The sequence below is a fragment of the Brachyhypopomus gauderio genome, chromosome 3 (genome assembly GCF_052324685.1).
Source record: "Brachyhypopomus gauderio isolate BG-103 chromosome 3, BGAUD_0.2, whole genome shotgun sequence".
In the NCBI taxonomy this organism is placed as follows: Eukaryota; Metazoa; Chordata; class Actinopteri; order Gymnotiformes; family Hypopomidae; genus Brachyhypopomus; species Brachyhypopomus gauderio.
Genome location: NC_135213.1, coordinates 18,558,938 through 18,629,905, shown reverse-complemented (window position 1 = coordinate 18,629,905; position 70,968 = coordinate 18,558,938). Strand labels below are relative to the sequence as shown.

The 70,968-nt window shown below is 41.5% G+C and overlaps 4 protein-coding genes and 2 long non-coding RNA genes across 10 annotated transcripts in view; 3 read left to right on the top strand and 3 right to left on the bottom strand.

Annotated features, from left to right (window-relative positions):
* Nucleotides 1–7, bottom strand: part of trim65 (tripartite motif containing 65) — a 4,773-nt gene extending 4,766 nt beyond the window's left edge. The window contains exon 1 of the mRNA XM_076999986.1: nucleotides 1–7. This exon is cut by the window's left edge and continues 464 nt beyond it. The gene's annotated coding sequence lies outside the window, so the exon portion shown is untranslated.
* The window catches only part of mrpl38 (mitochondrial ribosomal protein L38), a 5,445-nt gene extending 1,126 nt beyond the window's left edge, over nucleotides 1–4,319 (top strand). Inside the window, exons 3-10 of one of the 2 annotated variants that reach the window (XM_076999988.1) lie at nucleotides 3–188; nucleotides 482–613; nucleotides 742–944; nucleotides 1,063–1,135; nucleotides 1,486–1,531; nucleotides 1,669–1,827; nucleotides 2,129–2,265; nucleotides 3,015–4,319. In XM_076999988.1, the coding sequence (XP_076856103.1) occupies nucleotides 3–188; nucleotides 482–613; nucleotides 742–944; nucleotides 1,063–1,135; nucleotides 1,486–1,531; nucleotides 1,669–1,827; nucleotides 2,129–2,265; nucleotides 3,015–3,151 (1,073 nt within the window). In that variant the 3' untranslated portion in view covers nucleotides 3,152–4,319. Of the gene's footprint in view, nucleotides 1–2; nucleotides 231–478; nucleotides 614–741; nucleotides 945–1,062; nucleotides 1,136–1,485; nucleotides 1,532–1,668; nucleotides 1,828–2,128; nucleotides 2,266–3,014 lie in introns of both variants that reach the window. The other variant, XM_076999987.1, reaches the window with a different exon arrangement.
* A 14,047-nt stretch (nucleotides 4,320–18,366) lies between these two features.
* fdxr (ferredoxin reductase) lies at nucleotides 18,367–43,058 on the bottom strand. 2 transcript variants are annotated; one of them, XM_076999985.1, is made up of 12 exons: nucleotides 42,505–43,058; nucleotides 42,066–42,160; nucleotides 38,790–38,885; nucleotides 37,361–37,483; nucleotides 37,151–37,264; nucleotides 36,826–36,927; nucleotides 36,454–36,558; nucleotides 35,972–36,056; nucleotides 21,035–21,216; nucleotides 19,971–20,142; nucleotides 19,634–19,807; nucleotides 18,367–19,400 (listed from the first exon to the last, which is right to left on the bottom strand). In XM_076999985.1, the coding sequence occupies exons 1-12, from the start codon at nucleotides 42,584–42,586 to the stop codon at nucleotides 19,270–19,272; spliced, it is 1,461 nt and encodes a 486-aa protein (XP_076856100.1). In that variant the 5' UTR covers nucleotides 42,587–43,058; the 3' UTR covers nucleotides 18,367–19,269. The 2 variants fall into 2 exon arrangements, with proteins under 2 accessions (XP_076856100.1, XP_076856099.1); XM_076999984.1 differs by having other exon boundaries at nucleotides 36,454–36,561; nucleotides 42,505–43,055.
* LOC143509763 (uncharacterized) lies at nucleotides 29,603–30,672 on the top strand. The gene is made up of 3 exons (XR_013129767.1): nucleotides 29,603–30,071; nucleotides 30,347–30,412; nucleotides 30,579–30,672. It is a non-coding gene; the product is annotated as an uncharacterized LOC143509763 (long non-coding RNA).
* Nucleotides 43,059–45,480: 2,422 nt separating the features above from the next.
* Nucleotides 45,481–53,264, bottom strand: LOC143510533 (uncharacterized). Of its 3 annotated transcripts, XM_076999982.1 has the most exons (5): nucleotides 53,248–53,264; nucleotides 48,678–48,807; nucleotides 47,951–48,310; nucleotides 47,075–47,202; nucleotides 45,481–46,136 (listed from the first exon to the last, which is right to left on the bottom strand). In XM_076999982.1, the coding sequence occupies exons 2-5, from the start codon at nucleotides 48,739–48,741 to the stop codon at nucleotides 46,080–46,082; spliced, it is 609 nt and encodes a 202-aa protein (XP_076856097.1). In that variant the 5' UTR covers nucleotides 48,742–48,807; nucleotides 53,248–53,264; the 3' UTR covers nucleotides 45,481–46,079. The 3 variants fall into 3 exon arrangements, with proteins under 3 accessions (XP_076856097.1, XP_076856098.1, XP_076856096.1); XM_076999983.1 differs by lacking the exons at nucleotides 48,678–48,807; nucleotides 53,248–53,264 and adding an exon at nucleotides 48,837–48,959; XM_076999981.1 differs by lacking the exon at nucleotides 53,248–53,264 and having other exon boundaries at nucleotides 48,678–48,830.
* A 5,992-nt stretch (nucleotides 53,265–59,256) lies between these two features.
* On the top strand, nucleotides 59,257–61,745 carry LOC143510532 (uncharacterized). Its single transcript, XR_013130018.1, has 4 exons — nucleotides 59,257–59,367; nucleotides 60,127–60,423; nucleotides 60,527–60,586; nucleotides 60,760–61,745. It is a non-coding gene; the product is annotated as an uncharacterized LOC143510532 (long non-coding RNA).
* The last annotated feature ends 9,223 nt before the right edge of the window (nucleotides 61,746–70,968 follow it).

The window sequence follows — 70,968 nt, the reverse complement described above, 5'->3', positions numbered from 1 at the left end:
AGGTGCATTATGTCGCCGGGCTGCACCGCTGGGCCCGATGCCCAACGAAGGCATAGACACGAAGAACCTCGAAGCGCTGGAGAAATATCGCAGCTACACACGTTACCTCCAAGTTGCAGAGGAGGCTAATGACAAAGATGTTTGGTGGAAAACCTACAGGAAACACACAGAGAAGAAATGTGACTCGGGTAAATGCGTCAACTGCGCCATGAGCGTGATTGTAGCACAAGGTCTACACTGTGTCTTCATGTTTACTCATCCACTTACCACATTTGTTCTATACTGCCTGTAAATAAGCTGCGAAATCAGTCACAGAGTTTATGGAATTACTAGTGTATATAATGATGATAACTACAAATGTACAGGTCTTAAGGATGACTGCACTGTCTGAATCATCTGAGGGTTGTTAATTGGCCGTTTGTTTACTCATTTTATTTCTCTTCCCCCGTCTGTGTTGTAATTCTAATGTAATTCTAAGCAGGTTTTGAGCCAGTGGACATCGGCCTGCCTCACTGCCGGCCTTCCAGAAAAATGGAGGCTAAAGAGAGAACAAGAGTGATGAAACAAAACAAAGAGAACCCTGACCTGGAGAGGGCTGCTCGCCTGCGCACGTGTACGTCACTCTCGTTTGTTTCTCTGTTCCATTGGAGCCTGCTGCTGTATAAATCGTGCTTTTAAAAATATATACAAGTCAGGTTTTTTCATGATCTAAAATTTCATCCCTCTCCTTTTGCGTTCTAGTCCGCATACAATTGGACAGAGTGAAGTCAGAATGGGAAAAAACCAATGGGCCATATCATATCCAGAGGCTGGCAGAACACTACGGGATCTACCAGGACCTTTTCCCCATGGCTTACTTTGTGCCAAGGGTCATGTTACGGGTGGCATATGGAGATGACAGCAGTGCCATGGTGCATTATGGGAACCGTTTATCACCTAGTCAGGTGAGAGAATCTATTAGTGATTTAATCTGTATTCTTAAACTTGTCACAGGTGCTGTTTGAAATTCAGCGAATAAGCTTTTGCCACCCCCCCCCCCCCATCCCCACTATCATGTTTCAGGCATCACGAGCACCTCACATAAACTTTGAGGCAGAAGATAATTCTCTCTGGACATTGCTCCTGACAAGCCCAGGTACCAACAAAATATCCTGAATTAAAAACAGATCAAAGGTTCAATTGTTTTGGTACTGCATGAAAACAGATTTTTGAACTGTTGTTTAAGTTTGTGTCAAGTGAGCTGGTTTGTTTTCTCCTATTTTCTATGTCATTCTATAATGTTTGTTTTGAATGGTGAAGACTGCCTGTTTGATTAGGGTTTTCCCCACATATTCTACTCTATGGAACAATTAATTTGGACAGCCCTTGTCAGTTTCAATGTACACCACAAGATGGCGATATAAGAACTGAACAAATCTGTAATAAATTCATGCAGCTTCAATAGGTATTTAAATTATTTGCACATGTGTTGATCTGTTTTCTTAGATGAGCATTTACAGGACAATGAACAAGAATATGTTCACTGGCTGGTGTGAGTATTCAGACTTTAATAGCTTTTCCATTAGCAATTGTTTTCTATTTGAGAATTGTTCTATACATTATGGTTTTGCAGCACTTGAGTGTTATATGCTGGTGCTTACAAGTGTGTTTTTATTTTTCCCTTCACAGTGGAAATATCCCTGGAAATGCCGTACATTCTGGACAGGAAGTTTGCAATTATATTGCACCCTTTCCTGCCAAGGGAACCGGTTATCACAGATACATCTTCATCCTGTTTAAGCAAGAAGATATTATCGATTTCAGTAGCGATGTCCTGCCCTCTCCCTGGTGAGCTGATGTCAGGAGAACATTGAGTTAAGCTCTGTGTAAAGCCCCTCTACTGATGTAACTTGTTTGGCATAATTGTGTGGGCCTTTAATGCATCAGTAGAAGGAATATTAGACAGTTATATAGCTATCTGTGCTGTTTATTGTACAAACCCTGCAGTGTTAATACAGAAAGATTATTTAGAAGTTTACCCTGTTCAGAAGGTTTTGTGTTTAATCCATCATGTACATCTGGTCTCAGAATTAACTGTGTGTGAAAATATCCTCAAGATTTTGTCTGTTTTCTATATTCACATGTATAGTCACAGTCTAAAGCAGCGAAGCTTCAAGACATTGGAATTCTACAGGAAACACGAAGACCTGTTCACCCCAGCGGGACTGGCATTCTTCCAGTGCCAGTGGGACAGCTCTGTTAGCAGTACCTTTCACACATTGCTCAGTAAGCTAAATAATACACACACCTACCACACAGCTATCCATCATTTAATGCTGACAGTCCCCAAAAGGCAGAAGCATCAGTCACTTTAAATGGTGCAGTATCGCACTCTGATGCATCTAAAATCTTTGCCTCTGCTGTTGACTATAATACTTAAAAACCATTGTTTTCTGAACAGTCCTGGCCAGGGCCAGCAATCCTTTTTACGTTTATTACAAATTAACAGGGATAAAATTACATTTAATTACAAAATTTCAACTCTTCCTGTCAGTGAGGGTTTGTTTAGAAACAGGATGTGTGGATGCCCTTTCCAGAGGGAAGTTCCTTCTTTCTGTCCTTTTAGCCTAAGAGGTTGAAATACTGTCAACACCAAAAATGTTAAGACTTGCTAATGTCTTTCTTACAGTAAGATAGATTAGCATCTTTGGATTGAGGACATCATTCTTTCTCTTTCAAAATAAGTCACTAGAAAATTCCAGTTTTACTAGTGTCAAGCTCACTTTCCATTGATGACTTGAGCTGTAGGTAGTTATGGTTTGGGAGAAATAGACGTTGGCCTGTAAAGGTTTACGTCCATCTATATGCTTCATACATGCCCCCCCCTCCCCCGAATGTATATAATACTGGCCTCCCCACACTGTTTCAGCTGTCAAGAATTCAAATACATTTGACACTGGCAGGTAGTAAAGTAAGTTCTTTGCAAGATGTCCTGTCTGGACCTGAGAGCCCACAGTGATGTTTTACTTCCACAGATATGAGGGAGCCAGTGTTTGAGTACGAGAGACCTCCTGTGTACCACCCACCGCAGAAAAAATACCCTCACAAACAGCCACTCCGATATATGGATCGCTACAGGGACGGACAGGAACACACTTATGGCATTTACTAAACCTGAACACGCATTGTAATTTTTTTTTTTTTGTAAAAATAAATTGTATCTCATGACATTCTCTGTGTATGTGATTCCAGAATGCAGTGTGTTAGGGGCAAGGCACCTGTGATAAATTTCACATTCATCTCTGCAAGATCTCTTCTGTGCATGCATGAGAACTTGGGTCCACACTTCAGAAGAACACCACCCGTCTCGTGCCTTATCGGTTTTGTGGTTTTTTCCTGTCAGTTGATGTTTTGTTGCTTCAGAACTCGAGACTTATCTTGGACTCATCTCGTCCAACGTGATATTACTCTCTACTTTTAGACTCAGATGAAATGAAAGAAAGAATGAATGCCAGTGCTTGTATCAACATGAAAACATGGCTGTGGTTCTGCCTGTGTGTGTGTGAGGGGGAGAGTTAGTTAATGATTCTTTTCCATCAACTGTACTGATCACTTTGGGGACTAAAGGAAGAGCGTATGTAATGTAAAACGTAAAGTGCGCGAAGCCTTATCTTTTGATCCGTTATTATCTACCTGCCAGCGTTGTTCATGCTTTGTTCTCTCTCCATTGAACAGGAGGAACAGTGACTTTTATTTCCCTGTTCTTAATGCCTTGAAAAGTGTTCTGAGGGTATTTGCCTAGCACAAAACATTTGCAAACAATAATGCAGTCAGGACGCCTGTGCTTAATGCAGGTCGCCTGTGCTTTTTTATGATGTGATTTGTCTTGGTGGGATCTGAATCAGAGGAAGAATGAGTTGTTCAGCTATCAGCTGTCAAGTGTGTAATATGATATCATCTAGTCCCACCGACCTGTTTTGATCTAGTCATGCGTAACGTTTTCTGCTAAATGCCTCACCCCCTACAGACCTCTTATGCTAAGGTACACACGCACACAACTGACTGGGTATTACCCAGATTCTTCCACTGTTATACAACCTGGTCACGCACACTTGTGTACCACTGTTTTGGCTTCTGATCTTCACTGTTTAGATTCGGTCCACTGTAATTAAAGAAGTGGATCTGGGTTCTTGAAAAGATGCCTTCAATAGCCACTTATGTTTGGCACATTTAACAGGCTTTTGAAGTAAAGATGTCTGATCTCACTCATTCTGACCTGGGGCTTCATGTACAAAGACTTGCGTGGATTTCTTACTAAAAATTATTGTACGTACAAGTACGTCGGAATCCACACACATTTCTTTTGTACATCCCAATCAACATGGAATTGAGTGCACATGCCCCCTATAAATATGCAAATTAATTTAAATTTGCCCTGCACCCAGTGGCAGAGCAGGGGTGACAAGTGCCACCCCCAACAGAGCCCTTGCCACCCCTAGTGCCACCCCACTGGAAATGGAAATTTTGAGAGAAAATATGTTTCCTTCATCCTTCCGTTCATCATTTGTATATTGATCCCTCTGATAAAGCCTTGGTCACCCTTTGGCCACCCCTTGAAAAAAAGTCTAGCTCTGCCACTGCCTGCACTGGAGAAGTTTCCTTTCTGATCTATCACATACCATGTCTAAACGGGGAAAGAAGAGGAACTTCAGCGAATGCGAAAGTGGAGACGCTCCTGAATGAGGTAGAGGCGCGGGAAAAAGTGTTTGTTTGGCACGTTGTGGCATTACAGCAAAGCGCAAAAGGTCTCAGTGGGACAGCGTGTGTGAAGCTTTAAATGTTGTGGGGTCAGAACAATGCACACTGTGCATTTATTTGTCTAGGCTTTTGGTTCGCTGGGTGCTTCACCACCTCTAACAACCGGCATACCTGTGCGCAACATTGTGCAGGAACCCACATGCCCTCACAATACGACACACCTTCTCTGGCCGATACACGAGCATCCCCCGGTCCTGTCCAGCCAGCGCCACCGGCTTTCCAGCTGCCCAATCGCCCTCTCCACGGATGACCGGGTGCAAGAATGGAGAGAATTGTATCTCCGCTCCCGGTCAGTCTGTGGATTACAAAGGGTCATCAGCCACGTCTTGAGCGCGTAGCCGCTGTTTCCTAAGTAATTTAATAATTACCCATGTTTTAAATTAATTATTCTAAGCTGGAAATGTCAAATGCTTTTATTTAAATGCTTTAAATTTGTTGCTTAACAAGAAACCACCCATCGCGCACTCTGCTAGCTTGTAATCTTATCCCAACCATGCTGTTTGTAAGGATGTGTGAATCATTGGGTTGATCCAGGCCAACGTGCCACTATATTAGTAAGGCACATTTTTGCATTACAGATTATTTGCACATTTATGGAATTAAAGTGCTTTCTATTCACATAAGCAAATTCCTCCTCAGATGGTGCCTTTATAGAAATGGGATAAAACTGACCATTTGTATTTTAGTTATATCAGTGTGTTTGTGTGGCATGTTAGTCTCATTTTGCAGCTTGTTGTGTGCTGGGAAAGGTTATGCTAACAGGGTAAGAGTTCCATCACTCCCTGAGAAGGTTTGTAGACTTCACCTCGAAGGTGGCAGTCCTGTATGGAATGCACTCTGTATGCAAATGTACTCTGTTGTCTTTACCAGCAACCTGATTCCCATTGGTTAACCTGGTTTTTGTGACTGCTGTCCCTTTGAGATGCTGAGGGGGTATAAAAGCAGAGGTTTGTGGGTGCAGAGGCTCTCTTTTCTTCCTCTGGGCTCTTGCTATTCTTTCGTCCTTTTCTTTTTCTTCTTCAGGCTCTTCTTCTTCCTCTTTGGGCCTCTTCTTCTTCCACTTCGGTCCTTCTTCCTATTCTGGGTTGTTCTCCGTGAGGCAGCCTGCACGCAGAGGCGGTCTTTGCATAGAGGCGTGGCTAGGCAACTGCCTTGGGCCCCTCCCACTGCAGACTACTGTAGGGGCCCCCTGACTAGCTAACTTATTTCTCGCATATTAATGTTGATGGGCCCCCTAGCTAAATTCGCCTTGAGCCCCCAAATTGCTAAGTCCGCCACTGCCTGCACCGGTTGGTATCTCTGTTTCCATTAGGTATTATTGTTAATTTAATTTAGTATGGTTATGTTATTGTGTTATATTTTGTTGGATATTGAATAAATCTGGTTAATTGTGTAGCCACGGTCTTCCTTGTGTGGCAGAGTGAGATTTTTGGGGCAATCTCACTAATTCCCTCCCTAATTGTAAATTGCGGTGGAGCCGTGCGAGTCGCGGGGCAGGTTTATCCTGGCGTTATAAATAGCGGGGGTGTGGTTACTGGGGCAGACTCCCTTCTGTCATCCCGCTTCTCCAGCACCTTTAGTGGTGCCAAGTTATTGTTGTTGGGCCTGGCTTCTTTTGGTGGACCAGCTTAATACCGTCAAGGTATGGCGCTTCTTTTGGCGTCTGATTATTGGTCTGATTATTTTAAAATATCTTTACGAGTGCCCACAATCTTATGTAACATTACAGCAGGCCTTTTTCTCAAGAAAACAGCAGGAAGGGGAAACCTTACAGGAGTTCTCATTAGCATTGATGGCGTTGATGGAACCGGTAAAGCAACAGGCCCCAGAGGGAATGTTAAACGCGCAGGTTTTACTTCGAGATCAGTTTGTAGAGCATGTTCTAGACGGTGCTCTCCGTAGAGAGTTGAAGCAGTTTGTTCGGCAGCAGCCCACTGCCACATTGTTAGAGGTGCGTGGAGAGGCCATCCGATGGGAGAGGGAGGGATTGCCAGGGGGTGCCAGGGGACGTTGTCTCTCCCTACCATCTGCATATGGCTTACAGTATGGTGTGCAGGGGAGTCCTTGTTCAGTTTCACCCAGTGCGTCAAGGTCATCTGAGTTGCAGGAGTTGAAAGAGTTGATGAAGCGTCAGCAAGCTCAACTTGATAAGTTAACTCAAACTGTTGCTTCTTTGCAGACGTCCTCAGAACATAATCGTCCCTCTCAACAAGGGCGTGTCATTTGTCGCCGATGCCAACGGCCTGATCATTTCGCAAGAGAGTGTGATGGAGAATGGGTGTTGCACTCCGATCGTGGCCCACCCTTAAGGGCTGCAGAGTCCGCTCCCCCTCAGCAGTTGGAAAACTAAAGCCCACTGAGCTGCAGAGCCACAGTTCAGAAGGGGTATCTTTGGGCTCCGAGGCAGGTACTGTTTCTAGGCTAATGTCATCTTGCCCAGTTATTGATATTGTAATTGGGGGTGTTTCAGTCTCTTGTCTGTTGGACACGGGTTCTATGGTGTCTACCATCACCGAAAGTTTCTTTTTGCAGCAGTTTGAACCTTGGGGTCAGGACCGTCTCCAGTCCTGTCATTGGCTACAACTACGGGCGGCTAATGGGCTTGATATCCCATACATCGGTTATCTGGAGTTGGATGTGGCACTGTGCGGCAAAGTGATTCCTGGTTGTGGCATCCTGGTAGTGAAGGATCCTCCTGGTGTTTCCTCTGTAGTCCCTGGGGTTTTGGGAATGAATGTTATCAGTAAGTGTTATCAGGAGTTGTTTGGCTTACATGGTCCAGCCTTTTTCAATTTGCCTGTAGTGGCGCAAGCTCCTAGCCCAGTCATTGAGGCATTGCAGCGGTGTCATCAGTCTGAGTTGCAGGTGCCTAGAGGCTCTAGGGCAGGAATGTCAAAGTCAAATACACCGAGGGCCAAAAAACAAATTTGCTACAAGCTGAGGGCCGGACTGGTTCAATGTTTATTAAAACATATTGAAATGATTGCACATAGCCTATTGAACCAAGACCTAACACAGTGTATATTATTTAATGCTTAAATGAATAAAGCAATATTTTCTTATGGATCTGTCAGTAATTTCAAGTGAAAATATTTTTCAACAAGCAAACATGAATAAAGTAATAAAGGTTTGAAAAGTGCTGGAATTTAAGCTAAAGTACTTGAAAATGCTTGAAATTGTAACTACTTCGTTTCACAACAAATAGCTATCTGACTGAACAGTTCTCTTTTATTACGTTAACAAATACGAGCCTCTTGTAATTCCAGGACGAAACATGAGAGAACGTGAAGACGTTAATATTGGGCGTTTTGAAAATAAACAACCATTAAATAATGTGAATAAAAAGCAAATTATTTCGAATCATTTTGAGTATATGTACAAATATTTAACTTAATTAAGTTTAATGTGCTGGGAAATATTGAAATGGACCTTGAAAGTGACGTACAAGTGCTTGAATTCCACCTTATAAAGGTGTATGAACCCTGCAGACATGACTGTTCATTGCGCTGAAGCGCGGCGCGCGCAAAGTACAAAATTTGAGAGATGCACGAACTCGCGAATCGAGACGCTCGCGCACGAGCTGAGCCACTGCGATTATGTTATTTTCGCCGCGCTGACCCTCGCCGCTTGTGCGCGCTGCAGTGACATCGCGGGCTACCGTTGCATTGTGGGGAATGTAGTGTTTGTGCGTGCAAAACACCATCGGGCGGCTGTGGCCTGCGGGCCGGTTCTAACAGTAATTAAATATCATCCAGGGGGCCATAGATAATCAATTCAAGGGCCGGATCTGGCCCGCGGGCCTTGACTTTGACATATGTGCTCTAGGGGTATTGTGAGAGCCCGAGGTGGTCGAGCATTGCGAATCCCTGGTGGTATGATGAAATTAGTGGCCAGCACTTGTGTGGAGTTACCTTTTGGTCGCTCTGCTCTTTTTGAACCTCCTGAGGCTGGGTTGCCAGCCGGGCTATTGGCCTCTCCCTGTCTAGTTCAGGTGGATAAGGGTACAGTGTATGTTCCTGTCGTTAATGTAGGAACCATTGAAGTTGTTCTTTATCCACGTACACACCTTGGGTTCTTAAGCAGTGTTCAGGTTGTTAGTCTTCCTACTGGGGTTATGGAAGTTAGGTCCACCACTGCTACAATGCGACCCTCTGTAGTGACTACTTCTGTGCAGACTGGAATAGAGGCTGTAGACTTATCGGCACTGACAGACCAGGAACAGAGTGAAGTGAGGTCTCTTCTACAGAATTACAATTCAGTTTTTTCAGCCCATGAGAGTAATCTGGGTTGCACCAACCTTATAGCACATGAAATTCCTTTGTTGGATAGTGCACCAGTGCGGCAGAGGTATAGACGCATTCCTCCATCCGAGTATGAAGTCGTAAAGACTCATATCGATCAGCTTCTCGAGTCTCAGTGAGAGAGAGAGTAGTAGTCCATATGCTTCTCCCATTGTTTTGGTGAAAAAGAAGGATGGGAGTTTGCGTATGTGTGTAGACTTGCTCGGTTGCTTAATAGCAAGACACGCAAGGATGCTTTCCCTTTACTTTGCATTGAGGAGAGTTTGGATGTACTCTCTCCGGGGCCCGCTGGTTTTCTACATTAGATCTGGCCAGTGGTTACAATCAGGTCCCTGTTGCAGAGCAAGACAAGGCTAAAACTGCTTTCTGTACCCCTTTTGGTCTTTTTTAATGGAATTGGATGCCGTTTGGGCTTTGTAACGCCCCAAGTACATTCCAGCGGTTGATGCAACGGATGTTTGGGGACCAACAGTTTCAATCATTGCTCCTCTATTTGGATGACATTGTCGTATTCTCTGCCTCTGTGTCTCAGCATCTACAGCGATTGGAGGTTGTGCTCCAGCGCCTTCAAAAGGAAGGCTTAAAGGCCAAGTTGGGGAAGTGTACATTCTTCCAACAAGAAGTCAGTTATTTGGGACATGTTATCTCGAGTAAGGGGGTTTCTACGGATCCTGGTAAAATTGAGGCGGTTGCACAGTGGCGGCGTCCTGGTAATGTGTCTGAGCTGCGGTCCTTTTTAGGATTTGCTAGTTACTATCGACGTTTTGTAGAAGGATTTGCTCAGTTGGCCAGCCCTCTGCATAAGCTGGTCGCTACACTGGTGGGTACAAAGGCTAAGAAGGGTTCCGGACAGACTCTAGAGGCTGCCTGGACCACTCAGTGTGAACACAGTTTTGAGGCTCTAAAGGCAAAGTTAATTTCTGCCCCAGTTTTGGCCTATGCAGATTTCTCACGGCCCTTTATTCTGGAGGTTGACGCCAGCTTTAGTGGTCTTGGGGCTGTGCTCTCTCAAGAGCAGGAAGGGATGGTTCGGCCAGTAGCTTATGCCAGTCGGGGCCTCCGTCCCCCAGAACGCAATATGGTCAACTACAGTTACATGAAATTGGAATTCCTTGCGCTCAAGTGGGCAATGACGGAGAAATTCCGCGAATATCTGTTGGGGCATAAGTGCGTGGTATTCACGGACAACAATCCTTTGAGCTACCTCCAGTCTGCAAAACTGGGAGCTACAGAGCATCGTTGGGCGGCACAACTCGCAGCCTTTGATTTTGAGATCAAGTGTCGCTCGGGTCGTAGTAATAAGAACGCAGATGCCTTGTCCCGCCAGTATTTGTCTGGTTCCAGTCTAGCCTCACCTGTTGCTCTAGGTACCCAGGTCCCGGAGTCGATCCGATGCATTTCCCAGGCTGATCTTGGGGCGAGTGCCACTCAAATGATGGTCTCTGTGTTTCCAGGTAAATCCGCTGCAGAGCTTAGTTCGTTGCAGGGAGCAGACCCTCTTCTGGGTGAGGTCTCGAGGTGGTGGAAGAAGCAAGTTTGGCCTTCTCCTACAGTGCGACGGCAGGTCTCTAGATCAGCCAGAGAACTTTTGCGCCAGTGGGATCGGATGGTAGGTGAAGAGAATTTCCAACTCCTTTTGCCTGCTGTCCTTAAATCAGAGGTCTTAAGATCTCTACACCAGGAGCATGGTCACCAGGGTATTGAGCGGACTACAGAGTTGGTCAGGCAATGCTGTTATTGGCCAGGGATGTTTGTAGACATCAAACGGTGGTGCCAAGAGTGTGAACGGTGTCAAGTTGCCAAGGAGTCGGGACCGGTACCTCACAGTTTTATGGGGCACTTGTTGGCATCTAGGCCAAATGAAATCTTGGCCATTGATTTTACAGTGTTGGAGCCTTCTCGAAATGGGTTGGAAAATGTCCTTGTTATGACCGATGTGTTTAGTAAATACACAATAGCAGTTCCTACCCGTGACCAACGAGCTTCTACAGTAGCACAAATCTTGCTAATGGAATGGTTCTTTAAGTTTGGTGTTCCAAGCCGTATTCATTCGGATCAGGGGAGGAGTTTCGAAAGTGCCCTGATGCAGCAGTTTTGCTGCTTATATGGGGTAGACAAATCTCATACGACCCCTTATCATCCTGCAGGCAACGGTCAGTGCGAGCGCTTTAATAGGACCCTTCACAATCTTTTGCGTACTTTGCCCCATTCCCAGAAGCAAGATTGGGCATGTCATTTGCCCCAAGTGGTCTTTTGCTATAATACCACGCCTCACCAGAGTACAGGTGTATCCCCCTATTTTCTGATGTTCGGTCAAGAGCCTAGACTCCCCATAGATTTTCTGTTGGGTCGGGTACCAGAGCCGGTACCTGGGGGAATTCAAGATTGGGTGGCAGAGCATCAGTCTAGGTTGAAGCTGGCATTTGAGGGAGCTCGGGAACATTTGCTGGCAGCTGCGGGTCGTAGGAAGGAGCGGCATGATCAGGGGGTTCGAAATGTGCCCTTACAGGAGGGTCAGTTGGTTTACTTGAGAGACCACGATATTCGGGGCCGTCATAAAATTCAAGATATATGGAGCTCTACGGTTTATCAGGTGTTGAGGGCCCCCCAGGGGGAGGGAGTTCTTTACACTATTGCTCCAGTGAATGACTTACAGAAGGTAAAACATGTCCATCGCGATATGTTGAAGGTTCAGGTCCAGAAAGAAGCTCCTGTTTCTAGTCCTAGGGCTATTCCACCATTAGTCCCAGCAACATTCGCAGATACCTCTAATGATGGTGAGTTGTGGTTATTGGTATCAGAATCTGCCTCTGGCAGTGTGACACCTGCCGTGGCTACCTCCAGTATTTCTAACGTTCCAGGGTCACCAACGGTAGCCTTAAAGGAAGATGGCCAGGCGTTGGGTGGATTGAGGCCATCTTTGGAGTCTTCTGTCCCTTTGGGCCAACCCTGTCCCAGTTCGCCACCCTTGCGTCGTACTGCTCGGACTACTGCGGGCCTACACTCAAACAGGCATCATCTCCCTCGTGCGGTTGGTAGGGTTGATGAGGCAAATGAACCATACAGCTCTGTGCCAAATGTACAGTTGGCCTTGTTTAGACCATGGCATTAGTGTTTTCTACCTGGATTCATCGTCGAGGCGACGATATTAAATGTGGGGGTAGAATGTGGCAGAGTGAGATTTTTGGGGCAATCTCACTAATTCCCTCCCTAATTGTAAATTGCGGTGGAGCCATGCGAGTCGCGGGGCAGGTTTATCCTGGCGTTATAAATAGCGGGGGTGTGGTTACTGGGGCAGACTCCCTTCTGTCATCCCGCTTCTCCAGCACCTTTAGTGGTGCCAAGTTATTGTTGTTGGGCCTGGCTTCTTTTGGTGGACCAGCTTAATACCGTCAAGGTATGGCGCTTCTTTTGGCGTCTGATTATCGGTGAGTGCTGTGCGCTGAGAACTAACATGCTCTGCTGTTTCGTCACAGTTCGGTGGGCGCGTCATGAGAATTACTGCGCTGATCTACCACGGGTGGGCAGTTGCTATATGCCCTTTGAGAACAACCTGGTTAGGTAAGGTAGGCCTGCTGATTATCGGCACTTTTAATGAAGGGATTTGTTTTTAATTCATTTTCCTTTGTTAGTCATCACGCTGTTCTGAAGAATTCGCAGTGGCTGTCGGAGCAATGAGCGGATTCCAGTCATAAGGGGGAAAGAAGACAACAGCATTATAGACTTTCGCCCAAGGATAGTTTGCTGCGTGGTTCCAGTAGCCGGCAGTGCTGCTGTTTTGTTTTGCTTTGATTCATTTTATTCAGTTTTGTTTTGTGCTGTGTTTTGTTTGGGGGGCGTTCGTGATTCACGTTGTCCGAGTGATCGTGTGTCCTGTGTTTTCTATTTGTTTTCCTGTTACATTTTTAGGCTTGGTTTGGCGGCGACCTTTTTCGTAGTTTTACATGTTTGATTTGGTTGAGTGAGTGGGTTTTATTTCTTTATTCAGTTGCAGTGATTTGCGGTGTGATTTCTTTCGTGATTTCTTTAGTGTTGGTGCCAAACTGCGCTGCAAAGCGTTTGTTTATGTGTTTGAGAACTGTGTTGTGCTGGTGTGTTCGTGAGGAAGTTTTCTTTTGTTTGTTTATTTATTGGTCCTCTTATTGTCTTGGTTTTGTGTAATTATTTGATTGTTTGTGCAGGGCAGGAGCTGCAGGCCGGACAGAGGCAGATGTCCCAGGTGGTGGAATCTTGTGCACGGGTTTGGTAGCGGAGAGTATTGAGTGTGAAGTGTGGTCACGGTGAGCGTATAGTATAGAGATGATCCCCTAGCTCCCCTCTTAATTACCAAGGCCGCAGCCCTGTTCCTTGTTTTACTTGTCAATGTGAGTCTGTGGAAATTATATTTTTTATAAAGAGTTGCTCAAAATTATATTTTTATATTAAAGAAATAATTGGAACTACTTCTCTGGTCCAGTGGTTTTGAACTTGTGTGTCCTTTTTCTTTAAGGGTCTTATTTTGTGCTGAGGCTTTCATTTGCCTCAGTGTAATTCCTTGGGGTGAAATTCCCCTAGGTGGCGTAGTCGTGCATTTTTTCCTTTTTTTGGGTTTTTGTTAGTCCTGCTCGCCACACTTGGTTATAGCTATACTGGGTCAGATGAGCTAATTTTTAGTATCAGTTAAAAGGTAAATCAAGGCTAATACCAATTCCCTCTAAAGTATCCCATCTGCTGCGCATGTTTATGATAAACCTCTGACAAAGCAGGCTATTGTTTATAGCAAGGTACTTTATAAAGTTGGTTAGGTATATTCTATAACCTGTACTGATCTATTTGGGGAGTGAGTTCTTTTAGATTCTTACCAACTATAATTTGGAGTCAGATATTTAAATTTTATGCACGTCAATCCTTCTTCTGCACCTATTTCCGTCCTTGGTTGTAGGCAAGCAGGTAGGCTAGTTACATCTCAAATCCCAGTGCTTGCCACATCTATATTTCTTTATTCATTCAGTGTCTTCCCATAAATGATTGACAGTTGCCCACAGCTTACAGCGTGATGATCCATGTAATAGTTATAATCTTAGGAATGATTTACAAAGCTGGTCGTGACTGAGGTGCGGCACCAAGAGGAAGCAGACAAATGCACAAAGGCAGCTTTACAGTCCAAACAGGGCCAGTGGACTAGCCGGAAATGCCTGGAACAAAGAAAGCTCAGCTGGAGGGATCTCTGGGAAATGGAGGGGAGCCAAATCAGTTTCATCGTCAGAGCTACCTATGACGTTCTTCCAACACCCATAAACCTCAACCAGTGGTTTGGTGAAGAACCTGCTTGTGTGCTCTGTCAAACCCCTGCAACTCTGACGCACATCCTTACAGGCTGTAAAACCAGCTTAGCCCAGGGCCGCTATACCTGGAGACATAACCAGGTGCTACAATAACTGGCCATCTCTTTGGAAAGAAGGAGAACCAGCACAAACGCCCTTCATCCATCAGTGTCTGGATGCATATCCACCACAACATTTATAAGAGCAGGACAACTCCCAGCAAAACCTGCATCGAATATGGAACCACCAACCCTCTTAGACATTGCCCGGGATTGGAGAATGCAGGTTGACTTGGACCAGATACTTATATTCCCACCTGAGATTGTTACAACTAATCTCAGGCCAGATCTGGTCTCATGGTCAACATCGCAGAAGTCTGTTTTCATTGTGGAGCTAACTGTACCCTGGGAAGGTGCAGTTGGTGAAGCATATGAGCGGAAACGACTGAAGTAATCCGACAGCAGACGCTGAACAACGCGGGTGACGTGCCCAGGTTCTTCCTGTTTGGGTTGCCACATCTACAACCAAGCTGCTTAAGGTAATGGGAGTGAGAGGACAAGCCTTCCAACAAGCTGTCATGTCACTATAAGGAGTGGCTGAACGGAGCAGCAACTGGATCTGGATGAAAAGAAAGGACTGCAACTGGGCTGCAAGATGACCACCGAGGGGTAAAAGCAGAGGGTGGCAAATCTAGGATGCCAGATGTTGCCGTTGAGCCCTCTGGAGGTGTCGTGGGCCTTTCAACGAAATACCAAAGAAGGAGGGTGCCCACCTGAATACCCCTGTGAAGTGGTTACCCCTCTAGCCCTACCCCCTCACCAAGTGCTGATTATTTAAGGGATTGTACTACCTAGTCCTATAAGCTAAATTGAAATAACTTAAACTCCTTATTTTGAAGTGCCCTGTGTTAGGACTGTGGTATAGTTCCATTCCCTCACATCACTGTCCAAAAAATCAACCTCCCCAGTTTAGATAACAGTAGTATTAGGCAAAAGCAGAACCACAGAATGAACCTGCACCCTGTCCTCCATTATCAGGTTGAGTATCATCACCCACCAGATAGAAGGCCAGATACACACCTAATCTAGATTGTTCATGAGACCCCGTGGTTAAAAACAAACAATTGTCATTTTAGACCAAGCATGAATGAGTCTGGTAGAGGCAGCTGCTTCTCTTTTGTCATTTTCATTTTTCTTTTGATTGCAGAAAATGATAAACTGCAGCAAAGCCAATGAGTCCGCACACATTTTGAAACACAATACCCTTGTTTACTTCTTTTCTTTCACATGCGTTTCGCTCCATCAATGCATTCACAAAGTTTCACTTTCCCATACAACACTTGTCTTCTCTGGGCCAGAGAACAGCACAGAACCCGGGCTAAGTCATCAGCAGGTGAGTATGGTAATGAGAGTCCTCATCCATCAAGGCTGTACCTGACCATTAACAGTTATCTATCTGAAGGGCTTTAGTTGAATTAATTGATATTGATAAAATGATTAATGTATCTGGTTGGCCACTACGTCATCACACCTGACTCCTAGACAAAGGGAGGGTGGAAAACCTGTTGGACCTGCACACTGGGCACTGGGACTTGAATACCACCTCTCAGAACATTTGAGGCTGGCTGTGCAGGCTGTGTTTGTGTGGCGTTACTCTGTAGCGGCTGAGGTTGTTAACCGAGACATAACTCTAGATGAGTCAAAACATTTAAGGAGCACATTATCAGTGATTTATGATAGAAAGTATTGAATTTGACCTGTGTTTCTAATTTTGTATTGAATATTTCTTAATTTTCCCAAATGCTCTTTCCCAGTATTCCATCAAGATCTTATCCTAACCTAAGGAAATGTTAACATGCCTTAAACCATTTATGGGTGATTGCATTTTTAGCAGAATTTGGAAAGCAGAGGTTGCGCTGTAGAGGTTCTGATATAGGATGTGGCAGCGCATTGAGCCTCAGGCGATGCGTGCAAACTGTCTGAGCTCATGAGAATGAAAACCACAGAGTGACTATGCAGTAGTGAGAATGAAAACCACAGAGTGACTGTGCAGTAGTGACAATAAAAACCACAGAGTGACTATGCATTAGTGAGAATGAAAACCACAGAGTGACTGTGCAGGGGTGAGAATGAAAACCACAGAGTGACTGTGCAGGGGTGAGAATGAAAACCACAGAGTGACTGCACAAGGGTGAGAATGAAAAGCATATATTATTATATAGTATTGTATATTAGATATACCAGGATCTCACACAACAGCTACTGTAGATGCAGAGTGAATGATTATTAGTTTTGGACATGTGGTCAGAACAGAATAAAAAAATACATCACATTATGACTAATGATTGATTGGCATGGGGCACTCTGCTTCCACATGATTTAATGATTATTGGTGTACAGAGACCAGTGAATGACAGACTGCTTTACAAATTTTTTGCTACACATTTTGCTAATTTATGGCCATTAAAACTAGCGTTGAATGTCTTACCCTGTGTATTTGTATGTTTCTTTCCCCCTGTTGATAGGACAATAGGTCTATGGCCGTTTCTGGTTTTGGCATTTTCTTTTTGCTGCTTGCGTTTATAAAGAGGACCATGGTCTTTGCTACAGTTGTTATCAAAATTTAATTCAACCCACTGAAATAAAGTGTTTTGGCCAGTTTGACATTGATTTTGATAATTTCAGTCAGCTTATTTACAATTATATCAAAGAGGCACTTAAATTAGACAAATATAACAATATTTATGATGAAAACCACAAATGTCTTTTCTGTGCTCACATCATTAATCAGTTTTATTCAACCCCCTAGTGACAATTTTTTAGTACAACATCCTTTTCCAGTTAGGACATCTTTCAAGCACGAAACAGCTTGACACAAGTGTCTTGCAGCGACCCATGGTCATCTTAGCCCATTCTTCATGGGCAAAAGCCTCCAGTTCAGTCACATTCTTAGACTTGCGCACTGCAACTGGATTCTTTGGGTCCCACCAGAGGTTCTCAGTTGGATTCAAGTCTGGTGATTGCGATGGCCACTCTAGAATGTTCTAGCATTTCATCTTCAACCATGCTCTAGTGGACTTGGACCTCCAAGGAATTCATAGTACCCTGCACACGTTGAAGCTTTCCTGTACCATTAGAAGCAAAACAGCCCCAAAGCATAATTGACCTCCCGCCATGATTCACAGTAGGCAATGTGTTCTTTTGTTCATAAGCCTGGTTCTTCCTCCTCTAAACATAGCGCTGGTCCAAACAGTTTCATCTCACCACAGTACACCGTCCCAAAACTTTTGTGGCTTGTCCACATGACTTTTGGCATACTGCAGTCGACTTTTCTTGTTCTTTGGAGTCAGCAAGGGGGTGCGTCTGGGAGTTCTGGCATGGAGGTCTTCATTATGCAGTGCACTTATTGTCTGAGCTGAAACTTTGGTGCCTACATCTGACAGGTCTTTTTTCAGTTCCTTAGCAGTCACGTGGGGACTTTTCTCCACATTACGCTTCAGGTAGCGCACAGCAGTCACAGTCAGGATTGTCTTTCTGCCACAACCAAGTAGCGTTTCCACTGTGCCCTTTAACAACAAATGATGTCCTCCACTACTGTTCAGTTCACAAAAAGAAATTCAAGAACAAATGTTGACTACCACAATCATTCTTGAATTTTTGGCCCGGCCTTTGAAAACAAACAAACTAAAAAAAAATACCCTGCTACAGAGATAGGGAGAAGTGCCAAGATTTTTTTATTTGAAAAGCAGTTTCTATATGACTGGTTTAAAAGGAACCAAACAGGATCCTCCAGTTGAGACTGGCTCACGGCTGCTGACCCATCACGTGTCAAAACGTAGTGTCAAAGCAAGCTCATGGTGTCAAACCTATTGTGTAATGTTAAGCATCAAGCATGAAAAGCTCAGTGTCCAGTATTAAGAGACCTTGCAATGGTCAAGGGCATTAAAACACGTACAATAGATGGTGTACACATACAAGGAGTTTATTAACAGATATGTCTCTCATTCAGAACATCAGTAAACACTATATATTAATGTAATGCTTTCTTCATGTCTATCACACTCCTTCAGCAGTGTATGTAATCTTGGAGAACTGGAATGTTGCCACCGGGACACAAAAGTGGTGAGACCAGCTGCTAGATGCTGGTCTACTAGTATACAGTTGTCATCAGTAAGCAGTAGGACACAGGTCTACAGCCGTCGTCAGAGAGCTGCAGGACTTCTGCCCAGTCTAGGGGTTTCTCTGTTCAAATTAAACTGATTAGGCTAATTTCAAGGGTTAAAGCAGATGCATTGAGAGTTTATTTTGCTCTGCGTAAAGGCAGAGAATTGAACAGGTATTTAGGCATGAGGCTGTCCAATTAGGGCCTTGCCTCACACATGTGCAAACCACAGAATAATAGCTTAAAAAGAGGACAATTTTAAAACTATGATGTTTAGCCGGAAGCCTCAAAATAACCAAGTGAATAAAACAATGTAAAAAAAAATGTGCCAGCACAAGGTGGCAGCTGTCAGATTTGACCACACCTGCTCTTAAAAGTGAAAGTCATGCTATGATTTTCCATCATCCAGTAGGTTTTAATTGATATTACATTGGTCTTCTATCACCGTACAACAGAGGTGGTGCATGTCAGATGGTGTGAGTGGTGCCTGTTGAGTAGTTTTTAAGTTGTCCTGTAGACTTACATGGCTCCTATAAAACCACCTTTATTTCTACTTTAGCTCCCCAGGAGGGACAGGGAAAGGTCATGAAGGTTGAACCCCAGGACTTAGACTAGGTGACACTGTGGGACATGCACATGCCTTAAATGTCTTGCCTACGTGGAAAACCAGACGAGATCACTGAAGGCACCGAATGTTGAAGGCACGTTCAGGACCAGGCTGCTGCCAGCATCTTTTCCACATCCAGGAGCTTCTCCCTGGGTTTCCCTACAGCTTCTCCCCTCCGCACCTCCTCACAGTTGATTTTCTCCCACTCTGAGAAGGACACTTCTCTCACTCCTGGGAATACAAATACACAGAGATGCATCAGAAAATAGACAGACGGGACTGATTTGTGACAAAACCTTGTGTACCTTGCTGCAATTTTGGACAAGACACAGAATGTGTGTTAGGACATTTCTTCAAATACATAAACACTTAAGTGGTTTCGTGATGCTTAAGTACTGTTGTGTGTATGTGTGTATCCGTACTTATATTCATGTGAATGTGTTTGTGTTTTTGTTATTTTATACCTCGGGCCTTCAGTAAGGCGCTTATCTCTTGAGCACCAGGTTTGTGGATGGACAGGTCCAGTGTTCCTGACTCCAGGTCCTTCAGTATAATTCTGGCTGTATCAAAACTGTCATTCATAGTGGTGGCAATCACACCAGTTGGACCACGCTTTACCCAGCCACTGCAGTACAGCCCTGTACACACAACAGCCCATGGACACGAACACATACAGTCATACACACCATGTACAAAGTCACACAGCAGTGCACACATGAAAATACATACATGATATGGTTAAAAGAGACACAAAGACACACAAGAACACATACACACATGCACATACACAACGTCTCTTACCCACTGTACCCTGCACTCTGCCCATGTTGTTGGGCACTATGTCTCTGCAGGGGTCAAAGGGCACAGAGGGGTCAATAGGCAGACTCTTATAGCCAATACTATAGATGACCATCCCACACTCTATATCCTCTGTTTTGCCTGTGGGCTTCGCCAGGGCCCCCTCCCCTGAGCCCTGGAAAACAGCACAGGACAAAGAGAAAATTAAGTGCCCTAAGATGCCCTGCAGGAAGCAAGCCCAGATCATACGCCCCTCAGATCATATGCCTCCGGATCATATGCCCCCCGGGTCATACGCCCCCTGGATCAGACGCCCACAGCTATTTAACACCATCCCTCGTTTCACTCCTTCAAAACGTAATGGGAAAAAAAGTACAAAGTAAACAGACTGCTTCACAGATATAAGCTCTCGGAATTGTCTGTTCACAGCTTGTACGTGGCCACTCTGAAGATTTCACACGGACAGAGAACTATTTGGTGTTTCCTGTCCGGTTAAATGCACTACTTATCACATTGCAAAATGCTCAAAATAACTGTCAGGATCAGTAAGTATTTAAATACTCAAGCTGTTTCTCTGAGCATGAGCAGAAATAAATTCTTAATGCCGTTGCTGCTGGCTGTAGAGTGGGCAACGGCGTCCCTGCCTGACCTCAAGGGTTTTGTGAACCTTAAACTTTTTTTCTGTGTTAGTTCCCTCCTTTCCTTCATAATTCTTTCACATGGTTACAGAAAACGACATGGATTTTCATGATAGCTGGAAGCATTTAGGTTTGCCTTCAGCTGAACGCAACAGAACTTTATCCAGCTCAGCTCAACTCTGTGTGACTTTATAACCAACAGCAGAAGAGCACCTAGCAGGCACCTTTCCTCACACTGGTCTCTGTGTGACAATAGACAATAACTAAAACAATTTAAGACAATATTTATATATACATTTTTTTCTCAGTTGTGAAAACAATACCAGAACCAAACGTTTTTGGTTCGTACCAGAACCAAAAATCAAAATCAAATGGCCAGCTGTATTATGCACACATTTGTATAAAATTTTCCAATGCACGAGTCTTTACCTCAAGCCTGTTAACAGCCAAACGAATTCCTGCAACTCTTTTTCCATCAGCCCCTGGGAGCACCTTCAGAGGACTTCGCAGGAAACGGAATCCCCATTGTTTACTTCCTTCCTGTTCTCCATTGTCCATTTTCAGTGTTTTCATCATGAGCTCTGTTAGCCTCTTCCTTGGCCTGGGAAGGTCTATATGTACAAACAAACAAACAAACAAACACACACACACACACACACACACACACACACACACACACACACACACACACACACACACACACACACACACACACACACACACACACACACACACACACACACACACACACACACACACACACACACAAACCAAAAATAAAGCAGAAGTAATGGCCACTGTATCATGTTGGGTCTATAATGCCAACAAACCTTCAAACCTGATATACATACATATGTCAGTTTTTATCTGGTTTCAATCATACTAAATTTTTTATGTGACAGCTGAACAAAAGCCCGAAATGGTCCCATGTATCATCACTTTAGTGTTGTCCCATCATCCTGAAGTCTTCATAGAAGAGGCAGCGTGGATGCACTGTGACCTCCCCTTGCAGACGCTGCGTGTGCTAGCAGGAGCCTGGAGAGTCACGGAGCTGGAATGCACCCGTTTTTGGGGCCACAGCACAGCAAAGGAGCCGTGCGGTAGGAAACGAGGCATGTGCGGACTTGCACACAGGAAGCTCTGAAAACAACCCTCATGCTCCAACCTCAGATAGAACCCAAACAATGAACCTTGGTCTGCGCGTTGAGGAGAAAGTTCGCACATATACGTCATGTGTCTTGAAAACCGTCTGCCGCCTTTCAATGATTAACGAATCTGTCTGGTGTCTCGCATTCTGAAGCCTATTTGCAGAAGTGTATTGTCCGTTTCATTAATTTATTGAGGCATCTCTGGATTGTTTTGCAGCTGTGGTTTTGCACCTCCCTAACTTTGAATCCTGTCAGAACCATTGTACTAGAATGCTAGGCCAAATCTCACGTAGATGTCACGTAGATGCCTCCAGGTAGCAACTGTTAAGACCTCATCTAAGGCAAGAGGTGTAACTGTTATGTTTGTTAACAGGTAGCACAATAAGTTAATAACTAAGGGTGCTCATTTTGATTATATGACTGATAACCAGCATTAACTGACCATTGACCAATAACTGTCAATATAAAAAAATACTATTTTGGAGGGAAAACAAAACCAATACCACAAATGCTTTTGTTTTTATAAGAATGGTCAATAATGTTACATTCGTCCCAGTTGATTTTCCTTGACCAGTGTACAGAAAACCTCGAGCATCACCACCTTGGATATAGTTTGAAACTTCAGCATCTTGCCCCACTCACTGTCCAACACAGAGCAACAGACCTGAGCCTTGATGCCTGCTTTACAGTGCCTGCATTGACTAGACAGATCATAGTCCTTTGGTGATAAAGAATCACGTACGCATCACTAGTCATCTCTACTCCAGTTGGCTTTATGGCGCAAAGATACTTCTGGGGCAACTAACACAAGCGAGGATCATTGATTTCAATAAAATCCGCTCATTTGCCTCTCTTACTTCTTTCCCAAACTTTCATTTTTGTACACTGCCAAACATAATGAAACAGGGTTCCCTTAGACTCTATGCATTTAATGCAGGTATTTGGTATATTTTTATTATGCAAATGTAATTTCACAGGAGTTATACAAGTTTGCATTAACCATTTATATTGTATTAATCTAAGGTGTGTATTGTCTGGGTGTGAATTTCTTCACAAGCTAATTTCCAGTCTGCTGTTAAAATTCTCTTTCCAGGTCTCCATTCCAGGCGTTAAGCTTATTTAATGAACAATGAGGAACTAGAAAGCACGATGTTATAGAATTCCGAAATTATATGAAATTGTGCTGTTGCAAAAAGTTGTTGCAATGTATACAACAGAGGAGATAAGAGGCATCCCTGCCGACATCCTCTTTTAATAGCTATTGATTGTGATTTATTCATATTTGTCAGAATTTTTGCAGTGGGTTTATTGTATATTACTTGTACCCAATGTCTGAAATTTCCCCCAATACACTGAATAGATCTACCCTATCGAAGGCCTTCTCTCCAGGGCTGTATCTACAGCTTCTTTATTATAGTTTACTATATTCAGTACTCTCCTGACATTATTATAACCCTGTCTTCTTGTCTTATAAATCCATTTTGATCTTTATTAATTATTTTTCGCATAAAGTTTGGAATACAATTCAGAATTCAGCAGGCTTATTGGTCTCATATTCTTGCCTTCATTAGATGGCTTTCCTGGTTATGGAAGTTTGTATAATCAGAGCATCATTCATAGCAGGGGGAGACTTCTGTTATGAAATGCTTCTAGAAACATTTATATTAGTGGCTTTAATAGTTTTTTCTTAAATATTTTATATATATTTATTGGTGAGCCATCTGGCCATGTCCTTTTACCTACTTTCATACAGTGAATTACACTTTCAATTTCATTTGTGGTCAATTTAGACTCCAGACAGCTTTTGCTTTCATCTGAGATAGTTGGTATTACTAATCTTTCTGTGAAATCATTAAAGATTTTTGTGAAGAAGTTTTATTTCAGTGTTATACAATTTTTCATAAATTATAAGTATACTTTTATTTATAATTGAAGTAATTGAGTTTCTTGTTTCTAATTGTTTAATCTGTCATGCCAAAAGTGTACCAGATTTATCACCTTGATCATAAAAGGACTGTTTAAGTCTTAATAGATTCCTGTCACTCTTTATTATTTTATTATGATGTCACATTACCCCAGTCTCAGCCTCCATGGGACACGCCCACTCCAAACACACACTGCCCTGTTCCTCCCACTCACACCTACACACACACCCTGTTCAACCCACTCACATCTACACACTGTTGTGTTCCACCCACTCACACAAACACACACAACCTATTCCTCTCACTCAAACCTACACACTGCCCTGTTCCTCCAACTCACCCACACGGATTCCCTTTTCCACCCACACACAGACGTGTATAATCCAGGTTCAGAAAGTAGAAGTCCTCACCAGCATTTTGCTCAAGCTTGCTAGATTTTCTAATTAGTGCAATCCAGGTAAAATGAGTGGAATCAACACAATCCAGGAATCCTGAGCAAAATCCTGGTGAGGACTTTTACTTTCTGAACCTGGATTATACACCTCTGCCCACACACACCAAATAATTTACATGCATATTTAGGACATTGAGCAGACGCTCTTATCCAGAGTGACTTACAAAGTGCTTTGCCATCTCTTCACAGAATGCATCCTAGATAGTACAGTAGGTCCAAATTCAAGATACCCTTGCACCACATTACTACAAAATATGCCCCAGCAGCTTTCCAAAAACTTGAGCAGCTAACCCTTTTAGTCAAAGCCAGATCATTTGATGTTGTTACAGACAAGGTAATGAAATCTCATAGCTGTATGCTTTGGTTATATCAAATTATAACCTTTAATCCTACCAAAAAAATTAACTGGACCACAAATACAAATGCATTAATAAACTTGCAAAAGCATCCATTATGTTAGCAGGCTCTATTTAAGCTAGCTTAAAGTAGTAGTAAACGGGACATTAATAACACAAGCTTTCTAAATGCAATGATATCAAATTTAACAGTAAACTACTCATTTTAAAAACCTTCAGACAAAGTCAAAATTTTACATGTTCACACGTGAGACAGTAACATTAACATAAAAAGTAAGCAATGACGATACTAAATTAACCTGTTTTCCTAACGTGAGAGAGCAGTCAGTGTGTGGAGCACCAGGAGGGAGTCAACAGGGAATACAACAGGGAGATAAAGGGAAAGAAACATCAAAGCCAGGCAAAGAAAGGGAGCATCCAGCAGTTAAAGACACTGGGCCAAAGCGCATAAGACTCAATAGCCTTCATATCCTTTTTACTAGATGAACAGTTTGGGGCACAGATGCCCCAGTACAATAAGCACAGTCCTTGTTATCAACATTTCCTGGTGATAATTTTACATCCACTAAAAAAACAAAAGGTCACAAAAAGAACAAGAAGAAAAAGATCCATTTCATCTTTAACCTTAACAGGTTCAAGAGTTTTTTTTTATTTTGCCACTTTAGACAAAGTTTGCCTATACACACTGTAAAAAAAATCCTAATTTTATGGAAAATAACTGTAAATATTTAATGTATTTTAACCTTTTTTCCCAATTGTATACAAAACTTTGTAAAATTACAGACATTATTTGTAATTTGACAAAATGTTTTTTTTATTTTAAGTATTATGACAATAATTACAAGTTACATGCTTTTCTCCTTTTTTTTACAGAAAAATACAGTATTATTTATACGGTATTTTTCTGCTTTCTTAAATTATATACAGATTTATGTAAAATTACAGCAATTATCTGCAATTAAACATTCGGTTGATTATATAAAGGTTTATGTCTGTAAGAACAAAAGTTTTTTTCTCTGTTATTTTAATCAAAATCTTATTAACTTGTATTATTTAATGTCTTTTGGCACTGCTGGTTTAAACATGATTTTCAGTGTCAGAAATGAATGTGGTTTTCATAGTATTAGCTTACATGTAGCAATACTCGTATTTTGATTGTTAGGCGTCCTCGTAATTCAGAGGATCCATTAATGTTCAGGAGAAAAATGTACACAGAACAAAATATATAGGGTCCGAACATATTAATTTGCCATAGAACGTGATGGTAATTGATTTGATGAAAAAGAAAATAATTTCTGCAATTGAAAATGCTCATTTTTATGATGACTATAGAATGAGTCGTGACTTCCTAATGTCAGTTCAGACATTAGATTTTTACATTGGCATATCTAAAGTATGTAACTGTAGTAATGGCTGTAGGAGATTTTTGTTGATTGTTCCATCTCTATTGATGTCGGTACTCATTTTAGTTCTTGTGCAGTCGATAGAATAGAAAATGGCAGTTTGTTTGGGTGCTGGACTTTTAAAAGAAAAATTTCTAAACACTGGGTCTATACTTGAACATAACCAAGGAAATAACCGGTAACGCACTGAAGAGGGTTTTCCATCCACCGAGTTTTTGTGCATTTTGAAAATGCGCATGTGTCACGGGACAGCTCCGGACCCTTCCCTGTGGGCGTGTCATTTTGTTGTCTGCGTGCAGTTATGTCCATGTTTGTGCTTCCATGGGTGTGGGTTGTTTGTGAGCGTGTTCGTTTGTTACACCTGTGCCTTGTCTCGAGGTCACGTGGGTCTGTGTAACTCACCTATTTAATGTGCGTTCGCGCAGTGTCGTGTGCTCGTCTTTGTCTAAAGCTACGTGTCAGCGTGAGTGTGTGTTTGTTCTACTTGCGCCCCACACCGTGCTTATTCGTGTATTGTCATTAAATGTTCATCGTTCACCGTAATCGTCTTGGTGCCTGCTTCCCACACCCAAGCGTTACAGAAAGACGAGCCTAAAGACAAAAGGTATGCCTGGATACGCCACCCGGGCACCTAAAGGGAAGAGGAAGAGCCGTCACCACCACGGCTCTTCTCCAGTTCGGCGCCGCGAATCCCCCGTCACCGAACAGACCATGCAGCAGGACCCCCTGTGTGTGTACTTGCTCTGCGCGGCTCGGGAGACGGAAGACGAAGAGATGGCAGAAAGCATCCGCCAGTCCGCGGAACGCATATGGAGGGAGAGGCACCCTCTCGGGTCCCTAGGGCGGCCACCCAGGGCGGTGGGCAGCAGCGGATCGAAGGATGGGAGAGCACCGCTCCTGGACTTCCCGGAGGAGGAGTCCAGTGAGCCGTTTATGGTAGGGGTAGGCGCCTTTGCTCTCACTCCTCCCGAAGACGAGTTCGGAAGTGAGGACTCTGGAGAGGAGGAGAGTGAGGGTGAAGCCAGATGCCCGTCCCCCTCGTCAGCGGCTCCCACGACGTCGGAAGAGGAGAGGGAGACCAGCCCCACGCCATCAGTCTACTCCGTGCCGACTGTGTGCTACGGCGAGGAGAGGGAAGACACCAGCCCTCCGCCGTCGGAGTGGTCAGAGTACACGGGGCACTCCGATGGAGAGGAGTATTCCCCGTCCGTGTGCTCAAGGAGCACGGTCTACTATGGGGAGGAAGACGTTAGTCCTCCACCGTCTGACTACGGCGAGGAGAGGGAAGACGTCAGCCCCCCTTCGTTGTTGTACCCAGCTCCGTCGGGAGAAGAGGAGCGGAGCGAGGAGAGTGAGGAGGAGAGTCTGCGGTCGGTGAGTTCACTCTCGACCGTGTGCAAAGGGGGTGGGAGCAGACCGAACAGTCCGTCCGCGTCGGAGAGTGGGGACTCCTGTGGGGAGGAGCCCATGGACCACTCCCGATGCGAGACCTCCGCACAGTCCATGGACTGGAGCGTGGCCGAGGAGGAGATGCCGGCGATGGACACCACTCCCGATACCGGTTCCAGAGGGGGCTGGCCTGGCAAAGGAGGGGCTTCCTACAGGGGATTCCCGGAGAGGGAGCGCCGGCAGGCCTATAGGGCGGCAAGCCCCTACGGCCCTCCCGGAGGAGGGAGCCGCGGACCCGAGAGGTGGGTCGCCGCGAGACCCGCCAGTCGCGCTGCATCCAAGTGGGCTGCAAGTCGTGCTGCACCTCGCGCGTCCACTAGAAGGACTGCCCCCAAGCGGTCAGACAGTTGCGCTGCACCTCGCACGTCCGCCAGAGAGACTGCCCCCCAAGCGGTCGACCAATCGCGCTACGCCTCGCGTGTCCGCCAGAGGGACTGCACCCAAGCGGTCGACCAGTCGCGCTACACCCAGCGCGTCCGCCAGCCGTGCGGCACCTGGCGGTGAGCGGGCAGAACAGGCGGGAGGAGTACCGCCTACTGCAGCATCTCTCGGGAATGAATGTCTGTGTTCCTGTGTTTTTGTCTGTCCCCTTGTGTTTCCCTAACCCACTGCTCCCGTTTGTGCCCTTCGTGTTTACTGTTCCGGTGTGCGTGTTTGTCCTCGTGCCCATGTTTAATGTTTTCTCCCCTGTCTTCCCAGGGAGGGTGTGCTAGAGCTGTTCGCGGCGGTTCCCGCCGTCGGGGGTGTCGGCTCTTGGAGGCTCGTGATCCCGGCGGCTCTGGACCTGCCCGTCGGTGTTGGTTCGGGGCTTTCCAGCTGCGCCGGACGCTCCGGGAGTAGCGAGCCCCTGGTGGCGGGTTCTGTCACGGGACAGCTCCGGACCCTTCCCTGTGGGCGTGTCATTTTGTTGTCTGCGTGCAGTTATGTCCATGTTTGTGCTTCCGTGGGTGTGGGTTGTTTGTGAGCGTGTTCGTTTGTTACACCTGTGCCTTGTCTCGAGGTCACGTGGGTCTGTGTAACTCACCTATTTAATGTGCGTTCGCGCAGTGTCGTGTGCTCGTCTTTGTCTAAAGCTACGTGTCAGCGTGAGTGTGTGTTTGTTCTACTTGCGCCCCACACCGTGCTTATTCATGTATTGTCATTAAATGTTCATCGTTCACCGTAATCGTCTTGGTGCCTGCTTCCCACACCCAAGCGTTACAGCATGAAAAAAGCTGGATGGAATAAGTCCAAAATTCGAAAAAAGTCCCAAATATTGCAAAAAGATTTTTACGCTAGGAGGAGGTGGAAAAGTTAGATTATCGCATTGCCTAAAATTCGGAAATACTGGATGGAAAAGGGTTTTTCGCATAAACGATGACGTATCATGCCTCAAGTCATGTGGTTCTGTATATGATCGCGATGTAAAGATGGCAAATGCATACAAAAACAGTTCTGGAGAGAGCAAAAATTGAATTTAACTTCTCCATGTACAGAAAAGAAAAAGAAAAAAATGTTTTAAAACCTCAATGTGCAAAAATGCGTAACTGCCAGATGGATGTAAAAACCACTATTGTTTGGCGTCCTCTCACGTGATCTAAAGTTTATTCGCATAACTGTAATGAATGGAAACAAGGCTTAATTCGCATTTTTTTCTGCCGAAACTTGGAAATTGCGCATTACTTTTTCGAAAGGTTTGGATGGAAACCCGGCTTGAGAGACAGATGAACTGATATACTGGGAACAACCAATTAAATATAAACGTTATCTCTAGGCTACGGGCATAAACGTGATGTGAGCTCAACGTGTTGCTTTTAACCATAATTGGTTAATTTGACTGTCATTCAGGAAACTGGCCAATGACAACTGTTCGCGCCTCTCAGGTCATGTTTGAAAATTTCAGCGAGTTTGCTGACGGTGACGGTCGGTCAGCCTACGAGCTATGGTGGCTAGCTAGCTACCTGGATTATTTTACATCTGCCTGCCAAATTATTATTATTTTGAGCGGATTATCATTGGATGATTCCACAAAATAAGATGGAAAAGGGGCACAGAGAAAGAAAATTTAAGTGAAGCATTATTGGTGACATCAGGTAAGAAAACGTCCTTAATTTATGTAAGCCAACGTTAGCTAGTTAACTAGCTAGTTAGCCCAGTCTAAAAACCCATTTCACTTGAATGTTTCATTTGATGAAGATGTAAACAATAAAATATTTATATCAAATATATGCATTAAAATACTTTTTCAGTCTAATTCGGTCACTGTTAAATACATAATGGGTTAGATAATGCTTTATCAAGTCTTTGTTATAAGTTTCATTGAAATTTAGCTAACATAACTAGCTATGTCGCTAGATTTAGTTACTCAAACTCGGTCTCTGTCTCATTTTGAATTGGTTTTAATGTGATGTGAACCTTGAAATAGTTGAGCATTTTTCTGAGGTAACGTTAAGTCTAATTTGCTAGGAATGTCACAGACTATTCTATCGCTAATGATTAATAGTCACATTAAATGATGTACAAATCAATGTGCTTAACAGTTCAGCTTTCTCCATATGCCACTCATGTCGCATTTTGTAGTTGACGTCATTTCTACATTTTTAGCACTCTGGATCTGGATTTTTGAGTGGCAGACATTAATGGGGTTTAAAAAAATCCGCCTCCATCACGTTCTGCGGTGGCTGAATATTGACCGTCCGCCAATGGGCAGCGTTGAGGGGTGGAGTCTACAGGCCTCCCAGCAGGCCCCACGGTGAGTTCCCTGTTTCCCTGGATGTGTGTTGTATGTGCGATAGTGTTCCCCCTCCCTTTTCCCCTTAGAATCAGTGTATTTGGCACTTGTTTATGCTTTTAGTGTGTTGCTTATAAAATAAAATTTCGCCAACGTTGGTGTCATGGCTCATTCTGGTCCTTCTAACTCGACGCCGTTACAATATGTAATGAATATGAATAGACTTAAAACTGCAGTATTAAGATTAATACCAGATTAATGGAGAAAATCCTATGCAATTAAAATTAATGTTGCAGCTGGACCGCTTCTCAGTTAAGCTAATGCAGATCTGCACTGAAGAAAGAAAGGGCGAAGGAGACCAGGTATGGTTTGTGTAAAAAATAAAAACACCATTATTGAGATCATTGTGAAGATTTTGTCCATTGCATTTTAACCCTTAGGGAATCAATATGCTTTCTCATATGTTAAATATGTAAAGCAAAAAAACAATATGCACCAAGTTTGGCCTACATTTTGTTTACTGTACAGAGCAAGAATGCAACACAGCCCAGAGCAGGAGCGGCACAGCCCAGAGCAGGAGCACTAGCTCACAGTACAAATCAATCTGGCCATTATGTTGAGGTGAGTGACTCTCCCTGCTGCACCACTACACTGGATCTTGGGGATCCCCCAAGACCTGAATCTCTCTTCACCGTTTATGTGTGTTTTCCAAGATTAAGTGCTAATTCACAGATGTCATTGTCATGATTCAAAATAACAGAGAAGTCTGGTCCCTTTTTGAAATGGCTTTGCAGTTTTCATTCTTGGATGAAAACTGATGTCCAGATGTATAAGCTTAACAAAGCTCTGTAGGCTTTCAAAGGGACTCAGATAAGGTGAACGTATCACATTTTTGTCTCCTTGAAAGAGCTTTGTTAACCTGCACACTTGTATCCCTAGACATCAATTGTTTTCCAAGGATGAACTTTGAGTAGTAATTTCAATATCAATACATTTTCTACCTGCAAAGATTCAGAATCTAACGAAGTAAATGATGATTCAAAGACTTATCATTTATACCAAATCATGGTAAATATTTCAGCTCATAAGAACTATAATATTTGTAATGTTATTGGCACAAAATTAACAGCAGCTAACTTTGTCTTTTGTCTGCAACTTTTAAACAGGCAGACTTCTGCATTTCACTTCTGAAAGGGCAATGACCAGATCCTGCAGATTTCTTCTCTGCAACATACGGAGAATACAACCCTTTCTTTCACAGGAAGCTACCCAGGTGCTTGTACAGTCTCTCTTCAGCTCAAAGCTGGACTACTGCAACTGCTTACTTACGGATCTTTCTCTATGGGTCATCAGACCTCTACAACTGATCCAGAATGCAGCAGCATGACTGGTCTTCAATCTTCCCAAGTTCACATGTCACTCCAGTGCTGCATTCTCTTTACTGCCTTCCAGTAGCTGCATACATCAGATCTAAAACCTCGATGCTTGCCTGCAAAGCCAAAAATGGACCAACCCCTCCCTACATGATGACCATGGTCAAAGCCCCATCCAAGCCTTGAGTAATTTGAACCTCAAGTATGGCTTGGCTTAAAACGCCATGCTTAAAGTCTCACGGAAAACAAACTTCAAGACCTGTCCTGGCTCCGAGATAGTGGAATGAGCTTCCATTGGCTGTCCAGTCTGCAGAGTCCTTAGCAGTCTTCAAATGTAGACTGAAGACTCATCTGTAGAACAGACTAAATCTCTAGCACTTGTCATAGTTGTTTCCGTTGTATGATATAGTACCTATGTGAATTTGCATTTCTTGTAGGTATCCATTTTAATTCCTGTCGTTTAGCAATATTCAACCTATGTTTTGTGTACTCCTAGGTATTTGCATTGATTTCTGTAGTTTAGTAGTATTCTGGTCCAAGGGTATCTTGAATTCTGACCTATCTATGTACTATTTAGAATTAATTCTGTGAACAGATGGCAAAGCACTTTGTAAGGCGCCCTGGATAAGAGCATCTGCTAAATGCCCTACATGTAAATGATAAGGAGTGTATCTTTCATTTCACATCAGTGTTATGTGTTTGTAGTTGTGTTCAGGCCACTGATATTGGTGATGGAGAAAGACACCGAGTACAGTCTGGGGATTTAAATGATTAAAAGTGATGATAGAGGACATTGAGGTGCTCAACATTGGTATAATATACTTTTTCATTTGTATAAAATAACTTTGTCATGAATATGGACAGGAAAAATCTGTAAAATTACGGTATTTCTCTGCAGAACCTTTTGTGCTGTCACTTTATTGAAAGTGCTTAATTGTAATAATTCAGGGAAAAGTTGTAAAATAAAGGTATTTCTCTGCAAAACTTTTAGTACTGTCACTTTATTGAAAGTGTTTAATTGTAATAATTCAGAGAAAAGTTGTAAAATAAAAGTATTTCTTTGCAAAATTATTAGTGCGGTCACTTTTTAAAAGTGCTATATCATAATATTTCAGGGAAAAGTTGTAAAATAACGATATTTCTCTGCAAAGATATTACTGCTGTCACTTTATTAAAAGTGCTAAATCATAATAATCCAGGAAAAATCTGTAAAATAACGGTATTTCTCTGCAGAATGTTTAATGAATTTTTCCTGTAAATGTATTGTTTTTCCACTTAATTTAAATCAGGGATTTTCACTTTAAAATTAAAATTTTTGTTTGGCAGCCGCTGCTGCCGGTCGTTTACCGTTTTTTTAGGATTTTCTTTTTTTTTTTTTACAGTGCATGCCTATATATTTGTATCACCCTAAAATCATAAAACCGATAGCATTTTTATTATTATTATGAGACTACCTGCTCATGATGCTTAACATGGCGGCTGTACTACAGGAAGTCTTGCTGCAAGATAATAATGCCAGTGTTAAAATTTTTTTTTATTGTTCGTTGTGCCGAGAACTAGCGGCATGTGATTGGACATCAACTCGCCCATTATATTCTCACACTGACACAAGCACAGCTATACACCTTTATTTTTGTGGCAGTTCATATGGACTTGTTGACCGTTTACGATACCCATTTCGCATCACAAAAATAATGAGCAATAAAAAACACACAATTATGAAACACCAGCAATATTAAGTATAATGCACACCCGGATCATCATCCTTATTGCTCACTGCCATTCACAAACCATATGCAAGTTCACTTTCCATTTTTCCTGCCCAAATAAATTGCTCTTTTGAAATCTGACCATACATATGCTGTTATTCTTGTTACCTTACAAACACTGGCCTTTGATTGAAGTTAAAGCCCACAAACTCTTATCATGTTTTGAAAGAACAGACTTTGATACTCCATTTTCTATTATGTAATAATCATGTTACATACTTACAAGTTTCATTACTCTGTAATTAATGAGTCAAAGTGTAGTGTTGTAACATTGCAACATTACATCTCTCTAAGTCACTGTTATATTTGTTTCTCCTACAGATTGTCCCAATCAGTCCATAATTCACAATGCCTAAGACCCAAACCCTCATCCCAGCATCACAACACAGTGGAACATCTACATGGCCTGCCTCTGTCTCCCCACACCAGCCCCCTGCCATGGGCCGCTTCTGTACCATCCATCCTCCAGCCCTAGTCCATCGTTTGCCCTGGTTGTGAAGACATTTCTCCTCCTGGGCATCATCTACACACGTGCACCATGTCGAATCATGGCCACGCCCCCCCCCCCCCCCCCCCCCCCACACACACACACACACACACTGATGCACATGTTCACCCACTTTAACCTTCTTAACAGGGGACTTCTCCTAGTGATACAGATCAGGGTTTTCTAAACAGCAAGATAATGCGTACTTTAAATACATCTCTACTATGTAGTTTCACATTCCAAAAGCTTTCTACAGGACAAAGCTGTGGTACGTTTTACAGAGAACTACATATTATTCATAAAAAGCTTCCATTCCATTACAGCAATTACATTACTACATTACATTAATATTAATATTACGTCTAGTGTGACAATACACTCAGCTCACGAGATGCTTTATCACAGCAATGTGTGATCTCCAATGGGAAAAACCAGACCGCGTCAAAACAAACTAGACAGTTTTCTGTTTTTGTTTTTTAATCACAAGATAATCTGAACCACCAAGCGACTTCCATATGAACTTTCACAATCTGTTCTGTGAGATCATTGTACACACCTGCATGTTAATAACTAACCGCATTAAAATATTTGTTATTTTTAACCTCCTACACATGTTTCACAATGCCCTTGAAACTTTCCACTCACCGTTAAATCCTAAATAAATCATCCGACAGTAGCTCTGGAAAAACAGCATGCCACTATTGTTTTTTTTTTCCAAATAACTTTTACTTTTTTCCACAGACATTTTTCCAATGCGCCATCTTTAGCCAAATATGATCTGAAAGATCTAGAAAGCAAAGACTTGAAATTTTTGACTAAATAAATGCTTAGTTACAGAATAAAGTTTAATGTACTGTGTGCTTGAAAATCTAACCTTTTCATTGATGCTATGCTTTATTTAGTATGTTAATCACAATAGTCACATGATGAATGTATACGCTAGTGCTCTTTACCTATATACGTGTGTGTTAATCATGTAATTATGGCTCAGTTAGGCCTTAGAATTGTACTGGCCTTCCTCTGTCTCATGATCGGCCCATGCTCATTGTGGATGTTATTTAATTATATTGTGATCACCTCATGAACACCTTGTGTGCTTATGGATTATGAGTATAAAACAACTGCTACTAGTCTATAAATCACTGAATGGTTTCAGCCCAGATTACATCTCAGATATGTTTATAAGAATATTAAACATGTAGATCCCTCAGATCTATGGACTCAGGTCAGCTTAGTCAAGCCCGGAGTCCAAACTGTTTTGCTGCATTTAACTGGAAAGAAACTGCTAGATCTTAGATGTGTACTGAATGTAGACATTTTTAATTCCAGGCTTTAAATATTTCTCTTTTAATGTATGTGACTGACCTCTAAAACTTGCACTCTATTTGCACTGCACTTTACCTTTAATAAGCTAATTTTATTACCTTTATTGCAGCATCTCTTTTCTTACAGCACTGTAAGAATTGTTTATAAGCTAATTTTATATTTGTATTTTTTACTTTGCACTCTTACAAATTCTTCGTTTAAATTTCATGTCTTTATGATCTCGAACACCTCTCTGAGGTGTTAGATCTCAGGAAGGTTCTAGTTCTTTATGTTTGAATCACTTTTAATCACGTTATTTCTATTCATTTTAGTCCTTTTAAAATTTGGTTTCTATTCTACTATATCTGTTTCTTTGAATCTTCTCATTTGTAAGCATGACTGCAGGGTATGACTGGTATGACATGAATAAACCTGCCTTGCCTACTACAGCTCTGGATTAACATGCTAGCAGTGGCAGCTCTCCAGGCCCCGTGACCAAAGTTCACGTGCTTCTGAGCACAAAAGCAGGTCTCCTCCACAATCCCTTCAATGCACACGGGCCATTGTGAATTACATGAATCCAACAAAAGCAGCCTCAAACAATTGCAGTGTAATGAGAAGGTAACAAGATGAATGGGTTTGCCTTTAAAAATCATCTTAAAATATGGAAAAAAAAAGATTTCAAAAAGTCTAGGAGTTGAAAGCACTGGGTTTATTTAATAATGCTAAACGCCTAATTGAATCCAGAAAGAAAATAATTTTCCAATCTTGTTATTTTAAAATAACATAGTATGTCAGTGATTGCCCTTTCTACACCCTAGTTGTGGAAGCTGCATGGCTGTGCAGTGCTGAACATTTCGTATTTGCTTGTCATACTTTTCAGTGTTTCTGATCTCATTTTAATTCTTACTATTTCAGCTTTAATCAGAAAGGGCATGGCCTTATCAACAGAGTTCAAACAACCCCTCTCTTGATCAATACTCCTACCGTTCAGAGCCTTAGCCAAGCCCTCAAAGTCAGCAGGAAGCACGTCAGCTTTGGTAGCAGGCAGGTTAATCATCTCTCTCACCTCCTGGTGAGGAACAGGAAATGCACAAAGTTGCATTTTTACATAAAAATGACAATGTCTCAGCTAAACTATTCAGCTGTTTTAACAATACTTAACAAGGACTACAATAGATATTAAGTGAAAACATCCTGAAGCCAAAAAGGTGGTTCTTCTGCTTGACTGCTCCTTTAAAAACACAGGTATGCAGCAGACATAAACCATGATTCTACCTGTGCAACCTTAATAAAAACTGTTCAAAGTAGGAGAACCAATATGGCAGGCAGGTGTAATAGAGTGAGCAGGACTTGGTGTAAACAGAACTGTTAATAAGTAGAGAAATAAATAGTATGGATTAGCCAGAAAGGGATGGGGGTAATAGAAGACAAAGATAGAAGCACAGATAAAGAGAAGGATGTTAGACCTTGATGGTGCATGCGATCTGCAGAGGTCCTCTTCGTCCCACCATTACAACCCTGCGCACACGACTAGATGCAAGGGTCTGCAGTGCATGCTGGGTAATGTCCGTCTTCTGTAGGGAAGGAAGTTTCATTAGATGACATTGTATGATATGGTAGCAAGACTTTACCACACAGTCCCGCTATGGAACAAGAGACATAACAAATACAGGACAGGAAGAGTCTGGACAGGATTTACAAACATGCTTAAGAGAGAACTACTACACTCTAATAATCTGTCAGCTTACTTCATAGTCACAAAAGCCATGTATCAAATGAAAAGCAAAGCTACAAATACAAGTAAATGCCTATGTGAAGCAAATTGGTAGTGTAATGACCTTCAGAATGTCCAGCGGAGACAGAAGGACTCTGGCCACGTCCAGTGCAACGTTGCCTTGCCCCAAAATCACCACTGTCTCGCAGTTCAGATCTGGGTGGAGCTGCATGAGAAACAGGATAGGGAATGTTTAGACAAGTAGTCTGGCCTGGTTATCGCTGAAGCCAGAGGGTCTCTGGGCTGCCAGGAAAGTGCCCTGCACCACAATTCCCTGATAATTATTAGGACAAGGGAACAAAAAAAGTATCTTAACAGAATTGAAGTCATCTGCAATGGAGGGGTTGGTACCAACCCCAGGGTGAGATGCACTCTAAGTCGGCCATTACCTCCTTGTTGCTGGGGAGTCCATTATACCATCCCACAAAGTCTCTGGCTGAGAACACACCAGCCAAGTCCTCCCCTGGGACCGCTAAAGAGCGACTCCCTTCTGCACCATAACTCTGTCCAAACAAGAGCAAGTCTGGTGTTCAGATGGTATGTAAGAGATGATGTATGTAAGCGAATGACGGGTGAATGAATTAACGTGTGAAACTCACCAGCACCACAGCATGGTAAGATTCCTTCAGCTCCTTCACACTGATATCAGTCCCCACGTTCACGTTGCCATGGAAATAGCAGCGCTCATTCTGGGCTGTCTGTGTAAAAGTGTTGATGACGTTCTAGAAAAGAAGCAAATGACTGCTCTGAAGATATCAGACGCTTTGGTTGTCGTGACCCCCAAACTCATTCTCAAGGGCAAAGGTGAGGGCTCCTGGGAGATGATGAACTGCTAGCCTGAAAGTAGGCCATGCTTGGAGGTCAGCATTGTATTGGGAAAGACGTGGGGGGGAGGCAGAGGGGTCATTTCCACTAAACACATTTTTTGCCACAATTTTGGTTTTAAATATTTTGTCCCCTAGATTAGAGTTCAATAGAAACACCTACAGCTTCTATTTAATCTGCGGGGAAATTTAGGATTCCAGAGTAATTGCAAACTGGCAAAACACCCTGAAACCACCCACTCACCTTCAGATGAAACAACAGCTTTGCAGTACAAAAAATTTCCCAAACCTGTCCTTCTCCTTCTGGCCATGACATAACCAATCACATTATTCCAGTTCGGTCAGATTACTAGGAGATCTACAACTGTCCTATATAACAGTATGTCAGTTGGTTATGGAAAAAAGATGACAAAAACCTAAAACAAAACAAACCACATCTTCTGTTCAGCACATGAAGGATGGTGAGCTGTGGGGATTTCTTGCTCTATGCTCTCTTATACAAATACAATGTCAACACAGAGGGTCATGTTTACATCCAGCAGGTAGACAGTAATGAACTGTACTGCTAAATTTGATAAGACAAGCAAATCTGCAAATGGGTGCATAACTAGTTGATGGGTGCCAACAGGTATTTCAAAAACTAAAAATAGAGCACTGTTTAATTTACATTTACGGCATTTAGCAGACGCTCTTATCCAGAGCGACTTACAAAGTGCTTTGCATCCGATCACAGAATTCATCCTAGGAAATAGTACGGATCATCATCAGTTTAATCATTTGATGAAGCAAGCAACAAGCAAAAAAAAAAAAAACCTTGATATTTAACATGTACACAATATTACTACATGATCATGAAGAATGTATTACTTTCATTCATGCTGCAGACAGTATCGCTGTCCAGACATGACACTGAGCGACAGATCATTCACTGATCTGAGACCTGAAGAAAAGCCCCCACTGTAGTTTGAAAAAGCAGCCAGTGATGTAAAAGAGTGGGTGTGGGTCCCCTGCAGCACTAACCACTACACAGCACAACTTAACCTCACCACACACTCCATTTCACTAACCACACTACATGACAACCTCACCGCACAACTAATTTCACTAAGCTCTTATTTTGGTAACACTGCTCATTATTGTACCACAGTTGTGCTACTTAGTTAGATTTGGATTATATTGAACTTTTCCAAATGGAGAAACCAACCTTAACCTCAGGGTGATCCGGGGCAACTCCGAACCGCACCAGCCCAAACGGCACGGGTAGACGCTCGTAGATATCCACAATCACGTCATGCCGGGCCTGGGAGAACGCACATCCAATTACTCACACTGTTTAATTAGTGTCAGTTGAAACCAAGCCTGTGTTCTGTCTGTGTTCAAAGCTAAGTTTACATGGACCCCTCTCAGATGATCAGCTATCAGACATGATTTCCACAAAAAAGGCAAAAGCCATGTTAACCTTCAAGAAAATGAAAGTGAATGCAAATGGCAAAGCTACAGGTACCCTTAACTGTGAGAGACAGTGAAATCCAGAAGATCACATTGTATGATTCAACATTACACACACACACGCACACACACACACACACACACACACACACACACACACACACACACACACACACACACACACACACACACACATACACACAAAACTACTGACTGTCAGATAGTCAGCTTTCTTAAAGCAACTGTGGAGAATAATATCTAATCCCCTTAGGATACCTGTGGTATGTGTGTATTGCCATCATTATTATCGATGTGCTTTTCATCGATTCCCATGATGACGATGTGAGATGTGTCCTGTGCACTGAGACCTTCTCAGTGCTGTATGCTCTTTATTCAATAGTTCTCTTCCTTCTTCCCTGAGAAAATTGCATATATACTAAAACTACCTACTGTTTTCATTTTACTCAGCACTTTACTGGACTGATATTTCTAGTCCTGTCCAGGCAGATGTCTGGAAACAATGTTGATCTGCTTTTGGCCATATTTACCTCAAATGACGAAATGGGGAAAAAAAGACTCAACAAGCTACGTAGTGTGGATGGTACATTTTCCACAGCACATGACAGCTGGAAGAGTATTATATGGAGGAAAAAAAACTAAATAAGTTTAAAAAGTGGATCTCATGTTAGGCTTTTTAACAGGTGCAATTATAAATATAATTGCAGTTACTGGTTGTATCTAACGTTAAATCCTGTTCAACTATAAATAAACTATTATTATTATTATTATTATTATTACTAAATTTGTATTCAAAGAAACTCCACTGAAACGCTCAGATGGGTAGAATAGATACACTGTAAGCATTCATCCTCTAGTAATGTTAATGCCATCCAAAAACATGATTTTCATCACTGAGAAGTGGGGTGAAATGTTTAATTACAAACAGCCCCATATAAAAGTAACCCTGTCCGAATAGGGCTAAAGTTTCCATATGAGACCAACAGGAGTGGTGTACACAGGTTTCCCCTGGTCTAAATCTCTGTATAGGCTACGTCTTTATTGAAAACTCTCTCCCTGTGTGTTCTCCACCAATGAAAGAACAGCATAATTATAAGATCACTCCATACTCCATACATGTATTTGTAAAGAACGGTCACGGTACGGTGCTCACGATTCTGTGCATGCAGTTGCATGGAGAATTTGCAGTACATGCATCCTATAGGGACGTGAACACCAGTGAATGTAATGCAGAACTGAAGTTCACAGGCGAGTTGCACCCGGAAGCCAAAAACTATACACATTGCTAAGAGCATCTCACCTATGTTTGAAATGGCCTACTGCACTCAGTACATACTGGATACTGCATACTTGTCCTCGTGGTAGTATGCAGTACAGTATCTGGTATGTGACAAAAACAAACCATATTATGAGTCACGCAAACGTGTAACACTCCACTTGTTTATCTTTCGACACCAAAGATCAGACTTCTGTTCAAGTCACAAAATATCTCACTGTTAATCAGTTTTTTAAAAGAAACGAGGAGAGAAGGTAGAGGACAAAATGCTGAAAATCCTTTTAGCACAGATACAGTTATAGCTTTCATTTTGGAACAGAAGTTTAATGTTAGTTCAACACACATACTTAGCTTTAGTAGACAGATAAGAGTAGCCCAGCACACCTTTAGCGCTACATAACTAAATACCAGTAGCCTACAAAATAACTGATTATTAACATATTAACAGTATTAACTGATTACTAAATATTAACAGTATTTTCCGATCAATTTGTTCTTGTCCAACGTTGCAATTCAACATTAATGAATTTTGCCATCGAGCCTGTGAACTCTTACAAACAAGTTAAATGAATCAAATAAACATTGATTATGTACTGCAAATAGTCGGTTTCAGTATTGGAAAAATTAATTTTGACCTTTATTTGTGATCGATTCAGAGGTATGTGTTCAAGCACCACTAAAAATAAGAGTAAAAGGTAGTTTTTGTAATGGACATTTGTCTCTAATAAGCTGAAAAATGTTAACACCATAGAAAACATACAGTATGATCCACATTTTCTACTCCTGCCCTGCTCTCTCAGAAGGACATGGATCCTGATTCAGGACTTTTTTTTTTTAATACGAATTGGATGTCATGGCCACTTTGCACGATGTACAGTACAGCATGAAGATAGCTTTTGTACTGGAATATTTTACATATGTGGTACATCATCCAGGGATCTTTAAAGTGCTGAAAAAATTTTGGTTGTATACTACATACTGGATAATGATTTAGGGCTCAATCAGTACGCGAGTAGTATGTAAAAATATGTAGTAGGCTGTAGAAGTAGTATGTAGAAATATGTAGCAGGCTGTAGTAGTAGTATGTATTAGGCTGTAGTAGTAGTATGTAAAAATATGTAGCAGGCTGTAGTAGTATGCAGTAGGAGGTAGTATTATGTAGAAATATGTAGCAGGCTGTAGCAGTATGTACTAGGCCGTTTCCAGCCTCTTACTTTTTTCCCCCCAGCCATACGAAATCCGTATTAAGGAATACCACTGTTTGAATTAAATTGATAAATACGTAATGGGCATAGCTAGAAATAAAGAATATTTTGTTAAAGTTGTAAATGCAGTCAGATCTTATCTAAGGTCATTTGATAATTTATTTGGAACTAGCAAGTCCTTTTAAATATACTATATGATTTGAATCATAGTTATATATACATATACATATAGCTACACACACACACACATACATATACATATATATATATATATATATATATATATATATATATATATATATATATATATATAGAGAGAGAGAGAGAGAGAGAGAGAGAGAGAGAGAGAGATTTCTTCGATCACAGCTTATGACAATGGTGAAATGAAACCATCTGAGAGTAGCCCCCACTTTCTTCGACAAGAAACCAATGTTGTTCAAACTATTGCTCCGGCCTTGCAACATTACAACATCAAGCCTCAAGCAAAGTCCACAAAATATTGCTGTGGTGGTTAACAGAAATGGGAGAGAACCTTGAGGAGGTGCTGTGCCGTATAAAAGCCTGCGGGACCTCCTCCCACTACGCACACCTTTGGACCAGCTCCACACACCGAGGACAGCTTCCGTCCTAACGGGGAAACAGAGCAAGTTCAGTGTTATTCCTTTATACGTATGTCAGTTTTCCCCTTCCTTGTCACACTGCATCAAATAGTAAGCTAAAAAGACAATTCCTCTAACACCAAACGTATTTTGCATAGTACAAATTAAAACTTTGAAAGTCCCTTCAAATTTTCCGAAGATCAGCATGTGAACTTTGAACCCTTGAACACTGCAGGACGATTAATCTGTATGACTGAAGTCGACACAGGTCGTAAAATACGACCCTCTAGCAACAGTTTAGATATTTGGTGTAATTAATTGTGTCATACAGATGCAATGTTATCGTTCCAAATATAAAACTGTCAAACTTACCGAATAACGAAAGAATCCCAAGTCGTTTTGACGCACGCAGCATTTTCTGCAGGATAGCGGTGCAGCCCTTTATACTTCTCATATTAACAAGTCCATGAATTTGGCCTTGAACTGAAGTTCTGAACTATTTACACTCTTGGACTATGAGCCTCATAGCCAACAACTGAGCACTGGCCCTCAATTTCGAGCAACCTTCCTGGTGGTCACCCGGGTTTACATGTCAAAATATTAGAAGCGTTAACGGCGTCTGTTTCTCGTAGGATCTGTTTTCAAGGCACAGTCAGAGGGCTCCTATTGCTTCAGTTTTGAAAATCCCTCCAAAGTCGCTTTTTCTCGAGATATGCGGTATGTTAAAACAATAGAATAATGTGTGTTTCGGTCACCTCAAAGTCACAAGAAACTCGATTTATCTGATTTCATTACACAGTCAGGTAAATCGAATAAAAATATATTAACCCACAAGTCTAAACTTCTGCAAGAAATATCGTCCGTCTTTTAAAACAATCCGTCGTGGGCAAGGGCTTTAAAAAAGGTTCCGTCATTACCTTGACTGAAGGTCCGTGTTATATTTCAAGCATGACCTCGTCTTCTTATCACATTTAGAAGGACGACCAGGGGAGATCATTTATCTAAGTGTTATCTGTTCACGGTTTTTTTTTTCAGTGGGCCAAAGTGTACAAAAAACAAGCAAGCAGTAGCGACCTTTTTCTTAATTTATTAAAATAATGGCACAGATATAGGTGATCACAGAGATGCACGATACAGGCCAAAGATTTTATATGTGAAAAATATGTTAATAAATATGTATGTCCTTGTTTTGTGAAATGTATCATGTTCTTTCTTGATAAAGCTTATCATTTTGCCTTACTTACATTTTACCTCTGTAAGTATCAACGGCCAGACCAGGTTCAATTCATTCTATTCAATGGAAATTTATTGTTATCCAAGGAAGATCACTATCAAGGTTTGTGGTTCACTTCCACGGACACATGTCAGAAATGCATAACGGGTAGCTATTACAATCCTGTCTAGGTAGGGTCCATGACAGAAAGGCAGATTGTTGAATCTGGTTGTAAGTGAAGGTATATGGTTGTGATGTGGAAGAAAGAATCGTAACTCCGAACACATGGAGGTGCTACAATAAACAGTTTGCATTATGAAAGCATTATAGACGAGATACACAGACCAACACACCAGACTGACTTCAGGGGGGCCCACGCCAAAATAAAAATAAACAACAATATTTCTCCAATAGGTCACTAAATAATCTAATAAAAAAAAAAGTTATTGCAAAATTTCAAGGTAATCAACAGCATGCCCTAGCCCTGATGTGAGGCATTCAGAGCACAAACTACATACAAATACACACAGAAGTTCCAAGTAACATTATAGTATAGAGCACCTAGTCAACATCACATATAGAACAAGTTGACCATAAGCCCAACAAAGAACTAATGAGCCACATGAAAGGGGACCAAATCACAACAAATACAGAATGGCATAACAAGGAGAACAAGTTTAAGCATTTTTTTCAGTGCTATAGGCTATACTAGAAAATGAAAGCCAGAATCTAATCTGTCATCAGCATCAAACCTTGTGTGAACAGGACAGGGTTGTGAAAAAGAGACAGCAGGTTCTCTTGAGTAAAAGTGGAAGCAACATTTAGATTAAAATACAGTATACCTAGGTACCTGCAGACCTGCATGTATTAATATGTTTATTTGCATCTGTATGTGTAGTTTATGTTAGAAGATATTTTCTGTCCATACAACTGGTTTCTCTTTCAGTTCACTGAAATTTTAAATAAACACATTAAGCCATCAAAGCCATGAGAGTAAGTTGTTAGACAAAAGCAATCTAAATTGAGTTAAATGAATTAGTGGAGTAAAATGGTGTTCGTACATGTAAATAATCAATAAGGTACAAATATTTTAAAAAAATGCCATTCATGCACAGTACATAAATGTCAGTAAGACACAGTACAAAGCCCATGTTAAATAATCATCCAATAACAGCATTTAGCTGACACGTTTATCCAAAGCAACTTACAATTATGGCTGAATATAATTTGGACAACTGAGGGTAAAGGGTCTTGGCACTCTGCAGTAGTGGGGCTTAAACTAGAGACCATATAATTAGTGGGCAAGTACATTTACTAATGAGAGCATCTTGCATTTATTACTGTAACAAACTCTTCTCATTATGTACTAAGTCAGCTTATGACTGTCTGAGGCAATTCAGTCCGCTGCTAAAATATGTACTAGGTCAAATAGAAGGTCTCACTTGGACCCTATATGTAAACCTCTTCATTGGCTCCTGTTCTGCTTCGTACTCATACATATGGAGTACTGGCATGATTAGACTCCTGCACATGTGACTAGTCTGTTTCATTTCTCTTTATCAGCTCTTTCTCTTAGTTCAAACAAGGTTAATCTACTAGCTGTGCCAGTTAAGAACCCATGGTGACAGAGCTTTAGAGGAAGTAATACCAGAACTTTGGAACAGTTTGCCTGCATCAGGACAGCTGCTTCAGTGGATTCATTTAAATGGCAGCTAAGATCACACTTGTGAGAAGTGTGAGAAATCTGTGTACTGTTCTTGACTTTTTATACGCCTGTTTATTTTCACTGTTGTGTGTTTTGTAGAAGTTTTAGTATTTACATTATTTTATTTACATTTCTAACATGGCTGTAGTAGAGATTTAAACTCTCTTGTGAATGACTTTGTGACTACTGTCTAGAAAACTGTCATACTCACACTAGTAAGGCACATATCTGAAGACTCTCTTCAGAAGCACAAGAAGTCTTGTACTCTGTGAGTTGTAGGTTCAGCTGTTCTGGGGTTAATGTTCCAGGAAACAGTACAGCTATAACTCTGAGTTACTTTCAGTTGACAAATATTTGTTTTGGCTATGATATAGCAGGAAATATTAAACATTTATGTTACTTCATTACACCACTAAATGTGTATAAGTAGGATGGTTGACCACAAAAGTACTTTTATTTAAAATGGATGAAAATACACTTTATTGTCTGTAAGACGTACCGGCAGTTTAGATTTAGTCTAATTAGAATCTGTATTATGTAATTACAATGAATAACAGGACAACAGAAATGGAGTATCACAAGAAGAAGAGCAGTGAGGAGAGGTGGAGAGATATTTGAAAGAATCAACATTGATTAGAATGCATTTAAATATACCACAATGGACATGGTTTGTGAGTCTTTTGATCTAGCACTGTATCAGCTTCCCAGAGACTGTCCTCCCTATATCTGACATTATTGGAACACTGGTGAGAGTGTCCTGTCACCACCACAGTATTTGCAAAACCACATACATGTAAATAAATACATTTTTGGAAATAAATAACACAGAATCAGTAGGAATGGGAAGAAAAGAACAAAGTATATTAAGTAAAGTCAGTTAAGATGGAGCCTTTTCTTTCACCTGTCTCCTGAGGGAAGGTTTGCCCAATATATTTAAGGTAGCCCAAATATATTCTCAGATGAGCACCCTATAGAAGAAACAGGGTGCATTGCTGATAGATTTGTACTGTCATCTTCTGTGGGGGGAGCTTAAGGTCTGCGATGCCTGTGTTGACCTTGAGAAGATGAATAGTGATGGGAGAGCCACTGAAAGACACAGGAGAGAAATACAGACAGATTACACAAGCCAAAACAATACCAGAGCCATGAAATGCTCGTCAAAGGGCCCCATTTGACTTTGTAGATGATGAAATAGCCACCCTGCCTGTATCACTGCATTTCTTCCTGTTTTGATTGTCATCTGAGGAGAAGAGAGCAGTGTTGCACACAGAGGCAGACTAAACAAAAACAAAAAAATGAGCCACAAGAGTTCAGTGGCCATCTTCTATCATTCCAACTAGGCACCACGATCAGTGCATCCCTTTCTCTCCAGACCATCAGAGCAGACTTCTCTACGTTTATCATTATAACCCTCAGGCCTGAACAAACCCTGCTGGATGCAATTTCAACAGGCCAAAATGCTGTTGCCATGGTTTTCAGAAATGGTTCTGTGATTCTAAATAGAACATATTCCAGATATGAACCGAACTGCTCTGACATGCACAGATTAGCTCTGATAATGTGACTGGTGACTGCTCTCCGTGGGAGGTCATTTGCCAATATAGTGAGAACGAAAAGTGGGCAGAGTAGTGGTTGATATCATTTGTGTTGTGATTAAAACAGCACATCATTATATTGTGTAGGACCGAACTTGAAAACTCGCTTCCTTTCTGGTGCACTAACAGCACAGGAATATAGAGCAATTTCCTTTGATTTCCAAATTGAAGTTACTTTCCCTGAGGGTGGAGGGTGATGATGTCATATATAATATTCCAAAAGGTTTGGGAAGAACACTCTGGAAAGTACTGGATGCTTATGTACTGAGGATGGAAAAGCATATCTCATCTCAGATACATTTCCCACAGATTATATTTTTAACATCAAAAAGCCAGCATGACTTTACCTATGCCTTATTTTGCATACATTGGCATGTTAGTTAAGATGCAAATGACGGCCTGTTGGTCTCTCCTCAACCTGGCCCTTACCTGTCGGATTCTCCAGGTCATAGCAACACTGCATATAATGAGTGTTGTGACACCCATTGTAAAAGTGATGCCTCTGAAAAACTGGTCAGCCGTGCGATGTTTACTGCAGTCTTCCTGTGGGTCTCCATCTAAGAAAGAGAGCAATCTGACTCATTACACATACACTATCACATTCAGCTCACATTCACAGCTTTTCACACCTGTTCAGATACAGTTCCTGTTGATTTGACCTTTCTATCTAATAGTTAACGCACAGCTAAACTCACTTCCTGACTCTGCTGTGACTTCTCTACTGAAACTAAAGGCCCAGAGAGCAGAGAAGCTTCAGAAATAAGGTTTCATTATAACCTGTATGGCACTTTTAAACTTATTTTATAGCATATGAAAAAAAGCAAAAATACACTACAGATTTATAACATAACACAAACAATAATATATATCACTACATGGTAGATACTTCCCATGAATCCTCTATATATAATGCATTATAAATGAATTCATGATGCACTATATGACATGTATGATGCGTTATAATGCCTGCCATAAGCCTATATAATTACTCTTGAGCAATTTTTGCTACATACACAAGCACAGGTTCTGACAGTTTCTGAAACAGAACATACATTTTCCACAGAAACAGGAAGTGCTTCTCTTTTGCTTGCACAGCTAGTAGTATAACTATTTATAAGTTATTATACAGGCTTATGCCAGGGATTATAAGGCATCACATATTCTATAATCCACATTATACATGCATTTATTAAAATTTATAAAATGTATAAAACAATGACATTACTGGTTTTAGATAGCATAATGAATAGCTTAAATTTTTTATTTATTTATCTACTTTTGGCCAGTCTGGTGAAACTCTAATACCTCTAATAATGATGATGGTCTCATTGGCTTGTTTGTGACTGGGTTGAGAAATGGCTGTACTGTGGTCATGGTGGAAGAGCCATTCACAGATATAGCCATCTGTGTCCTCCACCTGGAGCTGAGAGAGCCGCAGGGTGAAGTCACAGCAGGTGCCTGTGACCGACAGACGATGCTTCACCGTGTCATGGAGCGTCTCTTTGCGAGAGGGCAGGGACAGGTACAGCACTTCTCGCTTCACAGCGTACAGGCGCTTGAGGTACAGCCCGAACGGCTGCTCAGACGTGACACTGCAGTGGAGCTCCGCCGTGGAGTTCTGCAAGAGGGTGATGGCCATCGGTGTCTGGGAGATTCTGGGGGACACTGTGTTGCAAGGGAGACAAAGACCAGGATGTAACCAGAACTGCATATAACCGTTACACTGGAGAAAACAACCAGTAACACATTACTGTCTGCATATGCATACAAGTACACTCAAATATAGATTTATATATTGGCTAAATGGCTCAGGTCTTTGCTTATGATCAACTGCCAAATACAAACCCAGAAGTTATTTTACTTTCAAGTGTATTGATGTTCAGTTTTCTCTGCATTTAGCTACTTACCTAATTCATCTTCACTAAGCCTTTTGTGAGTTGAATCAAGTATATACAGAGGAAACACCAAAAGACCTTTGCACATTAAGACTAAACACTGCATTGTCAACAATCGACAGAGACACACGGCCCACCTGATTTGGCTAGATTGTCTGGAGAGAACAAAGCCAGGGAGACACAGAGGAGAGTCAGAAGCATCTTTCCACAGGACCATAACCAAGACAGCTGCACAAGAATCTTCTAAAACTCTGCTCCCCGCCGCATCTGAACATAAAAGAAGCATACCAGCTCACCTTCATCCTTCTGCCTCATACTGACAGGAAATGTGGTTTTCCCTTCTGTAACTTTCTTGCTGACAATCAAGGCAGCCCTCCTGGCTTCTATCAAAGTGTCTTAGTTGACTGTGAGTTGTAATATTGAGGACAGGAACCATTGGTTTTGCACATTTCCTGTAATTTTTTTTTTTTTGCACAGTGCTAAAATCGCCAAATGTCAGTTTTGAATCATGCACCTTTATTTAATACCATAGATTTGGTCTACAAAGGGGCTGTTTCATTATGCTTACCATGTATGAAAATGTAACAATCCCATCATATCTACAGTTTTCAGTTATTATATATAAAAAATAGCTAAAACAGCTAGATTTTTAAGGTTAAAGTATTTTAAGGTTGTGAAAACAAATATTAAATACAACATAAAGCAAAACACAAAATGTAAATTGAAATCCAAACAAAAATAACTGAGAAAATATATAATTCCCTGTTTAATCAGCCTATGTGTATGCCATGGTGTTTGTGTTGTAATATTCTTTTTTTTGCCATACTGAACTGAACTGAAATGCTATTCCATAGATTCAGAAATATGTGGAATTACATATGTGCAAAATGCATAATTTAACTGATCTGTTTACAAAATGTTATGTTTCGTAGAATTGGTTTATACGTTTGACCTTTGGTTCTTCTTCAACACACATGATTGTTTCATGACTGATCCAGGTTCATCATTATTAATTATATTGCCTGTATGACAATTCACAAGATTCAGTAATTCTTTCTTTCTTCTTTCTGTAGTAGATAAAAGCGGAAGCACATATGACAATGATGAGGAAAAGGCACAGAAGTCCCATTCTAGAATTGTTCGTTGAATCAATACTTGAACCAGTATCCGGTGTGATTAGGTCAGTCCATGACCGGTGACTCCCTATAAAGACAGATGTCATCAATCCAAAGCCTGGCTCACAGCTCTCAAAGCAAACACAGTGGCACAAACAAGGCAGACAGCAGATTGTGTTCACTGCCATTTTAACTTAAGTACAGTACATCCACACATTAGATACCACATTGTGTTTTGGTGACATGTAACCAATGACAAACCCCAAATTTAAGCTGTGAATTATGTACCTTTATTAACATTATACATTTTATATTCAATAGTGTTTCTATATGTTTAATGTACATGACAATATAAAACACCCATCAAAGCCTGAGTCACACATCCAGTTTAAAGTATATACAAAAAGTTGGAGTATTTTAAGGATGATAAAAAATACATATAAAGAACAAACAGAAAACAGAAGACAAAATGAAATCCAACAGAAACAAAACCAGAACTTAGAAAAATATTTACTCTAAAATATTTTTATTCAATTACTTGGTGTGCGTTCTAATGTTCTCTCTGTGATTTTTTTTCTGCCAGTGAGGGACATAAGCACATTTCTTATCAGATTCCCAAGACAATACCCCATTACCAGAGAATCAACAGTAAAGACATACACACTCAATCCTTTAGTAGGTGTGGAATAACTTGACCATATTAGCTCTTACTGAGCTATGAGCACAGCTCTGAGATGCTATTTCATAGAAATCAGAAAAAGATTAATGCATATTTATGCTACATACATGCAAAATACATAATTAAACTGATCTGTTTACAAAACATGAGAAACTGTACAGGCTGTTGATCTGATTTGTATAATTGGCCCATATATGTAAACCCAATTCTTTTTCATACCTTTCTATTTCAGCTACAGCAGAAATGATTGGGCAATACCTGATCCACGCTCAGCATGATCAAGGCCATAGATTCACTCTTGACATCAGAGGGGATCCTATGAATCTACCCCTTACCTAGTAGAGAACTCTTTCGGCACCTCTAACAATGACATGTTGAGGGATGTTTGTAGTGAATCATCACTTTTCATGCTAATACCACACTCTTGGTCATGATTAGTTTTAGAGCATGTCCCATACTTTTTGCGATACATAAACACTAAAACAAAGACACATATGCCGACGATGGCGAAGATGCTGATCACAGGTCCAGTCATAGGAACATTTCTCTCAGATTTGAGGGCTGCTGGGGAAAGACAGAGAAGTCATCAGCTAACAAAATGGCACATGAGCGGCAGATGCTGGAGTGTGTACACTGACACTGTAACTTGTTAACACATCCACATGTTGACCTAAGTAGTAATACTGGAATACACATATGAGGAACAGTAATACACAGCGTGTAATGCACATAAGATGAACTTTGCTTTTACCATTAATCTCTGTACCCTCTGCAGTGTGATCTGTAGAATGATATGGAGTGTCATCCATCTCTGTGAGGAGAGTCAAATGAAGAAAAATGTAACAATGTACAAGCACATACTACAAAATATTTAAAGGCATAGAACGCATGGACAGACAAGACCAAAGTACCTGATAATGTCACAGTGAATTTAGAGAAAGTGAATCCTATGTTCAGTTGTACCCAGAATGTGAAACTCCCATTATCTTCTTTGGATGTTTTCTTGATTTTGTAGATAAATGTGAAAGTTTTAGCATAATCTTGAATTTTTTCAGTGCGGTTTGGCTGCCCATCTAGAGACAATTCTTCATTGTTTTTCTTGAATTTATAGGAATAACTCATGCAGTTTTGGGCACACCGAACAGTGCACATTAGTGTTAATGGACTCCCCACAGTGCCAGTTATGTCAGGACAACTTGGTTTATAATCTGAAAATAATACAACAAATAACATTAGTGAATAAACTGTAATAACAGAACACAGATACACACAGCAACACACACCTTATCTGTTGTTACCTGCACTTGTGTCAATGTGAGAGATTATATACAGTGTGACTAATAGATATAGATGTTTCAATGTTCACACACACACACACACACATGTGTGTGTGTGTGTGTGTGTGTGGGTGGGTGTGTGTGTGTGTGAACCTTGAAACATAGTCAGTGGTCTTTGCCCATCCTTACCTGTGCTGACACACTCTGCACTAATCAGTGCACACATAAGAAGGCACCACTTTCGGTCCATCACATCTGACCTCCTGAAATATATAGAGCATTGTATCAAACACTTTCTCATTTCAATGTGCTCCCTGGGCATCAAAGCCCTGACCAGCGCCATGTTCTACCTCCTCAGAACTCAACCTGTCTGACTTAATTTCAATAAAGTTGCTTAGAGACAATGCATGATAACTGCTATACAAAAACAAAGGTGAAAACGAAATGGTTTTTAAATCAGTGTCCCACAGAAACTTCAAGTCTGTTCTGTCGGCGCCCATACAACATAATGCCCTTGTTGCTCATGAATCTTTGTCTATAAACACAGCAGTGGTTGATTTACACTTCCTCCTTAAGCCAGTCTTTCTCTCTCTTTAATGATTTACAAAAGTGGACTTTTACCTTGAGTACATTCACAATTTGGCACGTTGCACTGACACGCAACTACGTTTAGTTTCCAGTAACATGTCATATTAATTGATTAGTTAAAATCTACTTTGCAATGACGGATTTATGATGCTCTTAATTGCTTTCAAATATCCTTTTTTAAAAGTGATGCATTAATAAAAACATTTATTGTCATTGTTGAACAGAGAATAATGGACAGGGCATGTTTTAAATGATAACAAATTGAGTACGTATTGAGTGTATTACAAATGCTTCCCTGTACTCTTTCACGTGCGTTTTCCCTTAGAGATAAGCTTGCACATCCAAAAATAGTGACAATAATATTCTAGTGCACAGTAGACTGCCTGCTGTCAGTTTCCTTCTAAGTCTATACATTTAGTCTGATCTTTCCTTTTGCGTAAACTACACAAAAATAAAAAGCGCACTTACCGATAGTAGCGATCGCTGCCACTCCAGGAGACGGTGTATCCAAGACTGTCCCTTTCAGCAACACTACAGTAACCTAATACATAAGCTTTCACTTTCAAAATGAATCAGTGGAGGTGGCACGCATCGCCTCCCCCGCAGAGATTTACAACCGTGATAGCAGCTAGAGAAATCACGCACAACACGCCGATGAAAGCAAACAATATTTCACGTAATTTATATACATGCAGGTGATGGATATTTTTGTAGTTCGAGATTACCTATATTATGTTATAATCAGACTTTCCCTAAACACAATTTTGATAAGGGGTCCTCGAACTTGATCTTTGTGACCATTTTGTGGCAGGTGCAACTGAATCTCCTCTAGTGTTGTGCCTCCTTTTTGGCTTAAGAATAAACAATAAATAAATATAATAATAAATAAATATATTCCTGTCATGTCATCGCATTTTCGATTGATATTAAGTTATGGGTGATGTTAAAATAATCACACTCAATGTCAAAGGCATCAATAATGTTGTTAAACGTCAGAAGGTACACTCCTTTAAAAAAATGTCAAGTAGCCTTTATCCAGGAAACCCACCTCTCAGAGCTAGAACATTTAAAATTACGAAGGAGCTGGGTAGGTCCGGTATTCCACTCCTCATATAATTCCAAAAGTAGGGGGGTTGCTGTGCTCATTACCTTTCACTTTGGAAAGAGCATATCTGACAAAAAGGGACGGTAAGTGCTCTTGTCTGGCTATCTATATGGTGAACTTATTGTTCTAGGATGTGTCTATGTGTCTAGGCTTTTCTCCCAAAACTCCTTGTTGATTTGGCATCATTCTCCTCACCACATACACTCATTGGTGGTGATTTAAATTGTGTGCTCAACTCAGAGTTGGATGTGTCTTCCCCTCGTCTTACCTCTACTTCAAAAAGTAATAGCCTGCTTGAAGATTTGGATATGTATGATGTGTGGAGAGTACTTCACCTCCTTGATAGGGATTACACATTTTTTTCATCCCCTCATCAGGTTAATTCTAGAATTGATTATCTCTTCTCCTCAAGACAATTTTTGGACAGAACAAAAGACTGCAAGATTGGTACCCAATCTTTATCAGACAACTCAGCTGTAGTTTTAGTTATCTCCCCACCTTACAGAGACCCCTCATGCTATCTTTGGCGTCTGTCACCTGTCATGCTTAACAATCAATTGTTGATTTCATTACTGAGCAATGCCAGTTCTTTTTTGCTGAAAATAAATCCCCTGAGGTTAGCCCTTCAACTTTATGGGAAGCCATACGTGGGGCCATTATATCTTACACCTCTGCACAGAAAAAGGAGGCCTTAAAAAGACAATTAGAACTAGAAGAGGTTTTGACAGATATTGAAACTCAATTTAAGCGCACACCAAACAGACATTTAGCAAAACAATTAGAGGCAGCTCGCACTCAAAAAGCCGAAGCCCATATATTTCTTGCTAAACACAGACTGTTTGAGTCAGGCAATAAGCCAGGCCGTTTACTTGCCCAGCTGGCTCGTGGAAGGGTAGAAGAACCTAACATTATCTCCTCTCTTCTAGATGAACATGGAACTAGGCATTTTAAGTCAACAGAACTGAATAACCTCATGAAATCAGTTTATTGAAAACAGTTTGTGTTTAGCAAGAAATATATGGGCTTTGGCTTTTTGAGTTTTTTTGAGTGTTGTGTAGGCCTATCACTGAGGAGGAGGTAGCAGACACTATCAAAACACTCCAAAGTGGGAAAGCACCTGGTCCAGATGGCTTTGGCCCACACTTTTATAAAACTTTTATGAAAATACTAGTACGCCCCCTTACAGACATGTATGTTGACAGTTTTGAGAAGGGTTGTCTTCCACCTACTCTAAGCCTAGCACACATCTCTGTTCTTCTGAAGAAGGGCAAACCCCACGATATATGTGGTTCTTACAGACCCATTAGCCTTATATCAGTAGATAGCAAACTACTTTCAAAGCTCTTGGCAAAACATCTTGAAAGCTTGCTTCCAATCCTTATAAATCAGAAGACTTTTAAATATTGCTCATTCTTCATTTTTAAATAAACAGAAAACATTAGCTATATCCTTAGATGTCGAAAAGGCGTACGACAGAGTTGAATGGCCTTATTTGTTTGACATTATGGAAATGTTTGGCCTTGGTGGGAATTTCTTAAAGTGGACCCAAATATATACCAGGCACCTAGAGCTATCATCATAACTAATGGTCGCCGCTCTGAACCCTTTCCAGTGGCTAGGGGTGTCCGTCAAGGGTGCCCTCTTAGCCCTCTTCTCTTTGCCCTGGCCATAGAACCACTTGCAGGGGTCATACGTTCACATACTGAAATAAAAGGAGTATATTTGGGAGACATAGAACACAAAATTGCCCTTTATGCAGATGACATTCTTTTGTTTGTTTCATCTCCAGCATTATCCATTCCTGCATATATGCATACTTTTAGTGAGTTCTGTGTCAGGGTATAAAATTAACTTTAATGAGTCTGAAGCTATGCCGCTAGGTTTCATAGCTAAATCTGATGTGCTAAATAATTTCCCTTTTAAATGGCCAAACTTTGGTTTCACATATCTTGGAATTAGAATTTCACCGACGCTGTTAAGACCTCTGGAAGCTTAATTTTGTACCTATATTTAGGGCGGTCAAAAAAGACCTGGAACGCTGGCATAACCTTCCACTAATATTGTTTGGTCGAATTAGTCTCATCAAAATGAATGTACTGCCCCGGTTTCTTTATCCTTTGCAGATGCTCCCTCTATACCTAACAAAAAAAGCTAATGGGGATTTAGAGAGAGCAGAGTCCAAGTTCATCTGGCATGGGGAAAAACCTAGGTTATGTCTTAAGGTACTTCAACTTTCTACAGATACGGGGGGGCGTGCATTACCCAATTCAATTTTTTATAACTGGGCCTGTCATGCTCGCCATCTTTGGTCCTGGTTACATGCCTATATAGATGAGGTGCCTTGTGCTGACTCTTGGGCGTGCTATCCATTTTCCCCTTGGAGTCTGGATATGTGTAATCCATTAACCCTGATGTTAAACACAACCCTTTAATTTATAATAGCATTAAAGTTTGACGTGATATTTCAAAATAGTTTGGGATACATGGTAAATCGTTACTGGCACCCATCACTCAAAATCCTGATTTCCCACCAGGTAACAACTCCTCTGTCTTCAGTTCATGGCGAGACAAGCGAATCATTTTCCTTGATCATTTGTTTAAAGACAATAGTTTTATGTCTTTTCAGGAACTACAGGATGCCTTTGATATTCCTAAGTCCAATTTCTTTGGCTACTTACAAATAAGACATTTAATTTTTTCCTTGCCTAACTCCCTCCTACCACTTCTCCCTTTCGTAGTCCAGAAACTTTCCTTCTAAACAGTAAAAATCTCAAACTGTTTTTTTGGGTTTTTATTCCCTATTACTTTCCTGTGACACATATGAGCTACACAACATCTCTCAAAAATGGGAGGGTGATTTAGGGACCAAATTTATTGAGGATGACTGGCAGGAGGCCATTGGTGTCATCAGGTCAGTGGCTACCTGTAATAGACTAAGGGAAACTCAGTATAAAATACTGCATAGGTTACACATTACTCTGGTCATATTACACAAAATAGATCGCTCAATCTCTCCTATCTGCATCAAGTGCAACTCTGAAAGAGGGACCTATTTTCACTATTTTTGGGATTGTAAGTATACGTCAAGATTCTGGACCCAAGTGGCCAAAATAATTAGTGAAGTCATTGAAGTTGAGGTGAAGAAAGACCCCATTGTCTTTCTGGTTGGGTTACCCTCTAAGGTATTACAGCTCCCAGCATCAAGATACACATTACTGGAGAAACTCCTCCTCTCTGCACGTTAATGCATATTATTGAACTGAACTAAAGAATGCTCACCCACAGTCACACAGTGGAAATTTTAAATACTTTGCCACATGAAAGGGATGGCTCTAGCTAAGGGTAAAGAAGGCATGTTTCACAAAATCTGGTCCTCCTTCATAAATTATCTTCCAGGAAATCTGAGTTCCCTTCTTCTGAGAGGGGAGTTGAGTGAGTTCTGGTCACAGACCAGGCTTAGATCTCCCTCATAATCCTAACGCACATGGGATGCCTGTTTATTTTTGTGCTAACATTGCGCTCCTGTGTTGCTGCTGTGGACACACCCCCTTTTTTCGTTTGCTTGTTTGTTTCTTTCTTTAAAATTATTTGATATTTATTTTTGTGGTTTATTTTTATAATTTTGTTTTATTATTTAATGTACCTTGTGTTTTCTGTTTGCACCTCGATAGCTGACCCACGGGGAGAGGTATGGGATGGGAATGTTTTGTAAAATACCTTGTGATAAAAACAATAAAAAGTATAACAAAAAGAATAAACAGACGGAGCATCAGTCGTGGCTGAGTTCCTGATTGCTGTCAGGTGGATCTATGCCTCCCCCTAGTGGCCTGGTGGCCAGCCTGCTAACAGTGTCACTTTCGTTATTTCATATACTGGGGATTTCGTATAAAGTCTTCAACATAAGGCCTTATTGTGCTTCATCAGTTAGTTTTCTAAATTAAAGTTTTTTCCCAATATGAGCCCCAACACCAATCTTCTAGATTGCTAGATTGCAGGTTAGTTTTACAACGTGTAATATCGTAGCAATAACGTACGCTGGGCTCGATTTTACATACGCAAAACCTTCGGTTTCCATGTACTTGGAGTTAACAGATATGTGCTAAACCCACTCTGGAATACCCTAAGGGCAGCTTCTTCCACTGACCGATGATCCATGTCACTCAATTTTAGGCCTTTGTAGTGATGGACGTTCTCCAGCATGGTTAATGTGACACTTCTGTGGTTATGCGGCTAGCTTGGATGTGTTCTGACACTATTCTATCGCGGCGACATAATGAAACTACCGCATTATAACTCAGCCACGACTGACGCTCCGTCTTTGCTTAGTGTTCTGGTGAGAAGCAAAGCTTGTGTTCCTAGTCTATGGGACTTTTTAAATCTATGATGATCTTTACGATACCTGTTATTTTTTTATTTGGCGTTCACTCAAATCAAATTTTTTTATCTACCGTTTAATATAACAGGTGTCACAAGATCGTTTTATGTGGGGTTTATGGCGCTACAGTCCGATAAAAAACTCCCTAAGAGTGCGAGGAAGACACGTGATGAGGAAAAGACATTGGAAGGGTGAACCAAAAATGTGAATGACTGTTTGGCCATTTTATTTTATTATGTGAATGTTTTATTAACTCGTGATCATTTAAGTACATTGGTTGTTGCGTAACTTCTCAGTGAACCAGCAGAGGCCGAGTCATAATAATAACATTTGTGAGTGTGTGTGTGTGTGGGTGTGTGTGTGTGTGTGCACGGACATAATTTGGGGGGGGGGGACGACTTTCTCAAAAGCCGGTTTTAGTCCCCCCCCAGTTTTTACGGTTAAAACCAAATATTTAAATAGCGACGAATCTAGCGGTTGGACCATGCAGAAAACGACCGCTCCTATAGCCTAACAATTTTCGTTCGCCACCCCCTCCCCCTCAACAATTTTTGTTCGCAACCCCCCGACCCCCCCCCCCCCCCCCCAATCAACAATCAACAATTTTCGTTCGCCCCCCCGGTCAACTATCTGGAACCCCCCAGCAACCCTATTTGTGTCCCCCTCACCTAAAATTACGTCCGTGTGTGTGTGTGTGTGTGTGTGTGTGTGTGTGGGTGGGTGGGTGTTAAAATGAAAATAAATGATTACATTGTCAGAATAAAGTCACATAGTCTCAGATTTGTGTTACTTCCCCAGCAGGATTTAGATCTGTTTCCGTCAGAGGCACGGACACGGACATGTGTCGCCATTGTTAGACCAGAAAACTGTATTAAGGTTAAGACATTAAGGTTGTGCTGACAACAGCAGGCATACTCTCTGAATTATAACAGAACTGGCGCACCCTATAGCTCACGCACGTTGGCTAGAGTCCCGCGAATTGACGAATGCCCCATCGTCTCCCTCTCGTGCCAAGTGCATCATAAAAGTGAAGTGAAATGACATATAAAGAGGATATGAAAAGAGAGATGGAAAAAAGACTCCATTGGCTTTTCATTGGCTATGCAAACTGGGAACAACAGCAAACATCTTAATACATTAGAATCATATAGTATTAAGATAATGGTAGAAATATTCACCTGTGTTAGAATAAATAAATGACATTTAAGGCAGCCTGTTTGAATGGGCATAAAAGAGTTGATGCAATTAACACCTCATTTAGTTGTGTATATGTCTGTTTATTCTTAAGCCAAAAAGGAGGCACAGTTGCACCTGCCACAAAATGGTTACAAAGATCAAGTTGGAGGCCCCCTTATCAAAATTGTGCTTAGGGAAAGTCTGAACTGGCTCGGAATATAACATAATATAGCTAATCTCGAACTGCAAAAATATCCATCACCTGCATGTTTATAAATTACGTGAAATATTGTTTCATCGCATGAATGAAATATTGTTTCATTCTTTCATCGGCGTGTTGTGCGTGATTTCTCTAGCTGCTATCACGGTTGTAAATCTCTGCGGGGGAGGCGATGCGTGCCACCTCCACTGATTCATTTTGAAAGTGAAAGCTTATGTATTAGGCTACTGTAGTGTTGCTGAAACAGTCTTGGATACACCGTCTCCTGAAGTGACAGCGATCACTACTACCGGTAAGTGCGCTCTTTATTTTTGTGTAGTTTACACAAAAGGAAATATTATACTAAATGTATAGACTTAGAAGGAAACTGACAGCAGGCAACACTAGAATATTATTGTTATCTCTAAGGGAAAACGCACGTGAAAGAGTACAGGAAAGCATTTTTAATACACTCAATACGTACTCAATTTGTTATCATTTAAAACATGTCCTGTCCATTATTCTCTGTTCAACAATGACAATAAAATTGTTTATTAATGCATCACTTAGGCCCTGTCCACATGACGCCGGAGATTTTTAAAAACGGAGGTTTTTGTCTCCGTTGTAAAAAAAATATCTCCGTCTACACCATCAGCGTTTTCAAAAATATCTACGTCCACACAGCTGCGTATCATAACCAGAGACTGTATATATATCATGCATTGTCTCTAAGCAACCATATATATATATATATATATATATATATATATATATATATATATATATATATATATATATATATATATATATATATATATTTGAGCAGTTTTCTGGATGTGGTGTGAACCCCCTATGGGACTGGCAACATTGTTACAAATCATATCTTTTTTTTTTTTTTTTTTTTAATGTTTACACTTATTTTTTATTATAAGGTTAGTCAGTCACACAGTATATAATCTCTCACATTGACACAAGGGCAAGTAACATAGCAGATAAGGTGTGTGTTGCTGTGTGTATCTGTGTTCTGTTATTACAGTTTATTCACTAATGTTATTTGTTGTATTATTTTCAGATTATAAACCAAGTTGTCCTGACATAACTGGCACTGTGGGGAGTCCATTAACACTAATGTGCACTGTTCAGTGTGCCCAAAACTGCACGAGTTATTCTTATAAATTCAAGAAAAACAATGAAGAATTGTCTCTAGATGGGCAGCCAAACCGCACTGAAAAAATTCAAGATTATGCTAAAACTTTCATATTTATCTACGAAATCAAGAAAACATCCAAAGAAGATAATGGTAGTTTTACACTCTGGGTACGACTTAACGTAGGATACAGTTCATCTATTTTCACTGTGATGTTATCAGGTACGTTGGTCTTGTCTGTCCATGCGTTCTATGCTTTTAAATATTTTGTAGTATGTGTACATTGTACATTGTTACATTTTTCTTCGTTTGACTCTCCTCACAGAGATGGATGACACTCCAGATCCTACTACAGATCACACTGCAGAGGGTACAAAGATTAATTGTAAGAGCAAAGTTCATCTTATGTGCATTACACACTGTGTATTACTGTTCCTCATATGTGTATTCCAGTATTACTACTTAGGTCAACATGTGGATGTGTTAACAAGTTACACATCCAGCATCTGCCGTTCATGTGCCATTTTGTTAGCTGATGACTTCTCTGTCTTTCCCCAGCAGCCCTCAAATCTGAGAGAAATATTCCTATGACCGGACCGGTGATCAGCATCTTCGTCATCGTCAGCATTTGTGTCTTTGTTTTAGTGTTTATGTATCGCAAAAAGTATGGGACATGCTCTAAAACTAATCATGACCAAGAGTGTGGTATTAGCATGAAAAGTGACGATTCACTACAAATATTCATCAACATGTAATTAATTTAGAGGTGCAGAAAGAATCAGTTTGCATACATAATCATGTACATAATCAGTTAAATTATGATTATATTGTGACTGATGAAAACTGCTTTACGACGGACTTTTCAGTCTCTTCAAAACATTTTTTGTTCCCAGTTGTTAAGTGTGTTTTCCTGATTGTTTGTACCCTAAATGAACAGAAAAAAATATTATTCCCTGTAAACTTTGCTTTTGTGGTCAGCACAATGAGATTTTGAAATTGATCTATTTTTAAGGATATTTGCCATATTTCAAGATACTTAAGAAGCTTCTGGAATTGTGAGAACTATCAAGAAGTTTCTAGAACTGTCCAGAATTATCTAGAACTTTCTGAGACTACAGAATTGTAGGTAGCTACAGTTATATAGGGCCACTATAGCCCTTCCTGAGAGACAGAGAGACATGATCTAATTCAGGGGTGCCCAACCTTTTTTTAACCAAGATCTACTTTTGAAGTTGATGGCATGCTGAGATCTACCAAGTCAAACACAAGGGCCGGGCAATAATTTAAACAAGGAACCCCAATCGCAGGCACAGGTGGAGAAGAAGCAGTAAATCCAACAAATGAGGAAATGATCAATGCGTCAAAAATAGGTTGTCAAAACAGAACCTCACAAGAACTTCACACCATCTCTAGCTCTCAGCCACACACACACACACACCAAAATTACAGAAAAGAGCAGTCAAAAAACCCAAATCTAAAAAAAAAAAAAACAAGTAATTCCACAGATTAACACACACACACACACACACAATAACTCTAGAAAAGATCACTTCAAAGCAGGAAGGAGGAGAAGATAAGTCCAATATTTAAGAATGCTAAACTTCACTGGGCAGTGGCACTGGCAGGGAAACCGGCAGATGGATTTAAATTCAACTGGAAAACAGATAAAAATCGGAACATACTTTTCTAAGTATATGGATATGAATATGTGTAATTCAAGATAGTACCATGCTCTTCTAAGTCCAGTATATGGATATGAATAGGCCCAGTGCTTAATTTGTAAATCAAACAATGCCGGAACGCAAACAGCGGCATGAGACAAGGGGTCACTGAGGCCAACAATGTCACCGGATCGCACACAAAACGCAACGCTTAGGCGCACAAATGTCAAAATAACAAGCCAATTCGTATATATAAATTACTTTTAAATTTACGTGTGTTTTATAAGTGTTTTAAGTGCAGAAGTGCATTTTAAGTGCATTTTCAAGTACTTTAGCCTAAATTCCAGCACTTTTCAAACCTGAAACACAAAGCAACATTAAAATTCATCAGGTAAATGTTCCTTCCCCTGTTTTTGAGGAGTGTTTCTTTATACTAACACATATCATTTCGGAGAACACTGCACAGAATGTGACGCGCGCAAGGTGTGCGGAGTGACTATGGTCACTCAAAACTAGCTTTATAGGGGAGACATGGAAAGGCATCGCTAAAAGGGAGAGCTCTTGAGTGATTTAGGAAGCCTGAATGTGGATCTTGTGTTTAAAAATGTCTTTTATAGAATTATTTGTTCAATTAATTGGTTCAACACAGACAGATTTCTTCATAACTTATAATTAGTAGGCTTGAATGTTACCGGATCGAGGCAGACAGTTCCCGGAACGCACCCTTCAAAATGAAAGAGTTCCTGGATCCTGTTCTGGCAGGATCCGGCTCAAATTAAGCCCTAGTTCAAGATGAGAATAATAAAAAAACATTTCTCTACTTTAGTGGGACTGGGAAATCATTAGCATACCTCTTGTAAACTGTGAGAAAATGTCGCTCTAAATTCCCCTTCTTCGGTATGGCCACAGTAGCATTACAGATCAGACACACAGTCTTTGAATTTGAATAAGTAAAAAAGTAGTCCTCTTCCCACTCGGGATGAAAGTGATAATTTTTAGCTTTTTTGTCTTCAGCCATTTAGCTGCCGCCATTCTGGCTTCTTCGTCTTCGCGTTTTAGAGTCCCTGGTTATAAACTAGCAACCGTGGCAAACCATATCCAGCATTCATCAGAAAAGCAGAAAAGGTTGTGTAAATAATTAATTTTATTTTTGTATTTTATTATTATGAAAATACATACTGGCCTCTCATGAACGATGGTTTGACGATGGTTTGATTAGTGTTTTTTTTTTGGTCAGAGCCTTAAATACATGGTTACATGCATGGACGTAATTTTGATTTCAAAAGTGGGGGGGACATGGATTCGTCGCTATTTAAATACTTGGTTTTAACCATAAAAACTGGGGGGGGACCAAAACCGGCTTTTGAAAAAGTGGGGGGGACATGTCCCCCCTGTCCCCCCCCCAAATTACGTCCGTGGTTACATGGTAACACTTGGTAACTCGATCAACTGAAACTCGGCCCGCAATCGACTGGTAGACCGCAATCGACTGGTTTGGCACCCCTGATCTAATTGATTGGGATTGCATAGTAAGTGGGCAACAGCCATCACAGACAAAGGGGAATTGACCTAGACAGACAGGTGTGAATTCAATACCTATTCAGATTCTGATAACGACAGTATTCACACTTCACCCCACACCCATTAGAGGAGGAGCTTAGGAAGGACCACTACATTCAAATGCATATATTGGTATAAATTGTAATTGCACTTTATCTCTGGGAACACTTGCTAATTATTGCACTCATACTGCATGTAGTCTTGTAGGTATTTCAGCCTTGCTAGGTATTTCTCTGTGCCTAATCTTATATTTTGTTGTCTTCTTTCTAAGTATCAGCACTGGCAACTGTTTATGGCAGTGCTTGAGCTCGAGTAGTTTGGACTTAAACCTATTTATACTAGATAGAGATGCATATTCTGACTAAACACTTAGCACTTTTGTAAGTCAGTCTGGATAAGAGCATCTGCTAAATGCCGTAAATGTAAATGTGAATATTGTGTGTTACCAGTGTTGGGGAGTAACGAATTACATGTAACGACGTTACGTAATTTAATTATAAAAAAAGTGTAACTGTAATTCGTTACAGTTACAATGAGAAAATATGTAATTCAGTTACAGTTACTTCTGGAAAAATTAAGAATTACAATTTTAGTTACATTTTTAAAATATAAACAAAAACCTTTGCGAAATATTTAAAGATATTTTTTATTGCTTTGCGCCCTATATCGCCGTTTCCCGCTTGTTTCTGTGCTGGAGCAGCAAGCGCGCGGTTCAGTTTCAGCTCAAGCAGCAATAATGACAGACGCCTTCACTGGACATTTAAGGAGCATTTGTTTTGTTTTCGTGTTGTCAATAAATGTGAACCATGTGCCACCATCGGCAACTATTTGTGATTATGCCAAGCCTTTGTGTAAATTTCGGAGTTTGGAGGTTTATTTCCGATCAGAAGGCAACCAGTATTGAGGTTGTAAGCGAACTAACAGCAGGGTATGCTGACCGTCACACACACAGTGGTTTCCATAGTTACCTGCTAGGCTAGCTACTACCATTCACTTGAATGTGTTTGTCCTTTAGCATGCTAGCTTGATTTACAGGCTAACCACATTAGCTGTTTAAAGTCCTAAACAGGTATTCGCTGAAATCATACATGACTATTATAGACAATGACAGACGGTATCAAATGAGTATTTTTGACTGTTTGGTGTTGGAAAAATGTTTGTCGATGTCTATGACACAACCTAGCCTACCCAATTGGTATCATTGGACCTATCTTAGACCTACCGTTCGACAAGCAATACATTTAAATTAAATTTGTATGAAGTAATGAAATGCAGTTTGGTATCTAATCAAGTGCAACACATGCAGATTGTATAGAATGCAGTATTTAGAGATACAATGCAGTTAGTTACAGCTAGTGTAAGTAAAGATGGTTAATAAATAGCCTATGTGCAGAGTAGATAAATTACCTAGGGAAATGCATGTGTGTGTAAGGTAGTTATGGTAGTACAATGCACAGGGCAAAGAAAAATATATGGTATAAATGTGATAAATACAGATGGAATCATATAGATAATATACAGATTATCCTATACCACTGTAGATATGGCTATACAGATGTGGATTGAAGAGGAACACTGTACAGATTTTGTGTGGATGGTAAGATATGGATAGAGGGGAAGGAAAGTATGGTCTTTGGGAAGAGTTCAATAAGGTGACCGCTGTGGGAAAGAAGTGGTTTCTGAACCTGCTTGTGTTAGTCTGCAAACTGAAAATGGTAGAGCCTGGGGGAGGAGCAGAAAAGAGTATGGCCCAATGACAGTAGTCTGAGAATCTTACATGCCTGGTGCAGGCATCTCTTCTTGTGGACCTCCTGTGATTGCCTGTCAGCAATTCCCTCTCAGCTTAGTACTCTTTTAAGTTTCACACTGTCAGTTCTCAAAAATTAAATGTTGATCATGGGTCAATACTCATTTAAACCTTAAAGTAATCAAAAATGAATTAGTTACATTACTTTTCAAAAGTAATCAGAAAAGTTACACTACAATTACATTTTAAACAAGGTAACTTGTAACTGTAACGAATTACTTTTTCAAAGTAACTTACCCAACACTGTGTGTTACTCTGCTACCGGGTGATCAATCTTGCTCTGCTGAATCCTCAGTACACTCTTGTACTCCGATACTGCATGGAATAAAGATTGACCATTTTTATTGAGTTTGGAGAGACATCCTTTTTCCTTACAGTACACAGCAACTTAGTCAATTTAGATGGCATCAAGAGGTTGCATACATCCAGCAGACACTTTTTGCTATGTATGTGGCCATTTTATAAAGACATGAGCGAAAAAGTACTCTGCTGGTGTCAAATGGTGTCATTCCTGATGGGCTTCCAAGGTGGTTTTACCAAGTATCCTTGCTTTATTTGCCTTTGGGACAGCCGGGATACTAAAGCGCACTACCACAGGCGGGACTGGCCTCAGCGGAGAGAGTTCACTGTGGCGAAGAACAATGTAAAGTGGGAGCCACTGGTGGACCCACGCAAGGTGCTGATGCCACCATCAAGTTGGTGCTTGCTTATAAAACAATTTGTCAGGGCTCTAGATAAGGAGTCGAGAGCCTTCAATTACCTCCAAGATCTTTTCCCTAAGCTGTCTGAAGCAAAGATCAAAGCTGGTGTCTTCGTTGGACCACAAATAAAGAAGATCATAGAGTGCAGAGAATTTCCCAAGAAGCTGAATACGAAGGAGAGAGCGGCTTGGAACAGTTTTGTCGCAGTGGTTCGCGGCTTCCTAGGCAATCATAAAGATGAAAACTATGTACTGGTTCAGACTCTGATAAAGAACTATGCTGCAATGGGCTGCAGGATGTCACTCAAAATCCATATCCTTGATGCTCATCTTGATAAGTTCAAAGAGAACATGGGAGCTTATTCAGAGGAGCAAGGCGAGCGCTTCCACCAGGACATTATGAACTTTGAACGCCATTACCAAGGACAATATAACGAGAATGTCATGGTACAGCCCCTGACCCCTCCTCATTGGGCGTGTGTTTATGTCGTCTACGTCTGGACGTCTGTGTCTGTGTATCTTCGTGGGTGTGGATATGTCCGAATGTGTTCGTCTCACCTGTGGTTCGTCTCGTCATCACTCGGGGTTTATGTGGTTTGTCTATTTAATGTGCGTTCATGCAGTGTCCCGTGCTCGTCTTTCTCTGAGTGTGTATATGTTATATGTGCGCTGTCTGCGCTATTTTGTCTCATAATAAACGTGACGTTCGTGAATGCGTCGGACTTCGAGCCTCGTCCTTTCCCTCGTCCTTTCCACCCGATGTTACAGAGAACCTGATGGGGGACTATATTTGGGGATTGATTCGTGAAACTGATTTGCAGTATCGTCATAAATCTCGGAAACCCACACACTTCTGAACAGTTCTTGGTAATCTGTGTAAATTTGCAATGCCTATAGTGTTCTTAGTTTGACTGTATAAATGAGAAGATGCAAAATCATCTCTTTCTATAAAAAAATTTCATAATTTTTGTTGCCGTGGTCACAAAAGCGAAGTTTATGATGAATGTAAGCAATTTTTACTTTGTTTTAGACATAAGCAATTGGAATATAACATAAAAAAGCTGGGAACAAAACTTGTTACATAGTGTAATCACAAGAGTCAACTAAACTAAATGGCAAGTTTAACTCACTGGGGTAATCAAACATAACACACGCTACATAAACGTAAAAAGGGAGAAACCTAACATAAGAAGGGGAGAGGCGACTAACGAAATACAAAGAGACTAGGCTAAAACAGACAGCAGAGGAACATACTACATCCAGACTCAAGAGAAACCATGACAAAGTACAACACAGGAAACTAATAATACAACCTAGACTAAAACCAAGACACACTACGTGGAGTGGGAAGTACAGCAAAGAGGCGAAAACATAACCACAACGGAAAGGGGGAAGAAGACAGTAAACAAGAACCACAAGCACGGAAGGCAGGGGAATCACGATTAAGGCAAGAAGGCAAGGGAGAACTCACGTACACACAAACAATCAGGTTGAGTATCATCACCCACCAAATAGAAGGCCAGATACATAACTAATCTAGATTGTTCATGAGACCCCGTGGTTAAAAACAAACATTTGTCATTTTAGACCAAGCATGAATGAGTCTGGTAGAGGCAGCTGCTTCTCTTTTGTCATTTTCATTTTTCTTTTAATTGCAGAAAATGAGGAACTGCAGCAGAGCCAATGAGTCCACAGACATTTTTTGAAACATAACAATATCATTGTTTACTTCTTTCTTTCATTTCACATGCATTTCTCTCTATCAATGTATTCACAAAGTTTCACTTTCCCATACAACCCTTTTCTTCTCTGGGCCAGAGAACAGCACAGAACCCGGGCTAAGCCATCAGCAGGTGAGTATGGTAATGAGAGTCCTCATACATCAAGGCTGTACCTGACCATTAACAGTGTTCTATCTGAAGGGCTTTAGTTGATTTAATTGATAATTATTAAAATGATTAATGTATCTGGTTGGCCACTACGTCATCACACCTGACTCCTAGATAAAGGGAGGGTGGAAAACCTGTTGGACCTGCACACTGGGCACTGGGATTTGAATAACACCTCTCAGAACATTTGAGGCTGGCTGTGCAGGCAGGTGGTGTTTGTGTGGCGTTACTCTGTAGTGGCTGAGGTTGTTAACCGAGACATAACTCTAGATGAGTCAAAAAACATTTAAGGAGCACATTATCAGTGATTATGATAGAAAGTATTGATTTGGACCTGTGTTTCTAATTTTGTATTGAATATTTCTTAATTTTCCCAAATGCTCTTTCCCAGTATTCCATCAACATCTTATCCTAACCTAAGGAAATGTTAACATGCCTTAAACCATTTATGGGTGATTGCATTTTTAGCAGAACTTGGAAAGCAGAGGTTGTGCTGTAGAGGTACTGATATAGGATGTGGCAGCGCATTGAGCCTCAGGCGATGCGTGCAAACTGTCTGAGCTCATGAGAATGAAAACCACAGAGTGACTGTGCAGTAGTGACAATAAAAACCACAGAGTGACTATGCAGTAGTGAGAATGAAAACCACAGAGTGACTGTGCAGTAGTGAGAATAAAAACCACAGATTCACTGCACAAGGTTGAGAATGAAAACCACAGGTTGACTATGCAGTAGTGAGAATAAAAACCACAAAGTGACTGCACAGGTACGAGCAGACACTTCAGGAGATACATACCCAGCTCCAGGCTATCGCCCTCGCGGTTCAAAAGCCAGATCCGCCTATTGCGGCTCCCAGCTCTCTGGTTTCCTCCGGGGCTGTAGGGCTGCCTGCCGATTCCCATGCTGAACCGGCATTGCCCGCTCTGGCACGTTACAGTGGGGATCCCAACGAGTGTAGGGGGTTTTTATTGCAGTGCTTCCTGATCTTTGAGCAGCAGCCATCCCGTTTTCCCACCGAGCGTGCTAAGGTGGCCTATGTAATGGCGTTGCTTTCGGGGAAAGCGCTACGGTGGGCTACACCAGTGTGGGAGAACCAACCGGAACTCTGTTCCTCTTTTGAGCGGTTTTCTCGGGCTATGCGGCAGGCGTTTTTTCATCCGGCTTCTGGGGGTATTGTCGCGTCTAAACTGTTGCGTTTACGACAGGGCAGATCGACTGTGGCAGAATACTCGTTAGATTTCCGCACACTGGCGGCAGAGAGCGATTGGGGTTCAGAGGCGCTGGGGGCTATTTACATAGAAGGACTGAGTGAAGAGATAAAGGACGAACTGTCCCTCAGAGAGCCACCCAGCGGTTTGGACAACGCTATAGAACTCACTGTTAGGTTAGACAATCGGTTACGGGATCGCAAACACCACCGTTTGTTTGCTCCACCCAGTGTTAAACCAGTGTCTCCAGTACACAAGACTACTCAAGGGGACGGCGAAGCGTCAGAACAGCCCATGCAGTTAGGGCACACTCGCCTCTCCCGTCAGGAAAGACAAACCTGCTTACGGGAGGGCAAATGTCTTTATTGCGGCTGGGCTGACCATAGAATTGTAGAGTGTCCCGAGTTACAGGGAAAAGGGCAGACCCGTCGGTGAACGGGGATGCACCGATGGGTCGTGGCGCTTATTTCCCCGCCTGCGGTCTGATGCCCCACGTAGTGATCTCATGGAGGGGCTCAGACGAACACCGGGTTTTGGCTCTCGTGGACTTGGGGGCTACTGGCAATTTCATTGACTCCGCCCTCGTAGCTTCTCTCTCTGTACCTCTGGTTCCCCTAGAAAAACCCCTCTCGGTGTCCGCTGTGGACGGCAGGTTGCTCACTTCAGGTGATATAACCCACCAAACAGTCCCTCTGACAGTTACTATAGGGAACCATCATGAAACCCTCACCCCTTATGTCATCGCTGCGCCCAAACTGCAGCTGATCTTGGGGTTTCCCTGGCTTCAGCGCCACAATCCTGATATTGACTGGCTCAACCTTTCCATCAATCATTGGAGTAAAGTGTGCGAACAGTCGTGCTTGGTGCCCCGCTGCAGTAAACCCGGGGACAGGCAAGAAGAAATAGCAGGCTTAGAGAAAGTCCCTGCTGTTTACCACGACTTAAAAGACGTGTTCAGCAAGCATAAGGCAGGCTTCCTACCCCCGCACAGAGCCTGCGATATTGCTATCAACCTCTTACCTGGTACTACTCCCCCTAGGGGGCGTTTTGTTTTCCTTAGCACTGCCTGAACGCAAGGCTATGGAGTCCTACATTCAGGAAGCGCTAGCTGCTGGTACCATCCGTCCCTCTACCTCTCCCACAGGTGCTGGGTTCTTCTTTGTGGGGAAAAAGGATGGGGGCCTCCGCCCTTGCATAGACTACAGGGGACTAAATAAGATCACCATCAAGGACCGCCACCCCTTACCTCTTATGTCCTCCGCCTTCGAGGTCCTTCAACGGGCGACGGTCTTCACTAAGTTAGAACTGAGAAGCGCGTATAATCTGTTGCGAGTCAGAGAAGGCGACGAGTGGAAAACCGCCTTCAATACACCCTCTGGGCATTACGAGTATTTAGTTATGCCGTTTGGGCTCATGAACGCACCCGCAGCTTTCCAGCGTTTCGTGAACGGTGTACTTAGGGAGGCTCTGGACGATTACGCCTATGTCTACCTCGACAACATTTTAATATATAGTCGTACCGTACAAGAACACCAGCAACACGTACGTCGCATCCTCCAGTTGTTGCTGGAGAACCATCTCTACGTAAAACTGGAGGAGTCCCTGTTCCACGTCTCCGAGGTAGCCTTCTTGGGTTTCATCGTTGCCAAGGGTCACCTGGCTATGGAACCCGCCAAAATCAAAGCAGTGACTCAATGGCCCGTGCCCACGTCAGTTCGTTTAGTTCAACGCTTTCTGGGTTTTGCCAATTTCTACAGACGGTTTATCAGGGATTTTGGCTCCCTTGCTGCTCCGCTCTCTGCCCTTACTAGTAAAAAATTGGGGAAATTCACGTGGACCCCTGAAGCCCAGAAGGCGTTCGAGACGCTCAAGGGCCTTTTTACCAGTGTTCCGGTGCTGCGGGTTCCTGACCCTGAGCTCCCTTTCGTTGTCAAAACCGACG

What these genes read in the sequence shown, in the direction of transcription:
- fdxr (XM_076999984.1), bottom strand. Translation starts at nt 42,586, where the DNA reads ATGAGAAGTATAAAGGGCTGCACCGCTATCCTGCAGAAAATGCTGCGT. An exon ending in GACTCCCCAGCAACAAGGAG is followed by an intron (nt 36,928 to 37,150) that starts GTAATGGCCGAC and finishes TTTCTCATGCAG; the next exon opens with CTCCACCCAGATCTGAACTG. An exon ending in AGATCGCATGCACCATCAAG is followed by an intron (nt 36,057 to 36,453) that starts GTCTAACATCCT and finishes GTTCCTCACCAG; the next exon opens with GAGGTGAGAGAGATGATTAA.
- LOC143510533 (XM_076999982.1), bottom strand. Translation starts at nt 48,741, where the DNA reads ATGCTTCTGACTCTCCTCTGTGTCTCCCTGGCTTTGTTCTCTCCAGAC. An exon ending in GACCATCATCATTATTAGAG is followed by an intron (nt 47,203 to 47,950) that starts GTATTAGAGTTT and finishes TCTCTTTCTTAG; the next exon opens with ATGGAGACCCACAGGAAGAC. An exon ending in TGACCTGGAGAATCCGACAG is followed by an intron (nt 46,137 to 47,074) that starts GTAAGGGCCAGG and finishes TGTGTCTTTCAG; the next exon opens with TGGCTCTCCCATCACTATTC.